General features: G+C 32.9%; 1 protein-coding gene and 1 long non-coding RNA gene across 2 annotated transcripts; both read left to right on the forward strand.

Moving 5' to 3' along the window:
• Window positions 1–8,587: 8,587 nt before the first annotated feature.
• On the forward strand, window positions 8,588–9,133 carry LOC145120886 (uncharacterized). The gene is made up of 3 exons (XR_013714410.1): window positions 8,588–8,659; window positions 8,756–8,890; window positions 8,971–9,133. It is a non-coding gene; the product is annotated as an uncharacterized LOC145120886 (long non-coding RNA).
• Window positions 9,134–30,079: 20,946 nt separating this feature from the next.
• Window positions 30,080–50,436, forward strand: LOC145121343 (uncharacterized). The gene is made up of 4 exons (XM_079057106.1): window positions 30,080–31,022; window positions 31,226–31,579; window positions 48,301–50,342; window positions 50,413–50,436. The coding sequence occupies exons 1-4, from the start codon at window positions 30,080–30,082 to the stop codon at window positions 50,434–50,436; spliced, it is 3,363 nt and encodes a 1,120-aa protein (XP_078913232.1).
• Window positions 50,437–60,948: the final 10,512 nt, after the last annotated feature.

The following is a 60,948-nucleotide window of genomic DNA, read 5'->3' on the forward strand; positions in this document are numbered from 1 at the left end:
CCACATCAACGTCATTTTCGAATAGTTATACATATGCACTGTCTATAGATAGTCCTTGTGTTATACTTACGAGATGGCATATGTTCATAGTCAATGGCATCAACGAAAATGTTGCCCTTCATTTGAAATCGAAAGATGACGATCTCGGAAACCACACCCTTCCTTATAATGGAAGTTACGATTGGTCATTTTGTGATACAGGTCGTACGTTGTTTTGGAGTGAAATTTGGTGGGGTTCAAAATATCAAAATTTGAATGTATTTGATGCTCATACTTGGAAGATGTGTGATAAAGGAAAATTTGGTACTCAACATTGTTATTGGTTGATAAGACCAGAAGGATTTTATATGGGTAGGTTTAACGACCCATTTCCTTCAGGAAGTTGGCATTTTGAGAAGCCTTGGGCTTGAAAAGCGTGTAACATCTTTGTTTTTATAATCTAATTATTCAAATGATATTTAAATAAATAAATAATGAATTTTGATGCTCGTTTCATTTATTTATGCTCAATAAAATTTTAGGTAACAAGTTTGAAGGTTTAACAGGACGATGCATAATTGTGATGTTTATGTGTTTTTCAATTTGTATGAATTTTTTTCGTTAAAAGGACTTGCAATAGAACATGAATGATTAAAAACTATGTAGTGGTTAATATTTCTCTAACTTTTTTCAAAATGATTTTTAGAAAAAGGATTAGTAAATAATATGATTTTGTTGTGCGGGTACAAGTGTATGACCTTCTCAACTTTGTCATGTTCCACATAATCACTTGGATATTATAAGATCCTCCATTAGAGGTTCATAGTGTTACCAAATCGTCATTTATCATGACACAAAAACGTAAACTCATACCTTTTTTATAAACATCTAACCTAATAAATGAAAATCAATTTTGTCTAACCTAATAAATGAAAATCAATTTTGTCAAATGTCACGTTCTCATTGAATTTGACACATGTCATTTTCTAAGAGTTTTTGAATTATTTCTTTTCCACTTTTCATTTTTTTTAAAATTTTCAATATTTTAAATTTAAAATCCATATTATATATATATATATATATATATATATATATATATAAATTAGATCATTCTATTAAATTTCATAATAAATGCTCTACAACCTTTATTACTTACTTTATTTATTATATTCTTTGTGTTTATGTAAAATTATTACTTTAAAAACTATGTAATGTTTATAATTTTATATTAAACTTTTTTTATAAATTCGTTTAATACACGGGTCTCACACCTATTATATCAATATTCATAAACTTTTTGAAAGTTTGTAAATAAGACCCGCCATTTTGGTTTTATATTAGGATATCTATTATATATAAAATCATAAAATTAAATTTTTTTTATAGAACTAAAATATAAAATGCCAGTTTCATTTTTACAAAATCTAAAATTAAAATTTTTGATTATATCTTTTTTCCAAAACATATTTAATATTAATCTTATCTTGAATGTAATAATTAGCTTTTTTTATGATGTAACTTTATAAAAAGAATACTAGTATTCTAAGTCTTAATATATATTTCTAATAAACTAAATATGGAATTGGTATAAAATGAAATTTTAATTTAGTAGCAAATATTTTAAAATGAAAATTTTATACCAACTCTACTTATTTATTGACCGCTTTTTGGGCATGAAACATTCATACCATATCAACACGAATTTGGATTTCACTATGGAATGTTTTTATAGACCAGTTTTTAGGAAACATGTACAGCTTACGTTTTTGACTATTTAAATTAAACAAATAGATTGTTTCAACTTTCAACCACTTTTTTATTTATCTTGTACTTACTGAGATCCAATAAAAGCCCTCAAATTATCAAACATTAAAAATGATATTTAATAGCTTTTATGGGGAAACTTTGAATTGATGGCGTTTGTAAACAAAAATATTTATGTTTACATTCGAAAGGTTTCTAAACTTAACCCTTTTAGCCCCTAATCTGAAGTTTCATTAGGTGATGTTTGTTTTTTCTAAAAAACCACTTCTGATCACTTATTGTTGTGCCGCGCAACACTTGACCATTTGCAGCTGTTTGTTTTTCAGAAGATTTCTAACGTAAAAACTGTTGTGCGTGTGCTGCGTGGCGCAACACTAGACCATCTGCTTCAAACAACTTCACACCTTACTTTAACTTATTGCAGCAGTTTGCAGACGTTAAAAAACAAACAAACTTTTTATTACATGTTGTAGCCGTTTGGTCCATCTCTTCTGCTACAGAGGGTTGCAGAGGTGGTCCGCAGACTTCAAGCATTTTCGCTTCGAAAAATCAAACAACACCTAACTTTTGCTCAAATATTCATTCCTTAATTATTTTATTATTATTAATAATTATTATTAATCTTATTTATTTATTTGTATTTATATCAACATTCTTTTAGTAATTAATTATATGGAGAATGGGGTGTCACAATATTTTTATGTTTTTAGGCTAAGTTGGTGACATAATAGATTAAGACTTGTATTAAGTCGGTGAAAATGACTTAAAATAATTGTAGAGTATGTTCCCACCTTCATGTGAATATAAACATCATAGAAAACGTGTTAGAAACAAAGAAGTTATACGTGTTAGAAGTTGGGATAAAAATTGTCCCAAATCTGGAATGGAATCAACTAAGGAAGTGTCGTCTAGCAGTGATCGCGGCGCGGTGAGGGTGACGGAGAATGGGTTACATACTTTTCGTAAGAAAATGGCGATGTACTTTGCCCCACGGCGCGATATATTGGTGCCCCGACACGGTGGCAAAAGTAGGATGTTGTTGTGGGAAGCTACAACGACTCACTTAGAGGCTAACCGCAAGTTCATTTGCCGCACCACGATTTGGAGACATACTCGCTGAAACACGATCTCTTAATCAGACTAAAGGTTGTTAAGCCTTCATTCGAGTTAGATCTCACACCCCAAACCCTCCATAGCCAAGCTCTAGCAATTTTTAGGTTAGAAGAGTTATCACTCTCCATCTTTCTTTATGATTGTTATATGTTTAAATTATATATTTTTACATGTATGTATGAGAACCTTGAGTCACTAAGTAAATGCCATCAAGTTATGAGACAAAAAATAGATCATAAGTACATGTAGAAAACATGTATATGAGCATGTATGTATATGAGTTGAGTATATGTATAAGATCTACATAAAGACATGTAGCAGAGCATGTAATGAGTATATTTCCTTCCGAAAATGAGATTGATATTCCTTTGGGAAAGAGATCAAGTTATGAGTATGAGATTGATATTCCTTCGGGAACGAGATTGAGTTATGAGTATATTTCCTTCGGGAAATATGATTGATATTCCTTCAGGAATGAGATCAAGTTATGAGTATATTTCCTTCGAGAAATGAGATTGATATTCGTTCGGGAACGAGATCAAGTTATGAGTATATTTCCTTCAGGAAATGAGATTGATATTCTTTTGGGAATGAGATCGAGTTATGAGTATAATTCCTTAGGGAAATGAGATTGATATTCTTTTGGGAATGAGATCGAGTTATGAGTATAATTCCTTAGGGAAATGAGATTGATATTCCTTCGGGAATGAGATCGAGTTTTAAGTATATTTCCTTTAGGAAATGAGATTGAGATATGCTTATATTTCCTTTGAGAATGAGATTGAGATATGAGTATGTTCCCTTTGAGAATGAGATTACAAAATGAGTATACTTCCTACGGGAATTCAGATTTTATACAAGTCGAGATGAGTTATATAGAGTATACTAGATTATATATGATATGAGACATACATACAATATACAAGACCTAATTGAGATGAGACATACACAGTATATGAGATTGAGTATAAGATGAGTTATATAGAGGATACGAGATCGAGCATGAGATGAGACATACATAGAGTATACAAGACCTAATTGAGACGAGACATACAGAGTGTATGAGATTGAGTATAAGATCAGTTATAAAGAGTATACGAGATTGAGCTTGAGATGAGACATACATAGAGTATATTGGACCTAATTGAGATGAGACATACAGAGTATATGAGTTTAAGTATAAGATGAGTTATATACAGTATACGAGATTGAGCATAAGATGAAACATACATAGAGTATATAAGACTTAAGTAAGATGAGACATATAAAGTGTATGAGATTGAGTATAAGATGATATATATATATATATATATATATATATATATATATATATATATATATATATATATATAGTATACAAGACTGAGAATGAGATGAGATATACAAAGCATATGAGACTGAGCCAATATGAGATATATAGAGTATATGAGATTAAGTAGAGATATGTAGAGTGAATGAGACTTAATAGATATGAGATGTAATAGAGTGTGAATTACGAGAAAGAAAGTAATAAAAGATAGGAGAATAACTCACCAGACCTAGTGTCTGAGGTAGTGGAGATTTTATGTTTTGTAGGTACGAGTTTCTACAATCGTGGTACTAGAAGAGAAGACATGAGATCAAGATCAAGACTTAAATAGTAGGATGCAAATGTTGTATTCTTCATTTTGTACAAATATATAGATTTATATTGTGCTCAATTGATTCAACATGGGATGTAAATAATTTTATATTTGAATAGATTTCTGCAATTGTAAATCAAAAGTCTTGATATTTTTATAGATTAGATGTTTAGAGATCGAGGGTGTTACAAATAAAATAATATTTGAGAGATTGATTATTTTGAGAAATTAATATTTGAAAGATTGATTCTAATTAAGATATGGATTCTTAATTGAAAGATAACTTATAAATGAGATACATCCTTTGTGAGATAGATCCTTGATGAGATGGGTTATAATCGAGAAACAAATCATATTGAAAGATAGACGTTTATGAGTAATTAATTGTATTAAAATTGTGACATATATGATATCTATGGTATATGATATATGAATTAAATTGAGATCTGAATATTTAAGTATTATTGAGTAACTGATTGTTATCTGGGAGGCTGATTAAGATTGAGTGGGATAAATATGGGTAGAAAAAGAGGGAGTGCATCTCATTAATAGAAATGGATATTGATAAAGAGAGTGTGATAAACATTGATATATATAAATTCTGATAGAGAAAGATATTATTATAGAGAATGATCATGAGCGAGATAGATTATGATTCAAAGATTAATCATGAGTGAGAGATTGAGAGATTGATAAACACACACACACACACACACACAGAGAGAGAAAGTAAGAGAGAGAGGGGGATAGAGAGAAATTGTTACTGAGGTAGATCACATAGAGAGAGAGAGAGATCATTGCGAGTAATAGACTATTATAAAGAGATAAATTATTATTAGAGTTGATAAAAGAATATGGGAATACCATTAATTGTCGTAATTTATTTGTTACACATTAGTGATGATTGCTTGATTTTGATATATGTGATTTATATGATTATATTATTGTAGCTGCTATTCATTAAGTCGTGAGGCTTATGTTTTTATAATGACTTATTTTGTAGGTTTATATTTGTGATGCCCGACTCGATCCTGTACTTGATGCCAGTACGATCCTTGTGATAACTACTTGTATTCTAGAATGCTAATGTACACCAAAACTATTGTAAAATTCTAAATATGAAATGAAATGTTTGGGGTGTACATGGTATGAAATTATGGGCGTTACAAGATAGAAGATAACAAAGACATGTGTGATAGGGTTAGGCCTTTGGTACTTAATAATGAAAAATAATAAATTGGTTTTAAAAAATAATAAATAAAAGGGTAACTAGGTATTTTACATAATTTTAATGATTGATCTCTAATGATGTTACTTGGAAGAACAAATATTACATGGAAATGAAACCATGAGAACATTTCGTATAGGTAATTGAAATTTGAACAAAAACTGTAACTTTACGAAGATTCAAAATAAAGAAGAATGTGATATGAAAGAAAGGTTAAACATCTAGCATTACGAGCCATGGTATGGCCACAACGTTCTTCAAAGTGTCATGATATTTCCACTGAAACTTTTTATTTATCCACAGAAAAAATAGTGTAAAGACATTTATACCCTTCCATTCCATAAGTAATTATTGAAGAACCAAATACCCTTCCACCTCCTTTGAACTTCCATGTTTCTAGATTTAATTTATTTTGCTTTATCGTACACTGGTTTGCCTCCATCCCAGTGCAGATATACCTGTGGCTTGTTTCTCAGTTGGCTAAAGGATAAAGTTCACATCTTCAGCTGTCTCTAATTCCTTGTATTTTCTCAATCCTTTATATTAGTTTTTCTTTATTTTCTGGTGTTTTGCCCTGTATTCTTCGAGCTTTCATGTTCAAAATGATTATCAGAATAACTCCTGTCGAGATCAATGGAGCAGCAACAATGGCAACAATGGAGGACTCGCTTAATTTTGGCCTTTTCGATTCAATGGAACAACAACAATGGAAACCTAGTAAGTTTTGGGAAGAATGAGGATTCTAACGTTAGGTATGTTGTAAAATATTTTTGGGATTCATCGTTGTAAAGAAATTCCTGAAACATCCCTGTAAATATGACGCAAATAGGGTTTGTAAATGTTGACTGTGAAGAAGAAGGTGATATTGTCTAAATGGACTTGCAGTTCTTGAAGAAACCTGCATTCGCTAAAAGAATTCGGGATTCCGCCGTTTAGATCAAAGTAATGGAGATCAAGAATTTGTTGAAGTTCAACGAACCTACGACATTCTCGCGGAGATGGATTCAAGATTTCAAGTTCTTCGGTCTTTCACTATCCTCAATAATTAATAATTATTAATTATTAATTCAATAGAGGGGTATAAATGTCCAATGCACAATTTTTTCAGTGTATGAATAAAAACTCCCAATGGAAATATCAGGACCCTTCTTCAAAACATGTTTTAAGATTGCAATTTTGTATATAACATATTATTATAATATATGCATATACATGCTTTCTATTGTTATTTCATGTATATTGAACAAAATGAATACATACAAAAAAGGAGAAATTACATAATTATATATTTATATTAAATATATCAAATTTTTAGAAAGTATTATATCAACATGCATTTTTAAAAGTGCATTTTATTTTGTATATTGTGAGAAACTATATGATTTTATGTTTTTTCTAGATTAAACTCTAATTTTATTTTATTTTTCTAAAAAACAACTTAAGTTTTTTCATTTTGTTATACTATATTCTTGTAGTTATTTTTTCCAAAACAACTTGCCAAATGTGAGGTTTTTTTCAAAAAAAAAAAATTATAATAAATTTAAAAAATTTTTGGAAAAAAAAATTAAAGGTCATGGTTTTTCGAAAAAAATAACTTAAAGTTGAGTGTTTTCTCATAAAAAGTGCAAGGTCATTTTCAGTAAATCATAGAATTAATGTTTAATCCAGAAAACCCATGTAATATAGAGAAAATGCGGAGTAATAAAAATATATGTTTTAATTTAATTCAATGCAAAAAATAAACAATAAAAAAATAATAGACATGCTGGAAATAAATGGAGAAAGAAAAGATCACAGCTGGAATAAAACAAGACAAACTTTATTATATATATTATTAATTGTTAAAATGGTGATGAACAGGAAAGTTTCGCAATTCTCATTTCCGCCACATTTTTTCTTTCCTTTCCTACTCTGGCCACACAAGGTTTTGTTTTAAAAGGTTATATTTTTTTTCGGACCGACTTCGAAATTGAGTCAGGTTTATCTTTTCCACCGCCCTCTTCGTCTCCACCGTTTCTCCCTTCTTCTTCACCACCGATTCAACACTGTTTTTGATACATGTTCTTCCTAATCGAACCACAAGCCCACCGCTCTCAAACATCACCGTTTTCTTTGTCTATTGGCCTTCACTTCTCCTTTCACCTCCGCCGTTCCAGAACCCTCTGTATCTCCACCTCCCACCAGTATTCGATACACTTTGACGGTGCTTCCGCCGCACCTCCAATCGATTCGACACCTCCAGTTGATTCCATCACAGGTTTGATTAGGTTTGATTCTCGACTCTTGAAATTCCATCACAACCGGTCAGTTCCCTTGGCGGAGGCGAGTCCGATGTGAGTTTTTCACCGGACGAAATTTCTTTTCAGTTGACTGGGGTGTCTCGACTTAGATGCTTATTATCACCGACCTGGCAAAGAAATCAAGGTAACCGTTGACGAATTTCCTTATAACCTAAGGTAATTAATTTATTGATTTGTGTATCTGATTTTCTTTCAATTCAATGGAGTTGATGTCAATCGATTGTTGAGAGTATGATGAAAACGTGGGATTTTGAATAGTTTTTTATTTATTTATTTATTTATTTTATATATACATGCTTGCTTCCATATACTGATGCACTTTTGAATGCTATTTGTTATACATCTTTTCCTTTCTGCACCGTTTATTTGCGTTAGTAATGCAGGTCCGTATAACCTTGATGATTATTGAAGGCCTTGTCGCTGTAAGTTTTATTTTCTGGGTTGAAGGGTATTTTTGGAAACATTTAGACAAAAAGATCGAATCTTTGAAAATTTTATTTGTATTGTTGCTATTTCTGGTGGTTCAACTTTTGGAAACCCCTTTTGTGAATCTTATAAATTTTGCTTCTTTCCTCACTACAATGCTGCAAGCCATTGTTTTGTTGCTAGAAAAAAATAAACTTCTTCTTGAGTTTGGACTTTGTCAGGCCCAGGTTTTAAACATTTTTTTGTTTTTTTTAATTATTAACAGATTTCATGGGATATAATTTATTAAAAAAATAAAATCTTTTTGTTTAATTCATTTGTAGGGCCCAGATGGTGGTGTACTTTCTTATTTGCAAAATCTTGGATATAAGAAGCCATATATAAGCTTCATGGATAGCATAACAATGGAATTTTGGATTGCTGTATCTGATCATACCCACTACAAAATCATAACACAGGTAAACTCAACATTTTAGCATTAAATATTTAAATCAAAACTCAAAATCATACATTTATGATTTTTTTTCTTTTCTACCAGACAGGTGTTCTTGCAATGCCAAAAAATGGAATTTGATTGTTCCCAGATGTGTGGTTTGCTTATATAGAAGCTAAGACTCCAACAGACTTTTTTTCTACCAGAGGACTATTTTTGCAACGACAAAAAATGAAATTGGCTGGCTTCTAGATGTCAGGTTTGCTTATGTAGCAGCTAAGGGTTCACGAGATGGATTATGTACATATACACGTTGAAAGAACGAAAAAAAATTTGAATCAGCGCCAACGGGATCGCATGATTCCATCTAGTTATATACTATATTTTAAAGTCAACAATATTACAAAATATTTAAGTCCAAGAACTTTCAAGATGCCACGACGTACTTGGGAATGATGAGTTAGTTTTGGATACATAAAATCCGTCTATTCTAACTAACCAATAACATTGTTGTCCACGAAGGTTGAAATGAAAGCAAAAGTTATTGATGTGTTTGTTAAACAATCCCACAGATACATTCTTTGAACCCCAAGTGAAGTCGCCATCGTACGAATACCCACCAAGTTTACAAAAACGCCAATCAAATGTTTGCCCGACAGAAAGGATACCAGTTGTACTTCAGTTAAATCCATGGATATGCAGTAGAATATCATCGGGCATGGTACTAGTAACGAACATATGCCAATTAGTAAGTATAAGACAATTTTCAGAAGAATTTGTTGTACGAGCACTTGAAAATGTTGGGATGAAAAAGAGAGCAATGATGATGACAACGAGACTAGGCATCCTTGGATTTTCAAGAGACTAAGAAAAATCTTATTCAGAAGAATTGGTTAGACGAGCACTTGAAAAGTTGGTGTCGTTAAAAAAAAAAGGAAAGACAAAGTTTAAATAATCCTAGCAAAAACAATTTAATATATTGGAATTGTAATTCAAACAATAATAACTATAATGACAAAGTATCATTTATTGCATTATTTATATATCATATGAAATTTTGAATTGTCATTCAAACAATAATAATGACAAACTAGAATTTATTGTATTATTATATTATATGAACTTTTGAGTTGTATTGTATTGAAGTAATATAGATACGTTATATAACTTCCCTCATTTATTTTTGTTGTAAAATATTTCGGCGTACCGAGCTGATGGGGATTGAGTAATATTCATATATGAATATAAATATAACTGTATTCATATATTAATACACCACCTCCCAACCACTACAGCCATCTCCTCCGCCACCACCACCTTCACAACCAACCACCACCACTCATCGCCGCCATATTCATATATGAATAATCATTTCTGTTATACTTATTCATATATGAATATACATATTCATATATGAATATGATTTGTTTTGTCGTCCCAGTACTTTGGAGCGATTAAGCGACAGATCTGAAATGAGTGTCCCACATTCATTCCCTTGTTGTCGGCCTTTATATATATATATATATATATATATATATATATATATATATATATATATATATATATATTGTGTAATTGTGTAACTAAAACATAGCCATTTGCTCAATGAAAAATAAAAGCATTCTTGAAAAATATTATTACATTTATTAGGCGGTAAATTGGACATCGAGTAAATTACACGAATTGTCCCTCGTGTAGGTGCCAAAAAGAACGTTCAATCATTGTTTTCAAAAATTAGCTCGGACCGTCCCTTATATCGTAAAAAGATGCACGTTTCACTCCTTATTTGAATCCACATTTTCATCCCTTATGAGACTTGAAATGACTAAAGTACCCTTTGCAATTTCTTTTTCATTTATTGTTATATTTCTAGTTATTTTTAGTTATTAAACTTAATTTAAATTGTGGTCTCTGTGAACAATAGAAATACGTGTATACATATCACCACCTCCCACTTTCATTTTTTCCCCTAAAAACGGAGTAAAAAATAGGGTGAATAGTGTGTCATCTCCAACCCTACTCTATTTTTTACCTCATTTTTACCCCAAAAAAGTATATTCCATTCTTCCAACTTATAAAAATTATCAAATACACCGCTTCTATTAATTTGGTTTCAACAAATATAAAATCTATATTTTGTTCATTACAATAATATTAAATAAAAGAGATTATATTTATAACACTTAACTATAAACTTTTGTAAAATACATTATCGTGTTTTAAAATTTAATATGTATTTAAATTTTAATATGAATTCGATAAACAAAAAATAAACTTTATTTTTATAATTAATTAATATAATTTAATATATAACACAATATTATAAGTATTAAATATTACATTTAAATTATAATTATTAGATAAAAATAAACTAGAAATGTATAAATATATAAACAGAGGGACTAAAATCGACGACTCAAAGGGGAAATGAATATAACACCAGATATGGTGTTATATTATTCATTCCCTCTAAAATCAGATATAGTGTTATATTATTCATTTCCTCTTGAATAAATGAGTTAGGGTTGGAGAGGAATGAGGGAAGAAATGGAAGAAATAATGAGAAATAGGAGTGGGTTGGAGATGCTCTTAATCCACAATTCTATTTCCAAAATCTCATTTCTTGGTCCATCTAACCAGCACCGAAAATCAAACCACCACCTTTACCACCCAAGTACCATCTCCACTCAAATACCCTCTGTTAGTAGGAATACGTCAAACTAGGTTCAATAACTAATAAAGCAAATCAAGAATTAATTTGAACTAGTGATTATTGGTATGGAAGATTTGAGGTGATGAACTCTTACCACCAATTTTGATGTTATGGATGATTCCATAAGTGTAATTAAGAATCCTTAATGGCTACAACTAATTATAACTTCATGGCGTTTCTTCGAATACCACTCACATATTCATCAATCATTATTTTCCTTAGTCGAACACAACTCGTGCCCCGTTAACCATCTTCAACCACCGAGAACACCTGTCATCACTAGCTTTGCTGAACACCATTACCGCCGTCGCCTAGGTTCTCAGATATCTGCCGTCACTTGTATGTTGCCATCGACCTCTGCTGCCTGTACCATTTACATCAAACCCTAGATCCAGTGCCACCATTAGCATGTTTATTTCCGGCAACAATACCCAGAAATAGAGGTACAAAACCATGGATTCGCTAAACATCATTCTTTCTCCAGTCCCGATCTCCTCCACACCCTCCTCATCCTGTCAATACATCACAAATAGAGCTTGGTGGGCTGATATGGTAGCCTAGTTGCTTCATTGGAAAATCGAACTTTGTTGAGAGACCGAGTCACCGAATTCCGATGTTCTTCTCCGGCGGTCGGAAAAGAGATAAGGAGAAAGAGCAGATGTGATTAGTCTCGTCGGAAAAAGGTGTAGGAGGAGTTGTTTAGGTGGTTGTCGAGATTGAGTGACAAAGAGGGAAAGAAATTGGGGAAAGGGAAAGGCAAGGGGTAGGTTTGTGCATACTTTTTTTTTTTAGCTAAAAATAATAAATAAATAAAAGAAAATTAAAAACTAAAGGGAAAAAAGTCTTTTTATGTTTGGAGGGATGAGTTGTGCAAGCTTTAAACAAACTAGGGAGAGTCCGAGTTAATTTTTGAAAAAAGAGATTGAATGTGCATTTTGACACCTACACGTAGGCCTGACAATCGTGTCGTGTTCGGGTTGGCGGGTTGGCGGGTCAAAATATGCCAACCCAAACACGACCCATTTAAATATACAGGTCACGGGTTGGCGGGTCACGGGTTGGCGGGTTTGGAACATAAACCCATATATGACCCACCAACCCATTTATTTATACGGGTTCACAAGTTGGCGGGTTCGTGGGTCAGATTTGGGTTCGTAGGTCCAAATTTTAGATATTTATGTCTTAAACATCCAAATAAAAATTAAAAACATTCATAGAAACATGTTACAGACTTAGTCTTATAGGTTACGACTTATGACCTTAGACCATCCACCACGAGTAATAATGTCAAAACAATCAAATGGTCTATGAATAAATGGTATATATTATATAATACTTATTAAATATTAAAATTTGATACATAAATACATTTAAAAATATAATAATTTTTTTATTAAGAATATAAACGGGTTGGCGGGTCAACCCGTTTATTTTTTGAGAAACCCATATATGACCCGTTTAATAAACAGGTTGGCGGGTTGGCGGGTTAGCGGGTTGGCGGGTTGAAAAACTCAACCCAAACCCATTTATTTCGTGTCGTGTCGCGGGTCGTGTCGCGTGTCGTGTCGAGAATTGTCAGCCCTACCTACACGAGAGACTATTATGTAATTTACTCTTGGACATTTTATGTATCTTTATTTTAAGAAACAAAATAATAAATAATAGATTTTTAGGAAACAAATTTATTATTATTACTTACATTAAAAAAAATAATTCTTTAAAAGTAATTCTGGTAAGAATATAAAATTGTAAATTGTAAATTTATAAATCTTGTGAAAAATGTAAGCATTCTTTGAAGAAATAAAAGATATTCCGGTAAAAATGAAAAATATTACAGTTCCAAATTTGTAACTTCTATTAGAATGGTTACAAATTTTAATATATTCATGAAAATGAAAAAATTCTAACAATAAAGAATCTACAAATTCTAATTATTTCACTGCTATGCTATAAAATTGAAATTGAAGTTATTCACAAAAAAAAGTCTTTCATTCTTGTTAGAATGCACTTGATTCTTGTAAACCTTGAAATAATGCTTCGCAAATCTTCCCTTCAGGAAAAAAATCGAAGAACATGGCATTGCGTTTTGATTTTGTTGATATACGACACGTCCTAAAATATAATCGATATTTCCAGCCATCCACAACCATGAGATAACCAAGAACTTTATTATCATACAATCTAGAAAATCATAATTTCAGGAAAAAATGTCATTCAAATTAATACTTTACAAAATCGGATTTCATTCCAATAAGAATGAAAATTATACATTCCCAAATCTATCAATTGGATGCTAATATGATATAAAGGAAATATGTACCTCCAAGTATGACAATGTAATCACCTTCTTTCACTAGCAAATCACATATATGCATCATGATGGTCCTCTGTGATAAAGATGTATAAGACATTAACAATATCTTTTTTTATGCATAATAATAAGGACAATATGACTTCTTAACCTCACATCAAGGTTGGAAGACCATCAAGTGTTATAATAGTTCAGAACCCTGTTACCGAAATCCTTGTGTATAAATCCTAAAAAACTATAATCCATTAGTAAACAATATAGAATAATATTAGTTCAATTTTTTTTAAATCAAGAATATATTTCCAGTCCCAGTCAATTCCTTGTAAATTCTTTGCATCCATGTAGGTTTAAAATTGATTATAAGAAAGAAAAAAAGAATAATTATAAGCAGAATAATTAATTACCAAGGTGTTAAGAACATGAAAACCCAAACATCTTTACTTTTCATGCATAGGAAAATAGAAAGAAAAAAAAAACCTTGGTTGTGTTTGATTGATAGGAGATAAGTATCTACTATAATAAATGAAGGATTTTTGCCACATGTCCTCTTCTCCTTCATTTGGACACATGATATTTTTTAGAATTTTTAAATTTTCTATTTTCCACTTGTCATTTTATTGTATTTTTCATTTTATTAAATTAAAATTTCACATTTAATATGTAAGGTAATATATATCTAAGGTATTTATTAGAAAGAGTTTTTATATATAATGTATTCAATACATTAAAGCCTCAATAATTTTAATAATTCAAAAAATTTCTCATTTTTCTTATAAATTCATACTTTTCAAATTGTTAAAATTTCATAGTTAATTTTTTTTAAATAAACCCATGTAATACTCACACCTAGTTTTAAATAAGCAAGTCATATTTCTTTGTAATTTGCGGAGGAACGGAAATATGGACGGACTACGTTTTCAGTAGCAACAAATAACCCGATCAGATCCTTAAATCAATTACATGGCTGTGAAAAAAATAAGAATGAAAATAGTTTTGTATGTTCAATTCAGACTACAATAAGCAATACGTATGTTTATAACACAAAAAGGATATGGTGCTCGATTTGTTGTTCCCTTTCATAAAGAAAATGGGTTTAGACATTTTAACAAACACGTAGTATGAAAATATGGAAATTTTTAAGAATATGGTCTGAACTTCAATATGTTAACCTTTTCTTTAAGTAATTGTGCCACGTATGAACTTAAAACATATAAGATCCTGAATATAATATAAAATCATTCATAAAAAAACAAAACCCAATACTTTTGAAGTGGTTAAAAATAAACAAGAAAATGAAGCAGATTTATATATCTTAGAGGATCTTCAACCCACTCCCATTTTCCATTTTTTCTTCTATTTCTTCCCTCATTCCTCTTCAACCCTATCCCATTTTGGGGGAAATGAATAGTATAACACCAAATATATGGTGTTATACTATTCATTTCCCCCAAAATGGGGATGAACTTTGAGTTGTCAGTTTTAATTCCTCTTTTTATATATTTATAAATTATTAGTTTATTTTATCTACTAATTATAATTTAAATGTATTATTTAACACTTATAATATTGTATTATATATTAAATTATATTAATTAATGATAAATATAAAGTTTATTTTTTGTTTATCAAATTCATATGAAAATTTAAATACATATTGAAATTTTAAAATACGACAACGTATTTTATAAAAGCTTATAATTAGGTGTTATAAATATAATCTTATTTATTTAATAGTATTGCAATGAAAAAAATATAGATTATATATTTGTTAAAATCAAATTAATAGAAGGGTATGATTGACAATCTATATAAGTTGGAAAAATAGAATATTCTAGGAATATACTTTTGGGGGGTAAAAATGGGGTTAAAAATGGAGTATGGTTGGAGATGAAACACTATTTACCCCATTTTTACTCCATTTTTGGGGCAAAAAATGGGAATGGGTTGGAGATGGTCTTAGGTATGATTATAAGAATATAACTTTCAACATTAAGATTGAGTTGTAGCTATTTATCATTGTTATACTAATCTAAAGTACAACATCGAAAGATTAAGGGCTAAAGTAGAGTATCAGAAGAAGGAGGGCGAGTGATGATGATGATGATGATGATGATGAGGTATCGGGATGAGGTGGACGTCAGTCTCTCATCGAGATTCATCACCATCTTTATATGTGTTATTTTTGTTGAAAAGGGGTCAACAATGGTACGGGGATGATCGGTCTGCAAATGCTTCTCATTAATGGAGGTCCGAAGGTGGCATATGGTGGTGGTGCGATGTGGGTGGCTTGTCGGGAATGTTGAAGAAATAAAAGAAGATGATGGCTGAAAGGATCGGACGGAAGAGGTTGGTCAGAAACACTTTAGGTGGGCACCGATGCTTTTTTCTGATAAAAGAGGAATATGAAAAATATATGATAAAAGAGGACTTCGTGGTTTGATGGAATTAGGGGCTGATGAAGACGATGGGGCTGTGAAGTTGTAAGGTTGTTGTTGTTGCTACAAACAAATTTCTATTTCTCGATCTACATGTATTATGAACTAAAAGAACATTGTAGAAGAGGCAGGGCTAGTCGATAGAACCTTAGAATGAGAGTGAAGAGAATACGTGATATAAGGAAAAAGAGATACATTTAGGGTGTTGTTTGTTTTTTTTAAAAAACTCTTCAAACCATTTTTTGTTGCACGGCACAGCACACGCGCAACACTTTCCCTCTCGCAGCAGTTTGTTTTTTGGAAGGCTTCAGACTACAAAAACCTCTGCATATGTGCTGCATGGCGCAACACTTGACTTGTCTCTTCAAACCTCTTCAGCTTTCATTTTTTCCAAGTGTTTTTTTTTAGTATTTTGGTATAACTTTTTTTTAAACTTTTATTTTTTAAAAAAAACTTTGATTTTTTTAATCTTTTATTTACGGATTTGATATAATTTCTCTTTATAGTTTCCACAAAAATTTTTAACTTGATTTAAAAAAAAAAAAAAAACTTTGATTTTTTAATTTTTTACCGTTTCTGTTAATAATATTTTCAATTTCAGTTGCGTCTTTTTTAACGTGTATACTTTTTTACGAATTTTGTAGACATCGTTTGCAATACTTTCTTAATTTTTTTTATTATTTTCTTTTTTTTATGTTTTTTAAAATTAGTTTTTTTCTAGAATAAAACTGTTAGCTTCTTTTATATTTTTTAAAGTTTTTTTAAAAAGTTTTATATTTTTGTTTTTTTACATGTTCTTTTTAGTATTCTTTCAATGTTTTAAGAGTAGAATTATTAAAATTTCGGTGTTGAGAACTATTTTCAGTTTATAAAATTAGTTTATTTAAATTTCAGTTTACTGCAGCAGTCTGCAGATGTTAAAAAAACATGCTTCTTATTATAGGCTGCAGCCGTTTGTTCCACCTCTTCTGCTACAGAGAATTGCAGAGATGGTCCGCAGACTTCATGAATTTTCTCTTCGAAAAAACAAACCGCACCCATTAATTTTACTTTAAATTTAATTAACTAATTTATACATTAAATAACCATCATGCCATTTATTAATTAAAATTGAATAAAAAATAACATATATTGATTCCCAAGAATTTGTTTCACATTTACAAAAAATTATATATTTGTTTATATATATATATATATATATATATATATATATATATATATATATATATATATATATAAAAGTAGGATTGTGTAGGAACTCAAAAATTGATAAAAACCACGAGAACTAATCTTGACCCTTAATCATACAAAATAAATGTAATGCCCCAAAATTTAAGACCAAAAAATTTATTTTTAGATTAATAAAACCATCTTTCAAAAAAAATGTGTTGGATTAACCATATTTGGTAAGTACTTGACCCGGTTGTGCATGGTCCTTTTGGGTTGCCTTCACCAAAGCAACTTGACTGGAAAAATAATAGAGAAAGAGGTTATTATGGTTTATTAATATATTATAAGAATAATATATTAAAAGAGAAATCATATTTGTTTAATTAACATTGGTCAAGAATTAATTAAGAATTAATTTTGTGATAAAAAGAAGTTAATTAAACTAGGGGGACTGAACTATAATTATGTGATAGTTGCAAAGTAGGGCAAAGGATGCCCTATATGATAGGGTGGACGAATTCAACGGGATAAGTGTTGGATTAATGTCTAAGTCCATAACTATATTTGGTATGTACTTGACCCGACCCGGCATGGTCCATTTGGGTTGCACTTCACCTGTACAATTTATATGGATAGTCTTTTGAGAATAGTATATTTATGATTTATATTAATATATTATAAGTTCTAATATATTAATATGGAATCATATTATTTAATTAGTATTGATCAAGAATTAATTTAGAATTAATTAAGTGATTAAAAAGAACTAATTAAATATGGACTCTTATATATATGGAATGGGCCAAGTTCATTTAGGTTGGGCTAAGCTTTCATGGATGGTCCATGGAGCTTTTAACCCATGGATCCTATGTAAATGAAAGGTCATGGGTATTAGGGTTTACATGGATGTAACCCTAATCCTCCATAATATATAAAGGGGTCCTTGGCTCACAAAATTGAAACAAGTGTGTGAAAATAAGAGTGATCCGATTTTAGTGTGCATACATATTCTCTCAAGTTCTTCCAAGGTGTTTTGGTGATTTGTGATTCCATTTGAGGCTTCCACACTATTGGGGCTAAGCTCTTAAAGCTTGAAGACATCAAGCTACATCAAAAGGTATGTCATCTAACTAGAACTTTGTAGTATAGGTGCTTCATAATATGTTAGTTAGGATGAAATCTTGGAATAGTTAATATTTGCATGTATAATAGAGAAAACATAGATCCAAGGTTTATAGGGTTGCATGTACACCATAGGAGTGTTAGAATGCTCAAAACCCAACAGTGGTATCAGAGCCATGGGCTGTTTTCTATTATATTTGATGCAAATGTTTTTTTTTCAAGTTGAAGGAAAAAAAAAGAAAAAAAAAACATGAAGTTTGTCAAATTTTATGATAATTACTTGATTTTATGAAAAACTAATTATTTATAAAATTTGAGTCACTTTACTACAAGAGTTGAATTAAGTCAATTTAGTAAAAGATAAAATGATATGATTATTTTATTAGTTTTAAAAGTTTGATCTAAAGAGTTTTTTGAAACCTCCATAAGTTATGGATATGAAAAGGTTTTTATAAAAAATTGATTCAAAGTTTTTTATGGAGTTACAAAACTTGGTCTTAATGTTTTAAAGAATTTCATAACTTGTTCTTAAGTTATGGAACATGAAAAGTTTCATCATAAAACAAGTATTTAACTCCATAAGTTATGGAATCCAAAAGTTTTCAAGAGTTACAAAACTTGCCCTCAAGTTTTAGAATTTGGAAAAAGTTTTTTATGATAAAAAAAAAGAATTGAATTCTAAAACTCTTGGGTTCATAACTTAAACAATTAATTAAATGGTTTTAATTTTGAATTTAATAATTGGAATTATGATGTTTTTATTGAATAATTCAATTAACTCTTATGGACTTTATTAATAGATAATTAAAGTGTTTAATTAAAAGAGAATTAATAATTCCATAATGACATGGATTAAATTTAATTAAATTAAGAGTATAGTTTAATTAATAGATTAAACCACCAAGTATTTTAAATGTCTAAAATACACCCTTATACTATTATAATATTAAAAGTTTAATATATTATATGTATAAGAGCAAGTCGTCTTACCATTAGTAGGCCTCATTCACGAAGCCGGTCTATAAGGGGGGTATAAGGTTACTGCCTATAAAATGGCAGTTTAATGGGTGTCCACTCTCACCCACCGCTTCCTTGACCAGAAAACATGATAAATATATTATCAAAGCATTTCCAAAGAAATGTATTTTATTTATATTAAAACATTGGAATGTCATCGTCAATATAGAAACATAAGCATAAACAGACCTTAAATTCATTTACACTAGTGATTTACATCTCCTTTAATCTCTCAGTGTAATGTAGCTTCGTATCGATACCTGTGATACAAGTAAACTGAGTGGGTCAGGTTGGAAAACTTGGTGAGTACATAGCGTTTTCAACCCATAATAATAAATTTATTATGATTTATCATCAAACAATTAACCCTATTACCCATCCCCATTATCTTCTTTATTTTTAAGGATCTACCCTAAGAATCATTTAGTCTTTCATTCATTCATTCCTAAGGATTGACCTAAGGAATAGGCACCAAGTTCCATCGCTGTCAATGGCACAACTGCCAATGTTATCTATTAGGCACAGCTGCCAATATTATCATTTAGGCGTAGCTGCCAGGATTATAATGTTCTCTATTAGGCGCAGCTGCCAATATTATCCTTTAGGTGTAGCTTCTAGGTTGTTTAGAGTACATTGTAGTTCAAAAACATCTACAGGTTGTGGCGCAACTGTCAATATTATTATTTATAGGTACTAAGTCCATAGCTTTCCAGGGTTTTTATAGTACATCTGGTGAACACATCATTCACAGCACCTACAGGTTGCGAGCCTGCTAGTGTTCCACTGGACTGTCTAGAATAGTCCGTGGTTGTCATCTATACTCTGCTAGATGATTGGGTCATCGCTTCTCATCATCTTTCACCTCTCATCATCTATATCATCTTTCATCTCTCATCATTCATCTCATCTTTCATCTCTCATCTCATCTCATCTCTAATCTATACATCTTTACCCATCATAATTATAGGTATAAAATACGTATACAGTTTAAATCGAATAAAACATGTATAATTTGTTCATCCAACATAGATATCAAGAACACAGATAATATGCACACATAGCACGTAACTTATATTGAATACTTCATATATATGTGTAAGATAAAAGTAACTATACACTCACTTGATTAGTCGTGTATCAACTTGACTAATGTAATCCGAAAGATTGCGAGTGTAACCTCGATGCTCAGAGTTTTCTAAGAAAAGATTCTCCAACGCTCTAATGCTTCTACGTTTCATTAACGACACTCGAGAACAAGAAACCAATTCACAATGACTGAGATCTCGAGGCAGAGAGATTTGAGAGAGAAAGGTGTGACAAAATGAAGAGACTTGAGTCCCTATTTATAATGTTAGGATTTATTAGCCACTAACTTTACTTAGCCATTAAGCTTAATTAATTCGTTCTTATCCATATTATTTAATTCGTTCTTATCCACATTATTTAATTCGATCTTATCCATAATCTTATCCACATTATTTAATTCGATCTTATGCACATTATTTAATTCGATCTTATCCATATTATTTAATTCGATCTTATCCACAATCTTATCCACATTATTTAATTCGATCTTATCCACATTATTTAATTCGATCTTATCCAAATTTATAATCGATAACTAATGTCGTAAAAAGTACACGATCAATTATTATCGAAAAACGGAAAAATTATCATTTCACTACTTGGGTTCACCCTTAAATGTATTTAGACAAAATACGTCTTATATAGTTTGAGATTTTACAATCGTTACAATTTTCGTTAAGATTATTTATGTAACACCCTATTCTGAAAATGTTTGTTTATGGATTTCAGAGACCAAGGCTAGGGGCGTTTTTGGTCTTTTATGGGTTTTGAATTTTTATTCGAGAGGTTTTGGGCTGGGGTGTGTCGCTAGAAGCGTAGGGCTTCTCACCACCTTTTCGTGGATATAAAGTTCGTCGGAAACGGACTTGGAATGAAGGAGTTATGACACTTTGAAGTTATTGACGTTATTGGCCCTTAATGGAAATAGATGACAAATAAGGATCATGCATGTAAGGTGGTAAGCGCGCGAGTACGCCCATCGTAAGGCTGGGTTACGCCCAACGTATAAAGGAGAAGGATCGCGGGTGCTGTAGGCGTACGCCCAACGTACAGGAGGTACGCCCAGCGTACGTCCAGAGTCCAGAAACCCTAAAATTTAGGGCATGCCACTATAAAAGGAATGATAAGCCTCAAGGGTCAGCCTCCATTTCACCCTTGGACAACCACCACGAAACCCTAATCCTCCCTTGAGTGTTCTTGAAGCTTTGGTGGCCATTAGTGAGCATTTTGGTGTTATAAAACCATTTTCCAAGCAAGGAAGGAGCAAAGCAAGGTGGTAGATCAAAGGAGAAGTTGTAGATCTAGGACTTTTGCCTATTTCCAGACCCTTTCAAGGTATAAAGTTCTGAGCTTGATGATTGTTCTCTTAGATCTCTATTAGGAGGAGTTTATGGACTCTTTTAGTCCAAAGAATGGATCTTTTGATGAAATCTCGTGTTTGAGCTTAGGGTTGCCACCCTTACAGTTAAAAGGGTCCCATAAGCAGTAAAGTCTCCATCTTGAATGTCTTAATGGGTTCATTCATGAGATCTAGCCATTTCCATGGAAGTATGTGGTTACATTTCAAGTTTGGGCTCATTTGGTGGGTTGCAAGCCACCAAGTAGTCGACTTTATGGATTAAGACATTAATAAGGACTTGGATCTGTGTTTGTAGCTTTTGGCTTGTAGTATTAAGCACTTAATGGAAAAGTGGCTTAACAGGGTTGTATGATGGGCGTACAAGAAGGTACGCACGGCATACAAACCATCAGCCAGTACGCTTAGCCTACATAGATGTACGCCCCGCGTACGTATCAGATTTGGGCTTTGCATTTTTGGGCCTCGGATTGGGCCATGCTTGGGTATTTGGGCTTTTATGGGCCATCAGAAGTCAAATGATGTGGGCCAAGAAGATGTTTGGGCTTAGGGTAAGGCCCATTAGAGGCATTGGGCCCGATTTAGCAAATTGGGCCACTAGTGGGCTTGGGAAGCTTACCTAGTATTGGACCTTAGTTTTGGGCCTTAGATATGGACCAAGTTGGACTAGGGGTAGAATGGTCATTTTACCCTAAGAAGGATTATTGTAGTGGACTAAGTGATGTTTGGTATTGGTAGTTCGGGAAGCCGAAGGGTCAGCAGTTCGGGAATTGTCAGTCAGCAGCCAGAGGAGTATCAACAGGGTTCAGCAGTGCGAGGTGAGTCTCCTCATTGTGTGCATGGGTCTACGGCCACAATGCTGACCCATTATATTTGTGTACAGTAGGAAGAACCGGGGTTAGCCCTAGGCATTTTATGATATGTGTCGGGCGAGGCCCGAGGAATGATAGTATGCTGGATGTAGTTGTGATTCTTGTATGTGTCAGTGTTTATGGTTCCGGACCAAGGTCCAATGTCGGGGCAAGCCCGAGGAAGGTTTATATGTGAATGTTAGATTATACTTGTTGTCTTGTGATACTTGTATGTTCCTGGTAGGGAGGTGAGTGTGGGCGAGGTCCCGTATCTCATCACTAGCCGAGTATGGATGGGGTTCCGTACCTCATTAGTAGCAGAGCAGGGGCGAGGCCCAAGTTAGGAGGGAGGAGAGTGTGGGCGGGGGCCCGTAACTCACTATCAGTAGGAGCATGGATGGGGTTCCATGACTCATCAGTAGCAGGACAGGGGCGTGGCCCAAGTTAGGCGAGGCCTTAGATCAGGAGTATAGTAGAGTGTGCTTAGCTATTTGTTATGTGTTATGTTATATATTTTTATGTGTTTAGCGGACGAGGCCCAGAGACAGGCGGGGCCTAAGAGAAACAAATCTGTATACCGAGCGGGGCTCGATGCCAGGCAGGGCCTGATGTCGGGCGGGGCCCGATGCCGGAGCTAGTCCGATGTCGGGCAAGTCCCGATGCAGTAGGCGGGGGCCCAGTGGGTGGTATGTGGTAGGTTGGGGAACTCACTAAGCTTCGTGCTTACGGTTTTCAGTTTTGGTTTAAGGTACTTCCGGTAGCGGAGGGAAGAGCTCGGGATGATCGCATGGCACACACCAAGAAGTTTTAGCCTGGGATGTTTACTCTGATAAAATTAATATGTTTGAAATGATATTGGATTTCATATAAGCATTTATGTATGACTTGGCTATGGTTGATTAATGATTTTAAAACGAAATTTTTGGTCATGTTTTTTTTGGCATGTTACAATTTATCCTAAATAATCTTCTATTTAAAAATGTTATTTTATCACTTTTCGATAAGTTTATAACAAGATTTATACAAAAATTACATACCCATAATATTTGTCCACATAACACGTATATAATAATAAGTATTTATATAACCTGTAACGCATACACATACGAAGAAAATTTATCATATTTGAGGATTTTAATTATTTGATAAAACAAATATTTATTATTATTATTATCCCCTTAACGTTTAGCCTAACTCTCGGGCATTACAATATATATAACAGATATCATACATGCAGAGTCACGTAGACAACTAGCATCATAATCATAACATACCATGAGCTGACATTGGCGCCTTCAATCCGCCGAACACAGTGAGGAAACTCAACTCAAGCTGTTGAATCTCTCAGATAAAATCTCGGTCTGCTGATCTGAAAAAATCCCCACGCTAACACCATCAAATAATATCCAATTAATAATTGGGTCTCAACCTATAATCAAGAATCTAAATTACTTGTCCAACATCCATGGTAAAAAGACCATTTCACCATTTTCTTATTTAGCCCAAGAACCAAGTCCCAACTCATTTGCTCAAAAGGCACAAATTCCTAAATGGCATCCCAAAGCCTAATATCAACCAACTTCCTAAATGGGCATAAACCCATCATGAGCCTAAATCCAAGAAGGCCCATAGGCTAGCAATGGCCCAAAGTCAAAAGTCTAATGGCCCAACAAGGCCCAAACAATAAAAGTCCAAAATATAGCCCAAACCGAGAAAGTCAACCGAACGTTAAGGCTGCTGAATACGCCCGACTTACTCTGTCTTACGCCTCGCATTCTACCTCGATGGCCAGTACACAAAGCGTACTAGCTTGGTACGCCCAGCGTACGAAGCAGTTGACCAAACTTCACCATTTAGCACTTAATCGGTTAATTCACTAAGCTAAACTCTCAGATCCGATCCCAAATGGTGACTTAACATATAAAGTTGGCAACTTTACTCCCATGCATGACTTAATGGAACCCAAAACTAAAAAAGAATCATATTAAGGATCCTTACACATTCCTGGACCAATATAACTCATAAAGATTGCATTTTTATGGTCAAGGGACCTCAAAGGTGCTAAGATCTAACATCCATGGCTTCTAAAGTAGACCATACTCACAAATATGGCTTAAAGGACCCAAAAATGCACAAATTAAGCCCTAACTTGGATATAACATAAGGAATCATCAAGTAGAGAACTTTATACCTCAGATAGGTTGTAAAGATGATGATGATTTTGGATCTACAAGCTCAAGCCACTCTAAAGCAACCTCCAAGTGTTCTTCTTCCTTCAAATCACCAAAAACACTACCAAAACTCACTTCCAAGCTCAAAATTCACAAATGACACTTAGGGTTTAGTTCTTAGGGTTTAGGGGAGTAGAGGTTGACCAAAAGATACCACCAAGGCAACATAAGTTGTTTAAATAGGGCACAAACCCTAAAAATTAGGGTTTGTCCCTACTCAGGGTACGCCCTGCGTACTCCCACGCATGTCCAGCGTACGTGGGCGCCTCCGCGAGCATCAAACGAGCCAGTATGCCCAACGTACTCATAGAGTACGCCAAGCGTACTCGACTAGGGACTTAAAATGAAAGGAATTCACAAAAAGGGCAACATGAACATAACAATAAATCTCGAATGTTACAATAAATGGCTGAAATTAATTATATATTTTTTTTCTTTTATTGAAAAACATGGTGGCATTACATGTAATTATCCTCAAATTTGGTTGAAATTGCAGCAAAAAGGCTAATAATTTGAGGGTCAAATTGCGAGATTGGTCACGTTGCTTCTGAGAATCACACACGCCATTTCTGAGATTGGCTGATTTTAATTTTTTTTTCCACCCGCTTAGTTTTTCGGCCATAACTTTTTTTTTTCTTTGAAAAAAAATCTAGAAAAACCAAAGTTCTTAAAATTTAATTCTCTACAAAATGAACACACTCATGAAAATTTGAAAAAAAAATTATTTTTATTTTTTATATTTATAAAAAAAACCCCAGAAAAGGAATTATCCAACATTTATAAAAATTTAAGGAATACTTCTACTCACTATTCTAATGACTTTGTAAAAAGAATTTTAAAAATATAAGGTGTTTTAGATACCAAACTAGATTTTAAAAGATCAAAAGTTTTTTAAAAAAAATGTTGAACATAATATGATCCAAATAGAGATGATTCAAAATATTTATGATTCAACAATATTATGATTCAATATGTTTATGATCCTTACCTTGTTATGATCTAAAAATATTTTGATTCATATATTTAATGATCCATAATTATTAGATTTTTTATGATTGAAAATTAAATGGTTCAAAAAATATAATGATTCTTAATTATTATATATATTTTATAATCGTTAAATATTAAAAACTCAAACTGATATTTAGTTTAAAAAACAAAAAGAAAATCAAAAGAAAAGAAAAGAAAAGAAAAAACCCTACTATCTTCAAGTATGTAGTAAATATATTAAAAAAAACAAAAAAAAAATAAATAATATTTTTCTAAAAAACGAAAAAATAAACGAAAAAAAGAAAAACAAAAAAATTAAAAACGTTAAAACTGAGCATATATCTATTTAAAAAAATTGAATTTTTTTAACAAAAAATTAAAAAAATAATAATAAAAAACCAAAAAAACAAAATAAATGAAAAAGAAAAGAGAAACTCATTTAAATGACGTTTCATTGATGTTAGTCGCAATTTATTATTCCTTCGAGTCAATATTACGTTCCATGAACGTGCGTCGTGTGCGAACGCGTCACAACCAAGTAAACGGGTTTGACGTTTATGCCCGTGGCGAAATGGTTAGTAAAGAATACTTTTCGCGGTTTCTACCAATTTTTGAGTTCCTACTGCATCCGGACCTATATATATATATATATATATATATATATATATATATATATATATATATATAGAGAGAGAGAGAGAGAGAGAGAGAGAGAGAGACAGATCCAAATGTTTCTCACATCTGTTTTGTGCTAGAATGCACCATAAAATTTAGTAAAAATTAAATTATTATTTAATCAAATAAAGATAAATATTAAAAGATCTCCATAATTATATGTATATTAAATGATATCCATAATTATAATTCATTTTTTTATAGAAACTAATTAAATTCGTCATTATCAACAATAATATTTTTTTCAGAATAAATTTGAATGTAAGTTTTCATGTATGCGTTCGTATTTTGTTTTATGATCCACTCACTCAAAATACAATAAAGTTACCTGAAACATGGAGAACGAGAGTGTATTCTAGCAGAATAGAAGTCATTCTAGAAGAATGAAAATATATTCTAACAGAATGAGAGTATATTCTAGTAGAATACACTATCGTCTTCATATTCAATGTAACTTTGTTATATTTTAAGTGAGTGGATCCATAAATAAAACACAAACTCATACATAAAAACCTAGATGTGAATTCATTCTGAAAGAAAGTTATTGCTGACATTAATGACGAATTAATTAGTTTCCATAAAAAGAGAATTATAATTATAGATATCATTTAATATACATATAATTATGGAAATTATTTAATATCTATATTTATTTAATTAAATAATTATTTAATTTTTCTAAATTCCTATTTTGCATTTCTAACACATAATAAATGTAAAAAAACACATAAACGTAACCCTATATATATATATATATATATATATATATATATATATATATATATATATATATCATTACCTATATGTTAAAGGTTTGAACTTTGGTCCACGTAGACTATTACTTCCCTCCACCAATCGAAAGGTTTCTGGGCGGCCTCTTTTAACGTATTTGGAGGTCAGAACCTTTGTTGCCTGTCTCAAGCGAGGTGTTGTTGATTCACATTCCCATCTTGTCGGTGGTGTATCCGGAAAGCTGCTTGCCACCTACTGCTTTATTTGAAGCGCAGATGCAACGTGCCCTCTCCGCTTATGCTTCCTTGTCGAGTCACCCTCTATTAAAGACCTCCAGTCGCCACCTCATGCTGTGGTTTTGAAGGATCGATATTGAATTCAATATATACCAGCTTCATCTCCTTTTGCTTTCTGTAAGTCGTTTCAACCTCGAATCAAAACTACAAGATTGGGGAATTTTTGTTTTGTCTGTTCAATGTTTCTTCTTTGAATCGTTTACTACCACCTATTGTAACATCATCGTTTCATCCAGGTATAGTGTTTACCTATTTTCTTTTATTTGTTGAATCAAATTGTCAAAAAAATACAGCCTCCTGCTAATTTGAAGAACACGAAGATGCCTTGTACTGGGGTGACGAATCTGTAAATTTGTGCTCCAATCATCGATATATATACCACGTCCTTTCTCAGGGATAGCTGGGGTGAAGTTTTCATCTATCGGTTGTATAAGATATGTGGGATTTCAAATTTTCATGTCGCTAGCTTGGACTTTTCTTTGGTCCACCACATGTTCGATGAAATGCTTAAGAGAATAATATTGGCCTCAACCTGATCACAATGAATCCAATTTTAAGTCTTGACTTGAGGTATATCCACATGGTGGAAACTAGAAAAGTGAACGTGGTGTACTGCGTTCAAACATTTCCCCAGCTAAACACTTCCTACCTACTATCCTTCTCTGTTGATTGCAGCTCACATTTGGGGTTTTCATTAAAATTAGTTTTCCCAGTATCATCTGTTATTCAGATTGACTTTTTATTTGATGGGTCTTATTGTAGAGTCAACTCAGGGGCTATTTTGAAGGATATTGAATTCAATATATACCGGCTTCGTCTCCTTTTGCCATACTGAAGTAATCGAATTTATTCTCAGCTTGCCAACTGTTTCTTCTTTCATTTGTTTATTACCACATGTTGTAACGACAACACTTCATCGAGGTATAGTGTTCAACTATATTCTTTTATTTATTGAATCAAATTGTAAAAAACAACCCTAACCTCCTTCTAATTTGAAGAACATGAAGATGCCTTATGTATGGTCATGGATTTATTACAGGTGTGAAATTATACATGTTGAAATTGTATCCTTCTTGATTTATCAATCAGTTTCTATATCTCCTTCTTCTCCTCTTTCTCATGAAGGTACTCATTTAATTTACATTTTTTCATTTTGAACTTTTGAATTTTACTTAAGAATTGGATTTGTGTATTGCTTTGTGACCGACAATATACAATAATTATTTGTACTAAATAGATGAGTTTTGGGTTGCTTTTTTTTTCAGTTTAATTTACTTTCACAATCACCTATTTCAATTAAATTTATTTATTTTTGTCTATATACTTTAATATTTTTTCCAATTTTTGGTACCAAATAAATTTGGCCTTTATTTTTATTTTACCTATTTTCTTTGCTTAGTTCCTCCAATAAAGAGAACTGTGCCGGCAGTTTTAACATATATGTCGATATAGTTTATTTTTTTCCAATTTTCGGTCCGATTGATGCCTCTTTTTGTGGTCCTTTTTTTCAATTTTCTCTTTAATCAATTTATTTTATTTATCATCCTTACTTTTCTTTTATTCTTACGTAATAAATTTTGGCTTTACCTGGTGTTTATCCCAAACAATTTTCTTCCCCCACAAGTAATTTTGGATATTTGTAGTTACACCGCCTTTACTCATGCTACGTGTTGCCGCTGTATGTTGTATAGGGTATGGTCCAATTAAAGTAACCGGTTTATCTTTTTGCCCAATTAAATCAATTGGTATTCATTGTTTTAGATATTTATTTATTTGTTGGTTTTTTTTACTTTTCACATTACGAGAGCTTCCTTTCATATTCTTCTTAGATCTGCGTACTTATTCTGAGGGTTTATAAGGGTTCGAATTACTTGTGCAGTTTTTTACACATGCTGATTAGGTGGACCTAAGGTAAGAAGTATTATTATGTTTCTTCTTTTACCCTGATTTCAAATGGTTTTGTTATTATTTTTACAAAGAATGGTATCTGATTTGCTAAAGGTCTATACAAAGTTCTTATTCTAATGGGTTATGCTATTTTTTTGGTTAGTAATATTTGTTTTGTAGATTATCGTCTTCAGGCTTATCTTATGATCATGTGTTGCCTTCTTTTCATCTGAAATGTCTTCAAATATGTTATTATTAGTTACAGATGATGACTGTTTAGTTTCTTATTGCATATCTATATTCTTCTGTTCTTTCTCATTGAAAAGGTTGATAAATCTATCATGAAGGATGTTCAGCCTTCTTTGGATTTTGAGGATAGGAAAGCTTATAGGAAACGTGCTATTTTAAGATGGAAACAACAAAGAGTTGAACGGAAAAAAAATTACATAAGGAAATCTATTTCAAAGCAAGAAAATCGTAAAAATAAGCATAATATTGCTGGTCATGCAACAGGTAGAGCTCTATTAAAGTTCGTTCCTGTTGTTGCTGATATCTTACCTTACGTTCCTGACTGTCATCATTGTGGTGCTTTAAAGTTCTATTCAGAAACATCGGGTTTTTGCTGTTTAGATGGCAGTGTTGTCTTGTATAGTAATCATCTTCCAATAGTCATGATTGAACTTCTAACTTCAGACTGTCACGAAGCAAAGGTTTTTAGAACATATATTAGAACATATAATAACCATTTCGCTTTTACATCCTTAGGTGTTACATCTAATCCTAATTTCAATAAGAGAGACAGTGGGATTTATACTTTTAGAGTTCAAGGTCAGATGTATCATTTTATAAATGGTTTATACTATGAGAATGACCGGCATAAAAATCTGCAATTATATATTCATGATACTGAACATGAGATCCAAAATAGGTTAATGGTTTGTCCAGTGATATGTGAAACTCTGGTTCAGAAGTGTATAAAATATCTTCAACATAATCCATACACTTATTTTTTCCGCAGTTTGAAGAATATTGGAGACTTGGATACTTATAAGATTGTTCTTAAAATTGTTGCTGTTCAAGACCAAAGAGTCTATAATAAACCCGATGTGTCACAGGTTGCTGCAATTTGGGTAGACGGTGAAGATAATGGGGAGTGTGGTCCAAGAGATATCCGAGTTACAACCCATGAAGCTGACTCTAGAAATATAAAGTATTTTTATGGCTGTTATGATCCTCTGCAGTATCCTTTAATATTTCCTTTAGGAGAACTAGGCTGGCATCAAGGTATTTAAAAAAAAAATAAAACAACCCCAGTTAGAAAGCAGGGTTTGCATTCGGCTGCAGAAAAACTTATTGCTCCTGGTAGTATAGCGCGTGCGGATGACTTATTAAAGATGGAAGAAACTGGTAACATACTTACTTTTTCTATTTTTATATTTTTTTGGGCTAACTTTATTGTGTTTTACTTCTTTTCTCTTTTTATACAGTGCTTGGAAGAAAAGTAGATAACCCCAGGGTTGTATCTGTTAGAGAGTATTATGCTTATAAGCTTCAGATAAGGCATAATGACACGACTTTTTTACTCTATTTTGGTAGATTACTACAACAATATATAGTTGACAGCTACGTTAAATTAGAAACGCAAAGACTAGATTTTTTTAGGACACAGCAGGAAGAAATAAGACAAGAATTCTTGCAAGGAGTTGTGGATGCAATGGCAAAAGGGGAAACAGATGGTTCTGCTATTGGTAGAAGAATAGTATTACCTTCTAATTTTATTGGTGGCCCTAGAAACATGAGACAAAAATATGTAGATGCAATGGCCTTGGTACAAAAGTTCGGTAAGCCTGATATTTTTTTAACTATGACATGCAATCCTAATTGGCCTGAAATAAAAGAAAATCTTAAACCATATGAAGAAGGCCAAAATAGAGCTGATTTGATTGTTAGAGTTTTTCATGCTAAAGTAGAACAACTTAAACATGAACTTTTCAAGAATAACATTTTCGGCGAAATTTGTGCTTACACTTACGTTATAGAATTCCAGAAAAGAGGACTTCCACATGCACATTTTTTGCTTATCTTAGAAAGTAACTGTAAAATGCATACACCTGAGGACTTTTGTGACAACTGTCAATTCAGGTCATTCTCGGACTTATGCATCTTTATAATAACCATTCATGCACATCATGCCATGGCCTAGTAGTATAAATTAGGTCAAAATCTTACATAAACTAGGATCCATCTAAGACCTAGGACTAATATACTTGACACTTAAGATTCTAATAAGTTGCTTAACTACAATAGGAAATGCCAATGCTATAATTTGAATGAAACTTTCAAGCTTTGTTATAATTGAAAAATGGTATAAAACCCTAAAAATAAATTAAAATATTCTAATTATACTTCATTATGATGATGAATATCAAACAATATTCCAAAAACCCTAAGAGAGCTAAAAATCCAAATTTATAAATCTTAAAGCTTAAAAACTTTATAAAATTTGGCTATAAACTTCCAAATATCACCCAGGGAAGGCTAACGTAGTAGCCGACGCTCTTAGTAGAAAAGAAAGAGTGAAACCTTCCCGTGTGAGAGCTTTGGGAATGGTAATTCAGACAAACTTGAAATCTCAAATCATTGATGCCCAGGAGAAAGCTTTATTCAGGGAAAATCTTCCAGGTGAAACTTTACATGGTTTAGAAGTGAGATTTGAAACCAAACCTGATGGAGTTCGTTATTTTAAGGACAGAGTCTGGATTCCAAGGGTTAACAATCTGAGAGACATAGTACTAAAGGAGTCTCATCGATCTAAATACTCAATCCACCCTGGAGCGGATAAGATGTACAAGGATCTTAAAGAGTACTATTGGTGGCCTGGAATGAAAAGGGATATTGCCTTATATGTTGGGAAGTGTTTAACTTGCTCAATAGTCAAAGCTGAACATCAAAAACCATCCGGCTTATTGCAACAACCCGAAATTACCCAATGGAAATGGGAGCAGATATCCATGGATTTCGTTACCAAACTTCCTAGAACTTCTAAAGGTCACGACTCAATTTGGGTCATAGTGGATCGACTGACGAAATCTGCTCACTTTCTCCCCATTCGGGAAGACTTCAAGATGGAAAAATTGGCCCAAATCTACATCGACAGAATTGTTTCTCTGCATGGTGTACCCCTATCCATCATTTCTGATAGAGATAGTCGTTTTACATCACGATTTTGGTGGATGCTACAGAAGGCACTAGGGACCAAGATAGATTTGAGCACAGCTTACCACCCTCAGACAGATGGGCAAACAGAGAGAACAATACAAACATTGGAAGACATGCTACGGGCGTGTGTCATTGAGTTCAAAGGAAATTGGGATACTCATTTGCCTCTAATTGAGTTTTCCTACAATAACAGTTACCACACGAGTATCCAATGTGCTCCATATGAAGCATTGTATGGACGCAAGTGTCGTTCGCCCTTATGCTGGACAGAAATCGGAGACAGACAGTTGACTAAAGTCGAACTTATCCAGGAAACATCTGACAAGATTGCTATCATCAAGGATAGGCTTAAAGCTGCTAGAGATCGTCAGAAAAGTTATGCGGATAATCGTCGAAAACCATTAGAATTCCAAGTAGGAGACAAGGTACTTTTAAAAGTGTCGCCTTGGAAAGGGCTTGTGCGTTTTGGTAAGAAAGAAAAACTAAGCCCGAGATATGTTGGACCCTTTGAAGTCATTGAAAGGATTGGTCCGGTAGCTTATAAACTCCAGTTGCCCCAAGAGTTAAGCGCCATTCATGACACATTCCACGTCTCCAATCTTAAGAAATGTCTAGCCAACGAAACATTGATAGTACCCCTGGAGGAAATTAAGATAAATGATAAGCTAAACTTCGTTGAGGAACCGATAGAAATCCTTGGCAGGGAGGTAAAACAACTTAAGCGGAGTAAGATCCCGATTGTGAAAGTTCGATGGAACTCAAAACGCGGATCGGAGTACACCTGGGAGCGTGAGGACTTCATGAAGGAAAAGTATCCACAACTTTTCCCATACGATGACAAGCGATGACGTAGAATGAATTTCGGGACGAAATTCTTTTTAAAGTGGGGGATACTGTGACAACTGTCAATTCAGGTCATTCTCGGACTCATGCATCTTTATAATAACCATTCATGCACATCATGCCATGGCCTAGTAGTATAAATTAGGTCAAAATCTTACATAAACTAGGATCCATCTAAGACCTAGGACTAATATACTTGACACTTACGATTCTAGTAAGTTGCTTAACTATAATAGGAAATGCCAATGCTATAATTTGAATGAAACTTTCAAGCTTTGTTATAATTGAAAAAGGGTATAAAACCCTAAAAATAAATTAAAATATTCTAATTATACTTCATTATGATGATGAATATCAAACAATATTCCAAAAACCCTAAGAGAGCTAAAAATCCAAATTTATATATCTTAAAGCTTAAAAACTTTATAAAATTTGGCTATAAACTTCCAAATATCAAATTTTATTAATCAAATTATGGATTATACCAATGAAATAGAAATATAAATTATCATGCATTAATCATAATTAATTAGTTAAAAACAAGATTTTTAAATAAATCAAATTGCTTAAAAAATCACTTTTATAAAAATTAGGGTTTTTATAAAAATTAAGGAAGGATTTTTATAAAATTTGAATTGAGGAGAGAGAAGGCCCTAATCCACTAAAAAATCTGGCCATTCTCCCCTCCCCATGCCCTCTCTCTTCCCAAAACTCAATCATTAAGCTTAAACCTTCACACTACCTCTTCTCTCTTCACTCTCTCATACTCCACCCTCCTAACACACAAACTCTCTTCCTCTCTCTCTCTAACTCACGAAATTTCTCTCATTCCTCTGCCAAATTTCGAGATTTTGAAGACTTTGAAGTGTTCTTACTTCCCTCAAGATCAAAACCAAGGTAAACAACAACATCTTCTTCCGTAATTTCATGATTCTACTTCCTCTTCTTCTTAGTTTTCTCTTCTTTTCGGATTCTATGCCTTTCCATGGCTAGAAATCTTTATTTTTACCTTGTGGTTTGTAGATTCTCACCATAACACAATGCATGTGTTTGAAATGGTGAAAATCCGGGATCAAACCCATGCAAGGAGTGAAAATGATGCACATATGTTCATGTGACTTCAAAAACAAGTATTACATCTTCTTCTCCATTTCTTTTGTGTTCTTGCATGGTCAAAAGCATTTAAACCATTTCTAGTATATCTTGGATGCTCATTCACTCCATGCATGTGCTAGAAATCGGACCTTATCAAAGGCATGCATGATGTTCTTGTCAAAATGTCCTAAGGATGCACTCAAAGCAAACATGCAATCTGCCAGATTACTTTGTTCAACTTTGAACGACCATAACTCGGTCATTTCTTAACGAAATCATAATATTCTTTTTGTATTGGATAATTTCATGAGTTAACTTTCAATCCCAACTGGTCTCACTGTAAAATATTAAATATCCGATTTTTGGCAATTTTTACAAAATGGTTGCGCAAACAGCTCTTTTTCTATGATCACCATTTTTGCCTAGCATTATCAATGGTCTTAAACCCAACCATAAATCTGGGGAAAAATACTTTAGAAACTGAACATATGCAGTGAATGATGGTTGAAATTTCGTGGCTTAAAACCCCACTGAATGGGCTACATAAATTCATAAACTTCAGCCACATTTACATCTCATGCACCATTGCATGCAACATTTCTTATCTTGTTTGGGTTCAATACCCCTATTTCCCTTCTGAATAAATTTCGAGCATTTTTCCTTTTGAAAGCCCTCACATGCATGTGATAATCTGTAAAATACCAAAAGCTTTTATTATTTCTTTGATTTATTAAAATTATTGCTAGAAACCAAGGGCATAAATCACATAAAATACTTCCAGAGGTCAATAAATCCGGAACAAATTCATGAATGACCCTTATGATGGATAATGACCCCTCACTAAATTTCATCAATTTTTGTTGCTGTTTGGTATGATTTCCAATTTTCTTTTTGTTAGGATATAATAAATCACAAAACCACTTTGGAGAGTGTGAAAATTTTATCTAACAATTTTCGCATACCTTACCTGTGATGGATGACTCAGAAAAATAATTTCAACATTTTTCATCATGCCTTGCTATTTTTCCCAATTTTTGGTAATTATAATGGTTTAAAAATAGGAAAAATAGTTCTGATTATCCAAAATTCATGAAAATTTACCAGAACATCATGTTTTACAGTAGGAGGTTACATAAAAATTTTAAGGATTTTTCTCCACTGTAAACTATTATTCTCTTAATTTCTAAAGTTAATTACACTTAAATACACATAAATACCCAAAACCGGATTATATAATATGAAGACCACTTTTGATATTTTTCTCAGGTTATTTATACTGTAAATGATGTTACAAAAATTTTTGGTAATTTATTTTAACTGTTTAATATTATTTCTTCAATTAAAGATTATTTAAAGGAATAAAACAAGGAAAAATAGAAATACCCACTGAAAAATATCTTTTATATTTTTCACAGCCTATTTATGTATAATAACAGTTAAATAAAAAGTTTGGGTAATTTTGGAAACTGTTTTCTATTTATTTCAATTTTTATTGGAATAAATGCTCAAAAATCATAAAATATAATTAAACAGCTTGAAAATCCATTTTTATAATTTTCCCAGCTTAGTATTGTGTAATAACAGTTAAATAAAAAGTTTGATAATTTTTATCCTTTGAATGCTATTTCCGTGAATTTATGATGTAATAAGGACTTAAAAATTTGGAAAATTTATATTCCAATGTTGTAATTAATCGCACGATTTGTAGAATTTCATTATTTCAGAAAAAGTGTAACCAATTAATATAAAATCAAATACTAAAACATAAATTGGCATTTCACTATATGTAGAATTTAGTATATTAGCATTAGATTTCGACATGGAAACTCACTAGTGTGTGTTTGATGTCGTAGGATCCCGGTAGTAAGACGTTGGTGCATTCCGAAGTACCACTTGTACCTACTCGAAACGTTGTGAGTATTCACCACTCCCCTATTTTCGGTTTTTACGTTTTGGGGTGGAAAAGCATGTCCTAAACTATTTATGTTTGTTGTATTTATTTGACTCGTATAAACTTGGTTGCTATATTTTGCATATTGTGAGTATTCACGCACTCCCCTATTTTCAGTTTTTATGTTTTGGGGTGGAAAAGCATGTCCCGAAAAACTATTATTTGAATGTTGTATTTAAATTGATTTGTATCAAACATGATTGCTATTTTATTGCTATGTCTCTCTATGTATGTCTATGCATCACGGAACATGAGAACTTATCGTACTAAGGCCCTTCCCTTATCTCTAACCATTAACTCTTTGAGCCAATGGTCATTATGGATAGCGCTATTAGGAATTGACAACTCCTCACTCGCCCTATTGCTGGAGTGCATGATACCATATTCATCTATGGAACGATAAGCATAGATCTTGATAGGGCTTCAGTCATAGGTTTGGTTGAGACTCATTGTTTGCTCATACACATACAAACTCGTTACACATTATAACAATAAACTTGTTATCTATTATGACAATAAACTCGTTTATCAATTTTAGCAATCAACTTTGTTTCTCATTATAGCAATGAACTTTGTTCTCATTAAAGCAATGTACTTGTATTTATGAAAAGTCTTATACCAAATCTTGATTTTTTTAAACCTGTGAACTCACCAACTATTTTCATAGTTGACGCTCGTTTTACATGCGTTTTCAGGAAATAATTAGTAAGTGGATATAGAGATTCATCATCATAGAGCATGCTGCATCGTGTGGAAGTTATTTTATGAAGTTATATTTTGAACAATGTCATTTTGGAAAACTTGTACTTTGTTTTGTTTAAGCTATGGGTTGTAAACTTTTAAATATTGCTATGGTGATGTATCTTTATCTTTTGCAATGAAACCTTTGTCGCTGTCATACCTTGCGTTTCCGCTTTAGCGGGGTGTGACAGAAATGGTATCAGAGCTAAAAGTTATAGAGAACATCAGTATTCCTTTAAGAAAACACAACCTATAACCAAAACTTATAAAAATTCTTTTTACATCAAACATATTACTAATATAATTAGGTCGGGAATTGTATCGTTGGATCTCAATTAAACATAGCCTGATCACCTATGTTTAATTAAGGAAAGATTTATACAAAGCTTGAGCTAATTATAATGGGAATATGTTCAACAAAATTCTTGAGAAAACTTTATTTCAAAAATTCAAAAAGGTTAATTTTGGTGTGTGTAAGCATTGCATATCATAGCCATGCATTGTCATTTATTTCATATCTCATTGAATCTATGTCTCAGTCCACTATGTCGACATCGTCATCTTCTCACGCTACCACCTCAGCTGATGAGTCCGGCTACGTCACTGTTATTCCTCGACGTGATCCCCCCGCCTCGGTGGAGGAAGACCCCTCGGAAGACACAGAAGATACAGGAAACTCGGTGGAGATCAGCAATGACAACGCCCCGAGTCAGCAACGTGAGGCATCGTCTGCATCGGTGTTGCCACAACCACCACTTTATGGGCTTCGTATTCGGAGGACAGCAAGGAAGAGTGTCCCTATCCCAGGAAGGATAGCAACCAGTACAGCAGGACTTGGCACGGCAGGAACCAGTCGGGTAGGACCCAGCATGGCAGGACCGAGAGCACCCCCACCTCAGCGAGTTATAGGGATACCTGTCAGGCAGTCAGGTATGACCCCGGAGGAGTCCCGGAGGATGCATTCGATGGCAGCGGGCCTACATCACAGTCTTGCTGTGATAGCTGAGCATCGGGAAGTTTTGGATGAAGTGTTAACAAGGATGGAAATCCTGTTTCAGCATTCGATGGAGACTGCTGACACTGCTAGTGCTGCTAGACGAGTGGCAGGTCGTGCGATGACCACATGTTATGTGTTTGGAGGGCTGTTACTGATTGTGGTGTGGATGTTTCTTGTTGGGATAGCGATTCGTACTTGGTTCTGATTTTAGTATTTTATTGTGTCATGAAATGAAAACCCATGTTGGGTATCTTTTGGGGAAAGACATTAAAACTTTATTTTGGGATTGATGTATTGTTTTGGTTTTAAGACTATTTCAAATGGTAATGAAGAAGTTTATTTTATGTTTGAAAACTTTTACTATGAGGTCAAACCTTAGAACTTATTTAGTCAATAGTTGAATAAAAAGATTTTTCTTTTCTTTCCTTTCTAAAATCTATATGCCTAGTATTAATGCAAACCATTAATTTGACAACACTTACGGTTTTCAAAATAGTAGTGAACTAAATATTATACATTATTTTATGTATTTATACGTATTTCTTCTCTTGTGTCTTAGAACCATGTCAGGAAGGCCTAATCGCGGGCGCCCACAGAACGAAACACCCGATGTTGCTCAAATTGTAGCACAACAACTCATGGAAGCAATCCCAAACATTGTTACTCAAGTAACTGCAGGACTTAATGCTAACCAAGGAAGTAGTGGAGGAAATCGGGGAAACAATGAAAGAGAATGCAACTACAAGTCCTTTATGGCCTGTAAACCTAAGGAGTTCCATGGAAAGGAAGGTGCGGTCGGGTTGCTGAAATGGATTGACAGCATGGAGTCGGTCCTTCACATTAGCAAATGCCTCGAGCGCAACAAAGTTGAGTATGCATCTTGCCTATTCCAAGATAGGGCATTGACCTGGTGGAATACTTTAGTGCAAACCCGAGGTCGTGCAGCGGCATATTAGCTAACTTGGGAAGACCTAAAGAAGCTGCTGATAGAGGAGTATTGTCCCAAGGATGAAATTCAGAAGCTTGAATCTGAGTACTGGAACCATTCTATGGTTGGAACACAAATAGAGAAGTACTCAGTCCGATTTCATGAACTAGCAAAACTGGTACCTCACATGGTTACTCCTGAGGAGAAACGGATAGATCGTTACATCTGGGGTCTGGCACCAGAGATTCGGGGAATGGTTACCTCAGCAAACCCAACTACTATTCAAAGTGCAGTAAGCCTAGCAAATCGACTAACCAATGATGTGATAAGGATGGGAGCATCAACAAAGGAAAGCTCTAGTAGCAAGAGGAAGCCAGCAGATCAGGGAGAGAAGAAGTATGGAGGCAAGTCAGGGAGGAAGCAGAAAGTCTCAAGAAACTTTATGGTAAGAGCCCAGGAGCAAGAACCAGTGAAAACTCAGGAACAGAAAGTCATGGAAGTGCAGGAGCGAAAGCAGTACACGGGACCGCACCCGAAGTGCAATAAGTGTAATTTCCATCACAAGGGAGCTTGCCCAGTGTGCCAAAACTGTAAACAGACAGGCCATTACCCGAAGTATTGTAAGCTGAATAAGGATGGAAAAAGGGCATGTTACGAGTGCGGGAGTACTGATCATCTGCGTAGTGCTTGTCCCAAACTGAACAAGGGGCCTGGAAACAATGGACAAGGCCAAGCTAGGCAAAATTTCCAAGGAAATCAAGGTGGGCGGCCAAGAGGTGTAGCCTTTGTGATTGGTGCAGAAGAAGCTCGTCAGAACCCTGAAGTGATAACAGGTACGTTTCTCCTGAACAATCATTTTGCATCAGTAATATTCGATGCGGGAGCAGATAGGAGTTTCGTTTCTTTAACATTTAGACCGGTACTCGACTTGAAATCAAGAAAGATGAGGAATACTCATACTATTGAACTTGCTGATGGGTATGAAATTAGGGCTAATGAAATAATTCCTGGCTGTACTCTGAATTTAGCTGATAAACTCTTTAGCATTGACCTAATTCCTATCGAGCTAGGTAGTTTTGATGTAATAGTAGGAATGGATTGGTTATCCAAGAATAGAGCGGACATTGGTTGTTACGAGAAAGTCATTAGGATACCTCTCCCCAATGGAGAAACCCTTATCATACATGGTGAGAAGCCAGGAAGAAGTTTAAACATTGTATCGAGCATAAAGATTCATAAGTACCTGAAAAAGGATTGTATTGCATTCATGGCCCACGTGATGGAAAGAGAACCTGAAGCTAAGCAACTCAAGGAGATCCCGGTGGTTCAAAACTATCCCGAAGTGTTTCCGGAGGAATTACCCGGTCTACCCCCTCACAGACAGGTCGAATTTCGGATAGACTTAATTCCCGGAGCGGCACCGGTAGCAAAGGCACCATATCGCCTCGCGCCATCCGAGATGCAAGAACTGTCCGGACAACTTCAAGAACTTCTAGACAAAGGGTTCATACGACCAAGTTCTTCACCTTGGGGAGCTCCAGTGTTATTCGTCAAAAAGAAAGACGGGTCATTCCGAATGTGTATTGATTATAGAGAACTGAACAAGTTGACAATCAAGAATCGATATCCTCTCCCTCGAATAGATGACTTGTTCGATCAGTTGCAGGGCGCTTCATACTTCTCAAAGATCGACCTCCGATCAGGATACCATCAACTAAGAGTTCACGAAGGAGACATTCACAAAACAGCATTTAGAACCCGTTATGGACATTATGAGTTCTTAGTCATGCCTTTTGGACTAACGAACGCACCCGCTGTTTTCATGGATTTGATGAATAGGGTCTGTAGACCATACCTAGACAAGTTTGTAATTGTATTTATCGATGACATACTTGTTTACTCACAAACCAAAGAAGATCATGAGAGACATCTGAAGCTAGTGTTGGAGCTGTTGAAGGAGCAGAAATTGTATGCCAAGTTCACTAAGTGTGAATTTTGGATTCGGGAAGTACATTTCCTTGGTCATGTGATTGGCGAAAGAGGAATTCATGTAGATCCAGCTAAGATCGAGGCAATCAAGAAATGGGAAGCCCCCAAAACCCCGACAGAAATACGACAGTTCCTAGGATTAGCTGGGTACTACAGACGCTTCATTGAGAATTTCTCTAGGATTGCTCAACCATTAACATCTTTGACCCAAAAAGACAGAAAATTTCTCTGGGAAGAGAAACACGAAGAGGCGTTTCAAATCCTGAAAAACAAGTTGTGTAATGCACCAATTCTGGCTTTACCAGAGGGATCAGAGAACTTTGTAGTGTATTGTGATGCGTCTCATCAAGGATTAGGATGTGTGTTAATGCAAAAAGATAAGGTCATTGCGTATGCTTCCAGACAACTCAAACCGCATGAGAAGAATTATACCACCCATGATCTAGAACTAGGAGCAATAGTTTTCGCTCTTAAAATATGGAGGCATTATTTGTACGGAACCAAGTGCACCATTTATACCGATCACAAAAGCCTTCAGCACATCCTAGATCAGAAAATGTTAAACATGCGGCAGAGGAGATGGGTAGAGTTGTTTAGTGATTATGACCGTGAGATACGATATCACCCAGGGAAGGCTAACGTAGTAGCCGACGCTCTTAGTAGAAAAGAAAGAGTGAAACCTTCCCGTGTGAGAGCTTTGGGAATGGTAATTCAGACAAACTTGAAATCTCAAATCATTGATGCCCAGGAGAAAGCTTTATTCAGGGAAAATCTTCCAGGTGAAACTTTACATGGTTTAGAAGTGAGATTTGAAACCAAACCTGATGGAGTTCGTTATTTTAAGGACAGAGTCTGGATTCCAAGGGTTAACAATCTGAGAGACATAGTACTAAAGGAGTCTCATCGATCTAAATACTCAATCCACCCTGGAGCGGATAAGATGTACAAGGATCTTAAAGAGTACTATTGGTGGCCTGGAATGAAAAGGGATATTGCCTTATATGTTGGGAAGTGTTTAACTTGCTCAATAGTCAAAGCTGAACATCAAAAACCATCCGGCTTATTGCAACAACCCGAAATTACCCAATGGAAATGGGAGCAGATATCCATGGATTTCGTTACCAAACTTCCTAGAACTTCTAAAGGTCACGACTCAATTTGGGTCATAGTGGATCGACTGACGAAATCTGCTCACTTTCTCCCCATTCGGGAAGACTTCAAGATGGAAAAATTGGCCCAAATCTACATCGACAGAATTGTTTCTCTGCATGGTGTACCCCTATCCATCATTTATGATAGAGATAGTCGTTTTACATCACGATTTTGGTGGATGCTACAGAAGGCACTAGGGACCAAGATAGATTTGAGCACAGCTTACCACCCTCAGACAGATGGGCAAACAGAGAGAACAATACAAACATTGGAAGACATGCTACGGGCGTGTGTCATTGAGTTCAAAGGAAATTGGGATACTCATTTGCCTCTAATTGAGTTTTCCTACAATAACAGTTACCACACGAGTATCCAATGTGCTCCATATGAAGCATTGTATGGACGCAAGTGTCGTTCGCCCTTATGCTGGACAGAAATCGGAGACAGACAGTTGACTAAAGTCGAACTTATCCAGGAAACATCTGACAAGATTGCTATCATCAAGGATAGGCTTAAAGCTGCTAGAGATCGTCAGAAAAGTTATGTGGATAATCGTCGAAAACCATTAGAATTCCAAGTAGGAGACAAGGTACTTTTAAAAGTGTCGCCTTGGAAAGGGCTTGTGCGTTTTGGTAAGAAAGAAAAACTAAGCCCGAGATATGTTGGACCCTTTGAAGTCATTGAAAGGATTGGTCCGGTAGCTTATAAACTCCAGTTGCCCCAAGAGTTAAGCGCCATTCATGACACATTCCACGTCTCCAATCTTAAGAAATGTCTAGCCAACGAAACATTGATAGTACCCCTGGAGGAAATTAAGATCAATGATAAGCTAAACTTCGTTGAGGAACCGATAGAAATCCTTGGCAGGGAGGTAAAACAACTTAAGCGGAGTAAGATCCCGATTGTGAAAGTTCGATGGAACTCAAAACGCGGATCGGAGTACACCTGGGAGCGTGAGGACTTCATGAAGGAAAAGTATCCACAACTTTTCCCATACGATGACAAGCGATGACGTAGAATGAATTTCGGGACGAAATTCTTTTTAAAGTGGGGGATACTGTGACAACTGTCAATTCAGGTCATTCTCGGACTCATGCATCTTTATAATAACCATTCATGCACATCATGCCATGGCCTAGTAGTATAAATTAGGTCAAAATCTTACATAAACTAGGATCCATCTAAGACCTAGGACTAATATACTTGACACTTACGATTCTAGTAAGTTGCTTAACTATAATAGGAAATGCCAATGCTATAATTTGAATGAAACTTTCAAGCTTTGTTATAATTGAAAAAGGGTATAAAACCCTAAAAATAAATTAAAATATTCTAATTATACTTCATTATGATGATGAATATCAAACAATATTCCAAAAACCCTAAGAGAGCTAAAAATCCAAATTTATATATCTTAAAGCTTAAAAACTTTATAAAATTTGGCTATAAACTTCCAAATATCAAATTTTATTAATCAAATTATGGATTATACCAATGAAATAGAAATATAAATTATCATGCATTAATCATAATTAATTAGTTAAAAACAAGATTTTTAAATAAATCAAATTGCTTAAAAAATCACTTTTATAAAAATTAGGGTTTTTATAAAAATTAAGGAAGGATTTTTATAAAATTTGAATTGAGGAGAGAGAAGGCCCTAATCCACTCAAAAATCTGGCCATTCTCCCCTCCCCATGCCCTCTCTCTTCCCAAAACTCAATCATTAAGCTTAAACCTTCACACTACCTCTTCTCTCTTCACTCTCTCACACTCCACCCTCCTAACACACAAACTCTCTTCCTCTCTCTCTCTAACTCACGAAATTTCTCTCATTCCTCTGCCAAATTTCGAGATTTTGAAGACTTTGAAGTGTTCTTACTTCCCTCAAGATCAAAACCAAGGTAAACAACAACATCTTCTTCCATAATTTCATGATTCTACTTCCTCTTCTTCTTAGTTTTCTCTTCTTTTCGGATTCTATGCCTTTCCATGGCTAGAAATCTTTATTTTTACCTTGTGGTTTGTAGATTCTCACCATAACACAATGCATGTGTTTGAAATGGTGAAAATCCGGGATCAAACCCATGCAAGGAGTGAAAATGATGCACATATGTTCATGTGACTTCAAAAACAAGTATTACATCTTCTTCTCCATTTCTTTTGTGTTCTTGCATGGTCAAAAGCATTTAAACCATTTCTAGTACATCTTGGATGCTCATTCACTCCATGCATGTGCTAGAAATCGGACCTTATCAAAGGCATGCATGATGTTCTTGTCAAAATGTCCTAAGGATGCACTCAAAGCAAACATGCAATCTGCCAGATTACTTTGTTCAACTTTGAACGACCATAACTCGGTCATTTCTTAACCAAATCATGATATTCTTTTTGTATTGGATAATCTCATGAGTTAACTTTCAAACCCAACTGGTCTCACTGTAAAATATTAAATATCCGATTTTTGGCAATTTTTACAAAATGGTTGCGCAAACAGCTCTTTTTCTATGATCACCATTTTTGCCTAGCATTATCAATGGCCTTAAACCCAACCATAAATCTGGGGAAAAATACTTTAGAAACTTAACATATGCAGTGAATGATGGTTGAAATTTCGTGGCTTAAAACCCCACTGAATGGGCTACATAAATTCATAAACTTCAGCCACATTTACATCTCATGCACCATTGCATGCAACATTTCTTATCTTGTTTGGGTTCAATACCCCTATTTCCCTTCTGAATAAATTTCGAACATTTTTCCTTTTGAAAGCCCTCACATGCATGTGATAATCTGTAAAATACCAAAAGCTTTTATTATTTCTTTGATTTATTAAAATTATTGCTAGAAACCAAGGGCATAAATCACATAAAATACTTCCAGAGGTCAATAAATCCGGAACAAATTCATGAATGACCCTTATGATGGATAATGACCCCTCAATAAATTTCATCAATTTTTGTTGCTGTTTGGTATGATTTCCAATTTTCTTTTTGTTAGGATATAATAAATCACAAAACCACTTTGGAGAGTGTGAAAATTTTATCTAACAATTTTCGCATACCTTACCTGTGATGGATGAGTCAGAAAAATAATTTCAACATTTTTCATCATGCCTTGCTATTTTTCCCAATTTTTGGTAATTATAATGGTTTAAAAATAGGAAAAATAGTTCTGATTATCCAAAATTCATGAAAATTTACCAGAACATCATGTTTTACAGTAGGAGGTTATATAAAAATTTTAAGGATTTTTCTCCACTGTAAACTATTATTCTCTTAATTTCTAAAGTTAATTACACTTAAATACACATAAATACCCAAAACCGGATTATATAATATGAAGACCACTTTTGATATTTTTCTCAGGTTATTTATACTATAAATGATGTTACAAAAATTTTTGGTAATTTATTTTAACTGTTTGATATTATTTCTTCAATTAAAGATTATTTAAAGGAATAAAACAAGGAAAAATAGAAATACCCACTGAAAAATATCTTTTATATTTTTCCCAGCCTATTTATGTATAATAACAGTTAAATAAAAAGTTTGGGTAATTTTGGAAACTGTTTTCTATTTATTTCAATTTTTATTGGAATAAATGCTCAAAAATCATAAAATATAATTAAACAGCTTGGAAATCCATTTTTATAATTTTCCCAGCTTAGTATTGTATAATAACAGTTAAATAAAAAGTTTGATAATTTTTATCCTTTGAATGCTATTTCCGTGAATTTATGATGTAATAAGGACTTAAAATTTTGGAAAATTTATATTCCAATGTTGTAATTAATCGCGCGATTTGTAGAATTTCATTATTTCAGAAAAAGTGTAACCAATTAATATAAAATCAAATACTAAAACATAAATTGGCATTTCACTATATGTAGAATTTAGTATATTAGCATTAGATTTCGACATGGAAACTCACTAGTGTGTGTTTGATGTCGTAGGATCCCGGTAGTAAGACGTTGGTGCATTCCGAAGTACCACTTGTACCTACTCGAAACGTTGTGAGTATTCACCACTCCCCTATTTTCGGTTTTTACGTTTTGGGGTGGAAAAGCATGTCCTAAACTATTTATGTTTGTTGTATTTATTTGACTCGTATAAACTTGGTTGCTATATTTTGCATATTGTGAGTATTCACGCACTCCCCTATTTTCAGTTTTTATGTTTTGGGGTGGAAAAGCATGTCCCGAAAAACTATTATTTGAATGTTGTATTTAAATTGATTTGTATCAAACATGATTGCTATTTTATTGCTATGTCTCTCTATGTATGTCTATGCATCACGGAACATGAGAACTTATCGTACTAAGGCCCTTCCCTTATCTCTAACCATTAACTCTTTGAGCCAATGGTCATTATGGATAACGCTATTAGGAATTGACAACTCCTCACTCGCCCTATTGCTGGAGTGCATGATACCATATTCATCTATGGAACGATAAGCATAGATCTTGATAGGGCTTCAGTCATAGGTTTGGTTGAGACTCATTGTTTGCTCATACACATACAAACTCGTTACACATTATAACAATAAACTTGTTATCTATTATGACAATAAACTCGTTTATCAATTTTAGCAATCAACTTTGTTTCTCATTATAGCAATGAACTTTGTTCTCATTAAAGCAATGTACTTGTATTTATGAAAAGTCTTATACCAAATCTTGATTTTTTTTAAACCTGTGAACTCACCAACTATTTTCATAGTTGACGCTCGTTTTACATGCTTTTTCAGGAAATAATTAGTAAGTGGATATAGAGATTCATCATCATAGAGCATGCTGCATCGTGTGGAAGTTATTTTATGAAGTTATATTTTGAACAATGTCATTTTGGAAAACTTGTACTTTGTTTTGTTTAAGCTATGGGTTGTAAACTTTTAAATATTGCTATGGTGATGTATCTTTATCTTTTGCAATGAAACCTTTGTCGCTGTCATACCTTGCGTTTCCGCTTTAGCGGGGTGTGACAACTTTGACAAAATTGTTTCTGCAGAAATACCATCACAAAGTGCAAATCCTCATTTGTTTAGGATGGTTGTTCAACATATGATTCATGGTCCATGTGGCTCTTTAAATCCTTTTAACGTATGTATGAAAAAGAAGGGTTCTTGTAAAAATCTTTACCCAAAAGACTTTTCTTCTCACACTATTCAGACAGACGATGCATATCCTATATATCGTAGACGTAACGATGGGTCTGAAGTGAAAGTCAGAGGTGCTATTCTTAATAATAAATGGGTTGTTCCGTATAATGCCTATTTGCTTTGTAAATTTAACTGTCACATTAATATAGAAATTTGTTCATCAATAAAGGCTGTGAAGTATATATATAAGTATATTTGTAAAGGTTCTGACAAGATAAGCTTTAATATTTCTCCAGTTACAAACTCTGTCCTTATAAATGAGATTAATGAGTATCAATCAGGTCGATGGGTCTCTCCTCCTGAAGGTGCATGGAGAATTTTTAAATTTCCTTTGGGTGAATGAAACCAGCTGTTATTCATTTGCCCTTGCATTTAGAAAACTATCAGCCTTTGACATTCAAACGTAAATCAACTTTGGTTAATATTCTGAGTAACTCTGGTAAAAGAAAAACTATGTTGACTGAATTTTTTGTTGAAAATGATACAGGAATTTTAGCAAAAAAGCTTAAGCTCACATACAATCAGTTTCCTGATCATTTTGTTTGGAAGGGGGATAAAAATATGTGGTCACCCCGGCAAATAGGTGACTCAATTGGTCGTATTGTGATTGCCCATCCAACCGAAGGCGAAAGGTATTATCTTAGAATTCTTTTGTCTAGAGTTCGCTGTCCAAAATCGTTTGCTGATTTAAAAATGATTAACGGGGTAACTGTTGCTACCTTTAGAGAATCTGCTTTGTTACGTGGTTATTTACTTGACGATGCTACTCAACAAGTATGTATGCAAGAAGCTTCTACTTTTCATATGCCATATGAGTTGAGAAGGCTTTTTGCTTCACTTTTGGTTTTTACCTGTCCAAATAGTCCGCGCAAGTTGTGGTTATTATTTGAAGATGCAATGATGGAAGACATTTTACGCCACCACAAAGAGACACGCAAAGAATCTAATGCCCGTGCATTTAAAGAGATTGATTGTTTTCTGCAGTCAATGGGAAGACGTCTTCACCAGTTTGATGTTCTACCCCAAAATTCATTTGATCGTTTAATGGAAGACGACACTAGAGAGATTAAAACAGAAAAAAGTATTGTTGTTTTCGCTGAAGATTTGGCTGCAATATATACTCTTAATAGAGAACAGAAGGTTGCTTTTGAAATGATAATGGATGCAGTTAGCTGTAATAAACCTGCTTGTTTCTTTATCGATGGTCCAGGTGGCACTGGCAAAACATTCTTATACAGAGCTTTATTGGCTAAAATTAGATCTGAAGGTCATGTTGCTTTGGCTACAGCTACATCAGGTATTGCAGCATCGTTATTGCCCGGTGGCAGAACAGCCCATTCACGTTTTAAAATACCTTTGGATGCGGCTGAAGGGTTTGTATGTAATGTTAGTAAACAAAGCTCTTTAGCAGTGTTGATTAGGATTTGTAAGTTGATTATATGGGATGAGGCTCCAACAGCAAAGAAATCTGCAATTGAATCCTTCGATAGTCTACTTAGAGATATAATGGACTGTTCAGCTACTTTTGGTGGTAAAGTTGTTCTTGGTGGTGATTTTAGACAAACTCTTCCTGTTGTTAGGCTAGGAAGTAAAACACAAACTATTTCTGCTTGTTTAACTAATTCTTATTTATGGCAATCTCTTACCCATTTGCAGCTAACAGAAAACATGCAAGCTCTATTGGATCCTTTTTTTTCAAGTTTCCTTTTGGCACTTGGTAATGGTGTAGGAACTCTTACAGACGGTGTAGTTGTTTCTCTGCCATCATCAATGCTCATTCAGGGTTGTAATGATGTTAACGGTTTGGAAGCTCTTATCAAATATGTTTATCCTAACATTTTTGTTACTCCTGCCACTTTCTCTCCCACTTGTAATCGTGCTGTTCTAACAACTAAAAATACTTTTGTAGATGAGATTAATCATACTTTGATATACAAGTTGCCTGGAGAAGAGATTGAATATTTTAGTCTTGATGAGACTATTGATCCAAATGATCAGGCCCAGTATGAGGATTTACTTCATTCCTTAACACCAAATGGTATGCCACCTCATAAACTTGTTCTTAAGTATAATGCTCCAATTATTTTGTTGAGGAACATGAACCCGTTTGAAGGTTTATGTAATGGTACTAGACTTTTCTGTAAAGATTTTCAATGGAATGTTATACGTGCAGAGATAAGCTATGGAGAATTTGCTGGAAAAGAGGTTTTGCTTCATAGAATTCCATTACAGCCACCAACAGGAGAACAATATACAGTTCCATTTAAAAGATTTCAGTTCCCAATTAGATTGTGTTTTGCAATGACCATTAACAAAGCGCAAGGTCAAACACTTGATTATGTTGGCATTTACTTGAAAGAACCTGTTTTCTCTCACGGTCAGTTGTATGTAGCACTTTCGAGAGCAAAAAGTTTAAACAATATTAAGGTTTTTATAACCGGATCTGCATATGGTAGCTCAAATAATATAACAACTAAGAATATCGTCTATAAAGAGATTTTACAACATGCTCATCAACTGTCAACGTACGTACTTTTCCTACAACTTCCTCTTATTTTTCTTTTATTCATATACCCATTTAATATTCTTTTTACAACAGGTAGCTGTTAATCTCTGCAACTAAAACACAGGATGCATGGTATTTCATTGCTTTTCAATGAAAAAGGTCAGCTACCTTTTATCAATCGATTTGAATATAAGATAATTTTTTGTAAACATCTTTGTATTCACATTTTACGATATCCTTAATCTTTACTCTATTTCTCAGTTCAGTTTTATTAAACATCTTTACATAGTATCTTTTAGGATCTCCCTCGGTTTCATGTTTTACAAAAACAATTAACCTCATTGAAATCAATTTGAACATGACAGTCTTTCTTGCTTTGCATGTGAATATATATGTGTTTACTTTCTTACAGGCTGTAATCTACTCACATAGTATCGAAACCACACCCCTCTGGAACAGTATTCAATCAGGAAGTGACAAAACTTCACCAACAAGATGAAATCTAAACATTAGATCAGGAGATTAGGTAGACTATATCATATATTTAAATATGTAAATCTTCTAATGTTATGTAACATTTTAAAATTAGAATGGGGTATATTTGTTATGTATTGATGCCTATTAATTTTTTGTTTTTAAAGAATGTTTTGTTTATGTGTATTTTAGATTATTGGATATCTTACTCTTAGCATAGGGTTGTATGTTCTGAAAATTAAAATTTTTTTTATCAGGCAAAAATTTATTAGACTTCTCTCACATTTGAATTTGAACTATAGGCCGTGTATATTTATTTGGTAACTTTAATATTTGCAGTCATATGACAAAATTTTTCTTTATTTAAAATTAAGTTTAAACTTTTACTTTACAACGGATTTTCTTTCCTATATTCCTATTTACAATTTTAGAGGAATTTTTTCATTTATCGTAATAATAATCCGTTTACCATCATTTAGAGTTTAGGGGCCCAATTGTATGTTTTTTAATGGGTATTGTAAAACGATTTCTGTAAATTTTCTACACTTATTTATTCACAATTTAGGAGCCAACTTAGAGTTTCTAAAATCCCACCTCATAAGTATAACGATGGGGGAAACAGAGGTATTCTCATCTCAATAGATTATTGTTCACACCTGCCATCTCCACATAATTCTGATTTACTAGGTCGCACGTGGCCACTATTATTGTTCATGATGTCTGTTTAGATAGACAGAAAATGCAAAAATTGATCTATTTTCTTTCAGTGTTTTTGTCCTTATGATGTATCTTATGTGTTGGTTTATCAAATCTGATGACACGCAGTCAAAGACAATTCCAATTACATGATCTATTTAGATAAGTATAAACAATCTATCAGTCATACCTTTGTTTTCGATGTGCTGTTAGGCAACAACATCTGTTATTTTTTATTACTTCAGATATTTACACGTGGATTTTTAATTTCTAAATTTTACACGTAATAATTTTTTACCTTATATATTTACTGTTATTGTTGATCAATTTCTTAAGAAGAAAATCTGTACATGTTTGATCCGATAAGTTTACCTAATTGTTATCAAGAGTCGTTCTCCATTTTTTTCATTTTATTAATTTACCTACATGCCTCTTGACAATTTTTACAAATTTTTATGTTGCAGTTAAAGAAACATGTCTACACAGCTTACTCCGATTATGGAAATCAATCAGGCAACTCACAACCGGTGGACAGCCCTTGTACAAATCTTAGAATGTCAGCACGTTTTGCAAACTAAAAAGGGTCTTCTTACAAACGACTGATGTTAACAGATTCTGAAGGCTTAAAGTTCACAACAATTATTTACAGTGAGAATTTACATTACTATGCAAGAACATTCACACAATATAGGAGGTATCGCATCTCAAATGCGTTTGTCATCCCATGTGATCCAAGATATGCAGTTAGCTTATATGAATTTTCATGGGTGCTCAATAAGCGAACGCTTGTACAAGAACATCCTAATCGCAATCCGGTGAATTTACCTTGTACTTTTGAATTCACTCCATTTACGAGGCTCCATGAACATGCTGAATCAGACCATCTTCAAAGTAAAATACCTTTTCTACTTACCTAACATATATTTTTTTTTAATTATCAACTATATATATATTTGTATTATGTAGATGTCAGAGGCATCGTTGTGCGATGTTTGCCCAGTTATGAAGAAGGTTCTGACCTTGTCAGTCGGAGAGATGTGATTATCATCAACGAAGAGTATAAAATTCTTATCACACAATAATCTATTACCTATTACTTATATACATTACTTTGATTACATTACAATTTTCTTTTATAGAAAACTGCCTTTGGTGATCACTCTGTGGAACCAATTCGATGAACATGAGGGTAATATGTTGCAGTCAATGCAAGGCCCACCCCCTTTGTTCTTTGGACTGAGGCTGAAAGTCACAACTTTTAACTGTAATTTATTTACCTTTTTACTAAATATTATTTTTTTATTATAACAATAAAACCTCATTTATTGTACTGATTACAAAAAAATGGAAACAGCCATCTCTTTAACAACGAAGCCAAATTCAGGTTTGCTTATCAATCCACCGGTTAGTGACAACTTGCAATTACGCACCTGGTATTACTTATGCTATTCATACCATATTTTTTTCTTCAAATTATTAAATAACTTCCATTTTTATTTATCTTCCTTTATACACTATTACATCTATCTGACAAAATTAGGTACAATAACAACCGCAAGGAAATAAATGACTTGCTATCAGTCACAAACTACCGAAGAAACTATTTCCTTCTACCATATCCAGCTGAAACAAACATATCTTCTATTCTTTCTGCAACTTCACGTTTCGACACTGTAAGCTATTTTTCGACTTTAAAAAATTCATTTTTACAATTATGTTTCATATGTAATTTGTTTCAGCTACACTTACATTACATATAAAATAGATGAAAACTGCTTGGGTGAAAGGCACCCTGAGTCTTCCTGAACAAGAACGTAACTTATCATACACTGCCTGTTTCAATTGCTTCAAGTCTATAGAAGCCGACACAACTTGGATTGTTACCTGTCCTTCTTGTCACATCGAATCAGAAATTCAACAGATGTAAGCATGAATGTTCTTTTACTCACTTCTTAAAATATTTTTTTCTTACCTATTAAATTTCCTTTAGGTCAAGGTTAACTGTTTTGATTGCCGATGAAAGTGGAGTGATGAAAGCAAATTTACACACACCTGAAGTTGAAAAGTTTATACCTTTCTCTCCAAAAGATGTGCAAATCAGTGAAGAAACTGTAAATACACATTTTATCTAACCTTGTAAAACATGTCAGGTTATAATTATATAAATTCTTTTTAACATTTGTTAATGTGTAATAGGGTGAGACTCTATGCAATTCCATTGCCATTGCAATCAACTCTGTTTATATTGTTGCTTTCGTTCGTGCATACGAAGTGCATTTTCAAGGAACAACAGACATCAAAGTGAATATTGTTAAAGCTTACAAAGTAAATGATCCTGCTGCTGTGTCAAATGAGTCTGATAACATGGTCCATAGATCAAACATCGGTGAAGGCACATCAACAACCAAAAATGTGTCTTCTGTTGCAGCCACAGTTCCTTTGCCATCGGCTGCTGAAATTGAAAAACCTGTTGAAGTTAAGAATTCAAAGCAAGTTCCTGTCACATGCTTGCTTCCAAAGAATAAGCCAGAACCAATTCTAATGACAAAACATCTTCTTCCAGAAATTCCAAGTTCCAGCTCCTCTCCATTTGAACAAAAAGTTTCTGAATCAGTCCCACCTTTAGCACTTCCTGTGAAAGAAGATGTTCCTCGGGCAAGCAATCCAAGGCCCTCTAAAAAAACAAAGTAATTGTGGTTTGTTAAAAGATGGTAACTATCCTCTACATATCTTTTGCGAATAGAATATAGAGGTCTATTCGGTATGTAAATAGTATCTTTTGCGAATAGATTCGGTTATTCGGTATGTAAATACTATGTAACTGCAGTTGACAACCATCTTTGTATGGTTTCTTTTGGCGTATAGATCATTAAAATCTACTGTATATACACTTTCAAGTTTTCCATATAGTATCTACTGTACATATACTTTCAAGTTTTTATATGAAAAATGGAACTACAGTCTACTTTTTATTATGAAATTTGCATACTTAAATTACTACTTTATAGTTACTTTACTTTTATTATGAAGTTTTCTTATAGTACAGTCTACTTTTATTATGAAATGTGAATACTTAAATTAGTACTTTATAATTAGTCTACTTTTATTATCAAGTTTGCTTACTTAACTCACTACTTTATAACCATCTTTCTTTGCAACACAATCTTTACAAAAATAACTCTGATGTAACCTTCGTTCCATTATCTATAATTTCATTTGAATTATTATATTATGATTAAAAAATTCACAAAGATAATATACCACAACATTGTCGAATGAAACAAATAAGAGATTGCAAACCTGATCGGTTTAAAATTGTTAATATGATTCATATCCATATCCCTTATGAGCATGCTAAAAAGTATTGGAGTGGCTACAGGCCAAAAATTGTTCAAATCAGAGTTCATGCCAATGCCAATTCCATTGTCATTACCAACACCACACAAAGTCGTGTAACTCCAATTGCAGGTGCGTACCACAACATGCTTCGTGATTTTGTATTTCCAATGTACTTCAATTATATCTTTTTCTCTTTAAAAGACTATACTTTTAAAGTACAATGCTATATTACCAATATTTCTAGCAAGGGTATGCTTTGTGATTTTGTATTTCTATATGGGACAAATGGCAGTGTACTTAAATTATATCTTTTCTTTCCTTACAACATTGTACTTTTAAAGTACAATGCTATATTCCCTATATTTTCATCAAGAGTATAAGTGTTGCACATTCTCTTAACACCATGGAATGAAATGCACAAGTTTCAGTAAACACACTATATTTTTACACTTTTACCATTTCTAAAAGAATAAACATTCAACTTAAACTTCTTATAATGACTACACACTTATATAGATATTATCTTTTTACATTGTACTATTTTGGTTTACCATTTCGCTTAACTGTGATAAAACTTTGCTCCGGAATCGACTCTATAGGGCCGTGATTATCACGGCCCTCATCAGGTTCCTAGTATATATATATATATATATATATATATATATATATATATATATATATATATATATATATATATATATATATATATATATATATATATATATATATATATATATATATATATATATATATATATATATATATCCGTATTATTTTTGGCCAATGTTGGATTTTAGTCATTTTACTGTCTAAGGACTATTTGTGAAAGCTTTTGCCCGACCACTTTGGAAATTGTACTAAAACAGTAAATTTGAAAGAACTATAGGTACCAATTTTGTAATTTACTTGAAATAGCATCTTGCTAGTGGTTTTTGTTTAGTGCATTGGCCAATCAAAACAAAACTTTGAAAATTTTAAAATAAATTTTGCAATTAATATAATGGCATATATATTTTTATGTTGACTGCAACTATTAAGAAAAATTCTAAATAACTTAAGACGTGATTTTGTGATAATGTCAAATTCAAGCTTTTCTGAATCGTGACGAGTCAGGTTGTTTGTAAGCGTGACTCAAAGTAATAATTTTATATATAATTAATAATTTTATATACATATGTGACTTAAGGCGACATTTTGTTAAAGTTTGACGGCAAATACAAGCGTTGTAGTCATAACGTGCCAATGATGGAGCCATGACAAACTTTTTAGAACATTGTTATTAACGTGTTCGACACGGAGCGTTTGAGAGCTTCTAGCTTTTAGCGTTTGGCAAAACGTTCCATTTTGAACAGAAAGTCTTGTTTGGCACAACAAGCTTTTAGCATTTAGTTTAAACAAAACACTCCAAATCCAAATGCTAATTCATGTAGCGTTTAACAAAACGCTACAAGTTACAAACTACCTGCCACCCACTACAAACTACCCGCTACCAGCTAATTTTGCCGAACACGCCCTAAGTAACAATAAATGCTATATTGTCAAAAATTGATGACAATTGTTATACATTATTTTATTTAAGATTATCGTAATATTATCAAAAATATAAATTTCAAACAGCTTTTTACAATTGTAGAAAATAAAATGTATGAAATCTCCTATCTGCTTCTTATAAATTGAGAATACGAGTGGTAATGAATACATAAAAACAAAGTTGATATTAATTTAAAATATATGATGCATCGTTTTTTGGTTATCCTCTTTTCCTTGATGATCCCAATAAATCCAGTTACCTACACAAGTGCATCTTCTATAAATCGTTGGTGTCTAATATTTACTCCGTGGAACATGTTTATAGTCAATGACATCAACGAGGATATCGTAATTCATGTAAGATCAAAAGATGATGATCTTGGAAATCATACTCTTCCTTACAATGGAATCTATAATTGGTCATTTTGTGACACAGGGCGTACACTTTTTTGGAGCAAGTTTTGGTGGGGTTCAAAATATCAAAGTTTTAATGTGTTTGATGTTCATTCCATTATGATGTGTGATAAACTTGGATTTGCTCCTCGATATTGTTATTGGTTAGTAAGGCCAGAAGGATTTTATATTGGTAAGGTGAATAACCCATTTCCGAGTGGAAGTTGGCATTTTGTAAATCCTTGGGCTTGAAAGGTTTAAAGTGTTTTTTATTTTATTTTATTTTATAATAATGATATATTAAATGAACTTATAATAAATTAATATCCTTTGTTTGCTTGGTCCATTTCTAGCCATTCAAGATATTTAAATATTTGTTACTAGGTGTGAGACCTGCGTACTACACGAGTTTATTAACATTAAAAACTTAATATCAATAATTAAAAATTAAATATTTTATAAAATAATATTTTTCCATAACATAATGTAATCTTTTGGAACATTTATAAAAGAAATCAAATATTCTTTAAAACATTTATGAGACTTTATTATCAAATTAACAGAATGATTCTATTTCCTTATAAACTCATTAGAATTTTGTGGAATTTTATTTTTAAAAAAATAGAAATTTCCAAAAAATGACAAGTGGAAAATAATAGTTCTAAAACTCCCACAAAATTACACGTGACAAAACTCTTGAAAATTTGACAAGTGAAAAAAAAAACCTTTATTTATTAGAGATGACGTACAAAGATTCCTAAGCGGATGTATTATTACACAAATTATATAGTTTTTAAATATCTTTATCTATATTAAATACATTTTTTTAAATAAACGGACACCACACCATAAGAAAATATAAATATACAAATCATAAGATGTTTAAATTTATATCAATTCTTCTGTTTAGTTAATGATTGTTTTAAAATTTGAATAAATAATATAATGTTGCTGTGAGTATAACTGTATAAACATTGACATGTCATTCATATATATATATATATATATATATATATATATATATATATATATATATATATATATATATATATATATATATATATATATATATATATATATAAAAGTTCAATAGAGAACCATTATTAATCAAGGAACCAAAGAACCAATCCAAAGCGTCGGAATTTAAAGCGATCAACGGCAAAAGGAAGAGTTGTAAATTTTTATAATGGACGCACATGTACCGGATTATAACAAAACTCACTTCCTTTTTTTCATTTAAAATTTTTTTTAGGCCAAGTTGTTTATCGAAAAAAAAACCGAATATACCGTTGTTCACGATTTTTCGTCTTCTTTCCATAGAGATCCATGATGATATATAAAAAACGAACTTCTTTTTTTCCAAAAAAACCCACTTAATTTTCTTAGTTTTTTCAATATTTAAGTTTATTTTTATCAAAAAAAAAAACTAATTATACCAAAAATATTAATTTTTTGTACTCTATTAATAAACATCAACACCGACTAAAAAAAAAAAAAAAAAAACCTCGAACAGTACAGATTCACACTGTGAATCTAAACTGTAAATATTTCAATTTTTAACATTCACAATATGAAAAATCTCGAATAGTTCAGATTCACATTGTGAATCTGAATTACTATTATACACACTGTGAATCTGAAAAGGTTCAAAAAAAAAAACCTCGATCAGTGTAGATTCACACTGTGAATCTAAACTGTAAATATTTCAAATTTTAACATTCACAATGTGAAAAAGCTCCGATCAGTTCAGGTTCACACTGTGAATCTGACTTCTTATTATGCACACTGTGAATCTAAGGAGGTTCATAATGTGAATCTGAATAGGTTTACAATATGAATCGTGAACAACGGTATATTCGGTTTTTGTTTTCGATAAAAAACATGGCCTAAAAAAAATTTTAAACGAAAAAAAGTAGTGAGTTTTTTTGTAAAGGGTGGATTTTTTGGTATAATCCGGTGTGTGTGCGTCCAATGTAAAAGTGTACATCTATTTCCTTGGCCGTTGATCGTTATGATTTTCAACGGTCACGATTGGTTCCTTGGTTAATTATGATTCTCTATTGAACCCCACCCTATATATATATATATATATATATATATATATATATATACATATATATATAGTAGGTTAAAACCCGTGGAACCACGGGTATTAATTTTAAATATAATTAAAAAATTGAATGTATATTATGAGTTTCTCTTTTTTTTTTTTTAATGAGCCGATCGAAAATAGTTTAGTTGAACTTTAAAAATATGTGCATGTACTCAGAAGTTAACAATTACACAATATAGTACGCCCACGGTTGAGAAAGAAAAATAATATTTATAATTCGAAATCGTAATGACTAATCAAATATTTGCAAAAAAAATTATTAATTTACAAAGATAGAAGTTTGTTAGTAAGTTTATAATTTTACTCTAAAATAAATATGTACACCATTATGAATATCTAAGTTTGAGTATAGTGAAAAAAACACAATAAATCATGAAAATGACATTATATATGACAAATTAAACATGACGACAATCTAACAACAATATACTTGCAATACCTTACCCAAAATAGCAATGTACTTTGTTAATATAGAGAAATTATAAATGTGGATTGAACTCGGATCAATAGAAGTTGTAATTGTAAAAAAAGTGGATTGAACATAATTCTATAGAAGCTGTAAAACCAGTTTTAAGCTCCATTCAATTCGATCAATTGCACTATTGGTGGTCATACTGTGCTAAATCAGAAAAAGGTGGTCAATCTGCTCCATAGGACTCGGTTTTCGTTATATATATATATATATATATATATATATATATATATATATATATATATATATATATATATATATATATATTATAGAGGATGATAAATATTTTTTTGTTACATCAAAAAGGATACAACTTTTATTTTTATGGATAGTTTTATTCAACCAAGCTTGAAAGTAGCTAGAAATGTGAGGGATGAGTTCTAATTTTGGTCGATTTTTGGTGGTCCTTTCCATTTGAAATTGTCTACATATGCTTTAGCGAGCGGTGAGAGGATTGAAAAAGAAGTCAACTATCATCCAATCTCTAGTTATTTTCTAATATAAACAGTAGAAAAAATAAGCAAGCCATGATGCCGAAATAACATGCAACAAATATAAAAAATAAATAAATAAATAAACTTCTAGCTAAAAACCAATTTCCTTCTATCTTTTGTTGGTTTTTGGTCTAATAAGATCGGTTTTTCTTTGAAGTCAAAATTCATGAAAACATGAAAAGCATATTACATTTTTAACTTACCAACATATAACAATCATCCTATTTCCAAATTTCTTCTTATTAGGACACTAAAATTAACATTGGTATAATTTGGTGGATTATTCAAAGTATAATGTTGTAACAAAACAAAAATGAAAGTAGGATCGTATAATAAACATATCAATGGAAGTAAATTGCTATTTTTGCATTTATTAACCGATTATACTTTTTATTTTTTCTGTTTTGAATAAACCAAAGGTTCCAAATGACATCATAGGGAATCAGTCTCTAGTAAAGCAGCCTCCTGATTGGTTGATACACTGGAAGGATAATTTCCTAAATGGTGCCAGCAAGGCGAATGGAAAGAACCAGAGCGACTCAGGGGCAAAGAAGGCAATATTGCTAAGTGGTACACCTAGCATAGAGAAGACCACACCAACCAAGTTGGTTTGTCATATAGACAATGGAGGTTAATGCTAACGATAGTCGTGGAAAAGCTTATGCCAAAATTGAAAAGGGAATTAGTAGTAGCACTGCTAATTCTGTTAAAGAACTTGCCAGTAATCAATCTTTAAGTGTTGACTTTGACCGATCAAAGCATCCAAAGGCGGTGTTGATTATTGATGTAGTTGGTATGCCTGCAAGAGTTAGAGGTGGTGTAGCTGATCTTATTTCCAACATTAAAATATCTAAAATCCCTATAATTTGTATATGCAATGATCGATACGGTCAAAAACTTATTTCTTTCCGATAACCAACAAAACAACAAATGGCGAAAAAACTGTCACATATTCCAAAACGCAGAAAAAATCAAAATAAATGAGGTTGCCCTTGAAGAACTTGCTGAAAGATTTAATGGATATATGGGTACAACCAAATAATAAAATAATATTCCTAAAATCATGTGTTTAATAAGACCACTAAATGAAAACCAAACATTATTATAGGATTTATAGT

This window comes from Lactuca virosa, chromosome 6 (genome assembly GCF_052849685.1).
Source record: "Lactuca virosa cultivar CGN04683 chromosome 6, Lactuca_virosa_CGN04683_v6, whole genome shotgun sequence".
Lineage (NCBI taxonomy): Eukaryota > Viridiplantae > Streptophyta > Magnoliopsida > Asterales > Asteraceae > Lactuca > Lactuca virosa.

What these genes read in the sequence shown, in the direction of transcription:
- LOC145121343 (XM_079057106.1), top strand. Translation starts at nt 30,080, where the DNA reads ATGAAGGATGTTCAGCCTTCTTTGGATTTTGAGGATAGGAAAGCTTAT. An exon ending in GGCCTTGGTACAAAAGTTCG is followed by an intron (nt 31,580 to 48,300) that starts GTAAGCCTGATA and finishes AAAATGATACAG; the next exon opens with GAATTTTAGCAAAAAAGCTT. An exon ending in CTCATCAACTGTCAACGTAC is followed by an intron (nt 50,343 to 50,412) that starts GTACTTTTCCTA and finishes TTTTTACAACAG; the next exon opens with GTAGCTGTTAATCTCTGCAA.